Source organism: Rhipicephalus microplus, chromosome X (genome assembly GCF_043290135.1).
Source record: "Rhipicephalus microplus isolate Deutch F79 chromosome X, USDA_Rmic, whole genome shotgun sequence".
Classification (NCBI taxonomy): domain Eukaryota; kingdom Metazoa; phylum Arthropoda; class Arachnida; order Ixodida; family Ixodidae; genus Rhipicephalus; species Rhipicephalus microplus.
The window spans coordinates 194,619,618-194,691,706 of NC_134710.1; the positions used below are offsets into that span (position 1 = coordinate 194,619,618).

General features: G+C 45.7%; 1 protein-coding gene across 1 annotated transcript; it reads right to left on the reverse strand.

The window, feature by feature from the left end:
• Window positions 1-21,266: 21,266 nt before the first annotated feature.
• On the reverse strand, window positions 21,267-38,164 carry LOC142775165 (uncharacterized). Its single transcript, XM_075876508.1, has 3 exons — window positions 38,134-38,164; window positions 31,060-31,184; window positions 21,267-23,097 (listed from the first exon to the last, which is right to left on the reverse strand). Exons 1-3 carry the CDS (start codon window positions 38,162-38,164, stop codon window positions 21,277-21,279), a joined length of 1,977 nt encoding a protein of 658 aa, XP_075732623.1. The 3' UTR covers window positions 21,267-21,276.
• Window positions 38,165-72,089: the final 33,925 nt, after the last annotated feature.

Here is a 72,089-nt window from a genome sequence, read left to right on the forward strand (position 1 = left end):
CGCCCTATTTTTCGAAAACGCTTAAGGAGGAGGGGGTGGCGTCGGGGTAAGTAGTGTGCGCATGCGCACATGTGAGTTGCAAAGAGCCACCGCAAGGATCGCCAGCAACCTCTCTCATTAGAAGCCACAGGCGGCTTTTGACTAACGCAGCAGGCATCTAAATGTAGAGGAGGCACAATTGCTCAGGGTCAATTGGAGCATAACACTGAATAAGTTACACCAGTCAGCAGGGTGATGAACAGAAGAGACTCTAAAGTGAAACACACACACACTACTCCATAACATGAGCTTCCAATCATTGCATCATTCCAATCAATGCTGCAATGCATTGCAATGCATGCAATATGCACGTGGCTACCAAGCTCTTTAACACACAAGAAAGTTTTCTGTTGGATTTCTTACTATTAAAATTCTAGTTTCTAGGAATTATCATTTATTTATTCATTTCAATAGTTCTATACCTACTTTACCATAGGTAATGTTATGATTGTCCGATTTTATATTCCTTAAATGTCTGAAAATTAATTTTTCATCAGAACTTGAAATTGCTTTTTCCCTATTACAATAACCGTCATTTTAATTGCCTATCCCCCTGTGGTGGGTACGAGCCACAGAATATAGGTACAAGCAAGCAAGCTTTGCCACCCTGTAGCTTTTTGTTCTTCCAGGTAGTAGAAACAAAATTTAGAGCTCAGTTGTACTAGAAACGTCTCACCGAAACCACAATAAAGGCTGTGACTTGTGTGGTTCCAGCTTAGTTGTTTAGAAGCTTTTTTTGAGAGTCTCAGCATAGGGGTCTTCAAAGCACCTCGGCAGGCCATACTCTAAAGGAAGTTTAAACCGAGCCATTGCTGTAAGGTATCAGACACATTTAAAATCCCACTGAAACGACACGATTTCTCTGTTCAGGTGGTATTAAACCAGTGAACTTTCTTCTTCTGAATTATTCAAATTTATGGGTGCCTGAGTGGATAATACTTAGGATCATTAAAAAAAATTCAAAATTTGTGGAAATAAGAAAACATCAGTGTATTGACACAAAAACACTTGTCACTGTGACACACTATACGAGCACTCGAATTTCGATTTCAAACAAGCGCATAGCTGAATTCCAGTAACAATTCGGGCTTGTGAAAGTCAAGCAAAGCATAGGACAACCTGTTTTGTACCTATGCCCGTGTATTTTCAAATCACAGGAGTTGCTCCGTCACATGGAAGATGGACACATTTAATCTGGGCTCAAAATGGCAAATATGTAAATTTTTTACAGGTCACCTCGGGTGCAATTGTGCGAAGACGGCATGCTTTTCTGCTGTTCAGATTTCAACACTTCCCTTTCAGTGCAAGGTCACTACAGTATAATGCCTTTTCTTTACAGCATATGTATTAGGATGCATGTCCGCTTTTTATATTACAACCCACTTCATTCGTGTGACAGTGATGAACACGAGCATAGACTTCCGAATGAATTTTTATTTCGAACGACAAAAACACATGACAAAGACAATATAACAAAAAAATTCACTCGGAATTTGCTCGCTACGACAAGCAGCTGTAATGCGTTAAGCAGATGCAACTCTCGCATATCATTTGGTCTCACTGATGATACGATGCTTAGTGTCATGACATTGACATTTGTCCTCCTGGCTCTTTTTTTCCCTTCAATACTGCTAGTTCTTTGTCTTTGTGGCCATGTTCATGTACGGGGGAGATGCCTTCTTCAAATACAAAGCTTAGAAGTCTGGAGAGCCTGCCCAGGCTGCAGAGATCGGTGCCCAGTGCAGGGCTTGGGGCTTCAAACGGGGCGTCACCTATCTGCCCCAACTACCCTGCCTACTAACTATGCACGCTACAAAGTCATGCACTCACCCCTCAGGCTATGACCAGCTTGGTGAGTGTGACACTTTCACTGAATTGCCCTTTTTTTCTGCTTCAGTGGCACTATTTTTTATAGAAGCCCGAGTCCTAATATAATTAAGCAGAAAACATTTCATTGAAAAGGGCGCGGGGGGGAGGGAGATGTGTAAACAGCATGGCTTGTGTACTGCATCAGATTACTGATTGTGCATGTCATACACAGTTGAAGTTTCATTTCCACCAGTGTGCAAGTGTCTTTCAGGACTTAGCTCAGTTATCTTGCATGCTGTGAGAAATTTTAGAGGCTAATTGTAAAGGTTCGTAAATTTACCCCATGTTGAACAGCGCTGTGATAGCTTTGTTAAAATTTGTTAACCCTTAATTTGTTAGATTGGCTTAGACTAAGAGAAATGCTTCGCATTTAAGAACAAGTGAACAGATCATATATGGTGTTAAACTTTAACTTGCCTATGACAAACCTAAATTACGTATAGTACTATAATACTAGCAGCCTTAGGGATACGCGACACTCTATTCTCAAGGCTTATGGCTAACCAAATGTTGAGCAAGAATAATGCCAGGTGAAACTGTTATTTAGAGTACTTGAGTCATTTTTCTAGGGCCAAATAAATTGTAATAACTTCTCCTTCTAAAACCCATTTTTCACTTTTAAGTGAAGATTATCCTTGAATACTCAATTGTCATGAAGGAAACATTTGTACATTATAATCATCTGTATATTGTTCATGTGGTTTGTATAGGCCCCTCCGAACGAACCCGCTCCTACTTAGGCCGATTCCACTTGATGCCTGAAAATTCAATTACATCACGTTACTTTCCTTTTGCCATTCCTGTTGGTGTTTCACATCTCTTGGTTTCTATTTCGATGCTGTGATTGAGCGTCGTCTGTTATGTCCTCATACTGTGTCTTGCCCAGGTGCATTTATTTATTTTAATACTTGCTAGGATATCGGATGTACTGTTTTTTCTCTTATTCACTCTGTTGTCTTCCCAACTCTTAGGGTTACACCTATCATTATTCCTTTTATTGCATGCTTTGTAGTCTTTAGCTTCTTCACTAGAAGCCAAGGTTGGGCAATTTGATGCCTTAGCTTCTTTTTGAGTTTTTTTCGTCATTCTCCTTGTTTACTCTCCATATGTTAGAACTCGTTAAATGAACCGTTGTACACTTTCTGCTTTAGTGACAGTGGTAAGTCACTGGTCATGAGTTGAAAATGTCTACTGTATGCACGCCAACTCACCTGTGTTTTTCAGTGGATTTCCTTCACATAAAGCAGACTCCCTTGTTAATATTTGATCTAGATAGACACCATCATCTACTTATTCAAAGTTCCAGTTGTTGCTTACAAATTCTTGCTTTCTTACTAGAACACCTGGCATTAGCTTTGTATTCTGCATTGTCATTTTTCCAATATTCATTGCAGTCATTGCTGATGACTGGAATATTGTTGGCAAAAGATAAATTTCCGACTTTCTTTGTACGAATCTTCATTACTATTTCTTTCCAGTCTATTCATTTACATGCTTTTAGACAAGCATTGAATAGCACTAGAGAGACTACATCGTCTTGACAGACTCCTTTTTTTGATCAGTATTTTCCTGCTTTTATTGAGGAGGACCAGAGCAGCTGTGAAGTAATTACACATTATCCATATGGTATGTTTCAGGTACCCCTGTTGGCAACACACCTTCAGAACTTTTTGTATCTATAAAATCTGAATCCATTTTGCAATTCAGCAATGAAATATAAAGCGGTTTCGTGTGTTTGGCTACAAATTTCTCAATTATCTTATTGATCACATGAAATGGATCCATTGTAAAATACCTGAAGCAAGCCACCTTGTTCTCTAGGTTGAATAAAGTCAATTGTAGTGCTCATCTTATTTAAAATAAGTTTCGTGAATATTTTGTTCAATGCTCAAAGAAGACTGATTGGTCAAGTATTTCACAGGTCAATTTTTGTATATTTTTGAAACGATGCAAGACACCAGAATGTTCAGCAAATCTTTCTCTTTTTGAAATTACCGTAGGATTGCAAGTTGCAGCACGAGGTAAATGTGTACTCAAGGATGCCAGTATGGACTGTAATGTATGTTTTAGCCAGCTGTCCGTTCTTATATGCAGAGGGAAGAGTGGTGTAAAGATGAACCTTGAGAGTCCTGCATTCAGTAAAATGGACGGCCGCCAGGGTGACAGTGATGAGAGGCAGCTGCTGCAATGAGCAACCAATACGGTGGAGAAGAGGAGTGGCACCTATCGTACTTTCTTTTCAATTGGCTGTATCACTTTTCTCTGTGTGTTAATGCATATTTTGGTCTTTGTAAATGGAGTGTGCAAAGAGGAGGGCTAAGATAACATTTTGTGGGCAACAATTTAGGGACAAGAAGCTACAACTTTCACTTAGTTTTCTCTTAAGTTTGCCTTTATGTCTCACGATTAAGAAAGAGGATCAACTCTTGCAAATCAGCAGCGAAGTTTTAAAGTTAGCGGCTGCTAAAGTGCTGATATGCGGTGCTGCTGCACACTTTTATTTGTAAACAAGTAGTACCAAAGAATAATTTTTATTTGCCACCACAGGGCATAGTAGCTTTTTATTTACCTAAACCCTTGCATTCAGGAAGAAAAGTTGTATTCAGCTCAGATGTTGAAGGCCGTGCTTTTAGTGCGAGGAAGCACTACAGTTTTTTTGTGTGACTGTGCACAAATTTTCTTCGACGCATATTTTTCGCATTCGTGCAAGTGAAAAGATTATTGGGGATAGTTAATCACATTGTTATGTACATAATGATCTATGAGACGAAGTTAAATGTTCTGTGGCCCAGTTCGAAATGTGTAGTAGGCAAAAGGAATGATGTGATTTGGGTCTGCTACTCTCATAAAACACCTCATAGGTTGTATCTTAAACAGCTGAAGTGTAAAAACAAAATCAGTAATTGTATCAAAACCTTTACATTAGCGTGATTATTTTTATCATTTTTATCACTTTTATTTGTTTGTAACTGATATTAATGCTTTACAAAACATTGTTAGTACTTGCTGTGCATACGTACTATGCACATACTGGAGTTGAGGCTGCATTTTTGTATGCTCAAGAGTTCACTTACACTAATATTTGTTTACTTCTATAATTAGCCATGCAGTGAACATTGCCCTGACTTGTTAGTCCTTCACTGTGGCACTCTCATGTAGCACAAATGGATCAGCTAAAGTTTTGCCATTGCACTAATTGTCCCCCTTGTAGGTTGTTCATTTAGCCGGTATGTGAATGCTTTGTATGCACGAATCTTACAGTCTACTCAATTTTCTTTTTTTTGGAGCTTAGATGTTAAAAAATTTGTGCATATCTTTTGTTGCACCTTACCCAAAAACTGAACAAGCACCGAGTCAGTGATGGAATGCCTATTTCAATGCCCTGTTCGTTTCATAGAAATTATTTACACTGTGTACATTTTTCTGTACCTGCAGTATCGTTCTTGTGATGCTTGTGTTCCTGCCATTTTGTAACCTTGGATAGAATGAAAATGCAGTTTGTCCATTTATGTTACTTCTAAATTAAGACCTGCCAGTTGCAGGGCGATTTGTAGCTTAGCACAAGTTGCATACCGTGAATAAATGGCCACTGTAGATGACACTACTGCAAAGTATACCATTTAACTTACTTTGTTTTTGTTGTACTGTATTTCTAAAAATGCCTCTCCTGGTGAGCAACAGCAGATTTCAAAATGTTGTTTTGTTCCACTTCAATTATGTTCACATGTTGCTGCTTGTCTGCTGGCCTCCTGAGGTCAAGAGATCTAACCACATGTCCTGGGTTATTGTTGCATCTTTTCTGTTATATCCTCTGACCTATTTATTGTACACAAAGAATGTGGTATTAGATTAAATATGATGACGTCTAAAGACTAATGTAACTAAAATTTTCATTCTCACCAGCCTTTTCAATTTTTTTCATCCTTTTCGTCTTTTGCTATTTCGTCAACTAGAAGTACTTTTTGCTTAGTGAATCCACTAGGCGTCTGGCTGTGACTTTTCACTAAAAAACTTTGATGCAACATTTTTGTACAAAACTCTTGCTGTTCCTGTTATGTGAGGACACCTTGAGAATGTTGCCTGTTGGTGGAAATGTGCCATAACATATACAGCAGTTTGCATCTAGGCTGTACTGAAGGAGACAATGCACATGAATGTGCTACATGACTGGCAATAGCATTGATGTTTATTTTTGTGTGAAGGGGTACTTTAAAGAGATTTATTTAAAGTGCTTCATGCTGAATCTCTTGCTGAACAACCTGCATTCATTCTCATTTGCACGTGTTCCCAAACTGCACTGTCTATTTTGTGTCAATCTGTTATAGCTAGGCAAGGCCTACAAGTGAGCAGATACCAGACTTGCATTGTCTCTGCTAGGTCAGAGCATTTGTGTGTAGAAGGCAACTATGTAAACGTGCAAAAGTATTTGGGCTGGTATGGCGGCTGAAGGGATGCCCACATATAAGTGCTCCTTCAGGAAATGGCGTTGTCAGGTGTAAACCACTGTTAAATGAGTGGAAATGTCTGTGTGTGTGTTTGGATACAGTGTTAGAAAAAAAACACATTATTTGTGGCTGTAACATCGAAAACTTTGTCAGTGACCTGTTTCATGTGGTGCTTGTTGTAGTTTTTATCCCTGGCATTGCTCAAGAGTCTTTTCCATTTGTGACCTTGGCAGACGTTTTGCACTGTTGAAATTGTCTTGGTTGACTTGTTTTACAACATGTGCTTTCACCATACATTAAATATCAGTGCTAATATAAAGCAGATAGCAGGCATTGTTCAATATAATGCCTTTCTTACTATGGTTTCATGTTCTTGAGCTCGCTTAGTTCTTGAAACCTAATTTGGCATGTGAAATCAAAAGCAACTTCATTATGCTCTAGCCAAAGGCACCATGATGTCCCTGTAATTAGGTGGACTGAAATTTCTCAATTTTTCGTTGATATGCAAGCCACATTTGTCTGTCAAGTGGCCCAACTTTGTAAATCATAATTGGGAACAACAGGTGCACCTTTCGAATGATTTGTGCAAAGCTACAGACATGGCAAATAGTATGCCATGTTTATGAGCGTCATTGCAGCTCCCATTAGCTGTGGAGCTCTAGTAGCTGATTCCAAATATTTTTATCTATAGCCTGTACATACATACATGCATGCACATCGTATGTCTGGTTTAACATAAACTGCTATATTTGTTCACACTTGTGAGTGTTTTTTCGTTGTTGTTTTGGTTGTTACCAATAAAGTTGTCGCCACACTTGAAGTATATACACGTTACAGATATGTATGGTCTGCATTGTACATGCTAAAGTAACACTAGTATAAAGTGCAGTCATTCTGAATGGGTCTGAAGTGAGTGTAAAAATAACGGTACATAAGAAATTGTCATTGTTGTGTGTCCATATATTGCCACAAACAGTTGCACAGACATAAGTACTGTACAGTAACAAAAGAACAAATTTATTGAAGTAGCAATAAAACACTTTCTTTTAAAGTGGGACAACAATGATAGCATGGGCATACTGCCTACTAAAGGAGTCGGATCCTGGAAGAATATATTATGAGCACAATATTTAATATTATCATTAGGATCTTAGGTAACTGTTCACTGATTGGAGGCTACTCTTGCAGTTATGGCTCGCAGAATACGTATCTTTTCTTTTTTTTCTAAAACCTGCTGAAGGTACAACAAAACTGTTGAGAACAACACTGTAGGTGTATCAGGGTTACCGAGACTGAACAATTACCACTTTCAGGTTTCCTAGTAACATATTTAGCAGATCACAAACTGTGTTATGTGTGCATATGTTTAATTAATATATTAGCCAGGAACACCTGCCCAATGGTTAGCATCCATATGCTGCTATTATGCAACATCAGCAGGAAACTGGGTAGCAGTTCCTAGTACGAAAAAAGTTTTGAGAAAAAGCTCACACAAATGGTTCGGGACTAGCATAAGTTGAGCATTTGAATCACTTGCTTTTCAGTTGTTTTAATAGACTGACCCTTCATTGCCATATTTTTGATAAAAACTAAACTACATTTATGAAACATTTTTGTATAATTTTGAAAAAATATCATTTCATAACGAAGTTGAGTGCGAATTTAAAAACTTTCACTCTGTCAAAAAGTTCAAATGCAATTTTTTTCCTGTTCTATAGTTTTTCATGACATGCAACATTTTTATAGACCTGATACACGCTTATAAATATAAATACATTAGTCTGCTTCCTACATAGACGCTAGTTCTGGTTATGTTAGCATTACTCACTGTAGACATTCTGTACATATGCCATGTAGGCATTCTGCCCATTATGTAACATATGTTCAAGCACTGACAATGCCCTTCCTTCCTTTTGACGAAGGACGTATGATATGAAAATAAGAATATTGCCAAGAAAGTTCAGCATTAGGTTATTTGCTCCTTCATTGCCAGGGTCCCATTGTGTCAGAAAGAGCCAAGGATGGACATCAAGTGCTTTGTGTGCATTCTCATAGAATACACCATGAAACTGTCTTAGAGACATGTCAGTGAAACATAAATCTGAGTAATATTACCACACCTATTAGCTAGAACTGTTCAATTGCAGTAGTTTCATTTGATGTAAGCGTTGCGCTAGCGGCCCGTGTACTGGGCAGGCTAAAGAATGCCAGATAGTGGAAATTTCCGGAGCCCTCCATTACGGTGTACATGGTCTTTGCACATAAAAACATACATATTGTTATTATTAGAACTGTTCAATGTAGAATCATCTTTGTTCACAACGGGCCACTTGGCAAGTACTGGTACCATTTCTTTGTTGAAGAGGTTTTTTGAGGGGATGCCAGAAGTACATTTCCTGGGTTATCATATTTTGACATGATTAGTGAAACTTCAACGAAACATCTAAAGAACCTGTCGGCTGTTTGCGCTGCCACTCTCCACCAGTGTAAGCATATGGAATGTCTCGATAATGCACCTAGTCTACTGTTTATGTCTTTGAAGGCCTAACCATAGTAGCACCACACATAATGCAAACAAGGAAGAAGCAAGGAGTGAAACAAATGAGCGCAACTTGTCACTCCATGCTTCGACCTTGTTTATCTTGCGCAAAGTAGCTAAAAGGTCAATTCGTTCTATTTAGGCCAGCTAGCAGTCTTGCTTCAGTTTTTACACATGTGCTCATTGCTATTGCTTTGCAACATCATAGATGGGCATAAAGAGAAGACACAAACACTTTCAAAACAAAAAGTTAAGTCATAGAAAATTTTCTGATAGTCATACTCCTCAGGAGGAATTGAAGCAAGCTGTTATATATGGTCACTTTGTGGGTAGAGGTTCCACATAGCATAGTACGGTCATTCATAATGACAGTGTACTTTATATATCTGTAATGCCTATGTATTGCAGCGAGGCGAGGGAGTGTTCAAGTATGTTCAGCTATGGCTAGTCGACTCTCTTCGCAAGTGATATAGATGAAGTTCTGTGATAATTTGTTAGATTTGACCACTTGGCTTGTTTGTGGATGGAGTATGAAGTGCTATGCGCAACAGTACTGGCAATTTCGCATGGGTGGGTTAATGTCCCTTCAAGACACAAATCTGCACAGTGATCTGTGCAAGATGTCCTTAGCTACCTATTGGAATAAAACAATAATTCCCACAAAAAAAAACGTTTTAACACTAATGTGTTACTTCATCTACAAAAGTGTACACACAAGTTTCGACATGTGCAAGTGGCAGCCGCAGAATCGAGCTGCTCATGATGCTAAAAATCAGGCAATTGTGATTTTGGATACATCGTGCATTAGAGCATATGGCATCATTTGTTGATAGAAGAGGGAGTAATTTCTTGCCGACTAAGAATTTAAAATTCCAGGCTGCCTGCTGCGCTATTTGCTCAGAGATCGAGCAGAGTTGCAGCCTGGTGGTCGCTGGTTGAAGCGCGCCTAGTCTGGATTGTTCACGGGTCTGTTATTGCCACATTAAGCTTGTGTGCGCATGTAGGGTCGTTTGTCCTGCTCTGTTAGCACAAGTTTTAACTGCTGGAACTTTTGCCTACTACTATTTACTGAAGCAGTTGTCCTTGCTCGGCTGGACACTATTTACAAAAGCATTTGGTCTTGCTCTGCTGTACATGCCCTACAACAAGATCAGTTCGTGTACTTGACGAGAGTGCTGTGTATAGTTGCCTTACTCTTCTTCACCAGGTCATTTCAGTGTGGCTGTTCCATGATGCTGGGTGATTTTAAGGCCACCTGATCCGAGGATCCTTAATAATGTAAACATTCTTTAATGAAGTTTCCGATTACAGTGATTACATTGGTCACACCTAATATAACACTAAAGAAGGTCCCATAGGGCCAGTCTGCAATGGTTCCTTGCGATACAAACAACTCCATAATACAGACAATGTTGGACAACCAACATTTATCATTGATACAAATAATAACTTAAAAATAAATGAACGTAAGAGCACACACGAATTCTCACTCGAAGGAATAACGATACTAAGGTTCTTTGGCAACACAAATACAAACAGGTGAATAACGAATTTTAAAATCAATACGAATCATTATATGTAGTTATTATAGAACACTAAATCTCCATCAAAGTGCGAATATATGAATTATAAGAACCAAATACACAAATATTTGAGATCTAAATAATTCGCTATCACATTACGTCCTCGCCATGCTGTCACACAGGTCGCGTTAATTAAAGAGGCGATCGCCGGGCTAATTCCAAGGGCCGAAGTATTGGCCCCCCGAACCGCACCACGAAAGCGTGGACAATTTAGAAGTGGTCCTTTTCGGCGCGCCACCGGACGCCGGCTGTGGCCCAAAGAACAAGTCAGAGACGAGAGTTGATAAACAAAACAGAATTATATTCTCAGTAATGGCAGATCAAAAACAATACACAAGTATGCACTCTCCACGATAGTTGATTACAATATATCACCAAACAAACAACGTACTACACAGTACAATCAGCCACACTCGAAACAACGGACACAGACAACAATATGCACTACAATGCAGTCGCATGCATTGAACAACTAAGACACTTAAAGACCTATTCAGTCCAAAGTTCTTGGAACAAAAGTCTGGATGATACTCTTCCGAGAATCACTCACTCAAAGTCCAGCGTTGTTGTCGTTCCGCTGCCCTCGAAGTTTCTCTTCCAGGAAACCTCGCCGAAGTTTCTTTTCCAGGAAACCTCACTTCTTCAATAGGCCACTCTCCAAGCTTCAAACTTCTTTCCGGAAACACATCCGCTTCACACACGCAGTCGTTGCCACGCGTCTTCGCTCGATAGCGGTAAACACACACTCTTGCCTGTAGCTCAAGTCGTCACCCCTCGGGTGGAAATCGTCTTCTTCTCCTGCTTTGTCTCCACGGACAAAACCTTCGCCGACCACGCGGCGGAATCCCTACGCACTCTGGCGCTAACTTCCGTCTTCTCCTGATCTCTCACCTCGGCTGCTCGATTAAATACCCTCCGCGCGAGATTCCAGAAAGTTCTCGTCATTTCGTCGGCGCGATACGCAGCGAAGGCTGGGGAGGGGGCGAGACTGTTCGAATGCTGTCCGCGACAGATGACTCAACCCGGCTTCAACCACGCCCCTTTCCATCTAGAAAATTCGAGTGCTTGCTCGGCCGCCGTGGTGGGGTGAGGAGGTTCGTCGGCGAGCCTACGCTTCCGAGGGGGAGGGTTGCGCGCCCAGGGAATACTTTAGATGTTTGTTTTCTCTTTTTTTTCCTTATCATTGTCCTCGCGGCTCCACTCCGGCGTTTCGTTGCGAGAAGTAGGCGGCGCGCCCTTTTGAAGCGCTCGTTCTGTGACACTGCCCCCCACTTCAAGAATATTATCTCATAATATTCAAAACCACGCAAACGAGCGCGAACAGTCACAACACACTCTGAAAGACTGTAACATAGTCCGTCGCTCATGACACGTCACATTGACAATATATCACTCTATACAACTGTACATTGCAATTCAATCTCACCACACAGAGTATAGCCACAGGTACATGGATACAATGCTCCATCACATATTCCAGACAATACAAATGTACAAAAGTTCTTTCATTACAACCATTGTACAATGCTATACATCACATCACCGTAACAAAAAGTTTGACTCACTCGACATACAGTTGTGACACAGGATAACAAAACACAACACATTGAGGCTTAACACAGACAAACGCATTCCAATTTGACCTCAGCACCTATCCTGAGTACTTCGAGCTGCGCTTGCGCCCTTTTTTGCGGTGCTCGCTCGACTTCTTGTTTTTCCTCGTTCTTTTTCGGTGAGCCCTTTCCAACGACGGTATCTGAGGCGGCGTCTCAGTCACTTCCGACACCGTTAACGGGTCATAACATTCGACGGGTCCTGTCTGTTTATTTACCAGCTTGTTCATGTCTCTACATTTGGCCCGGCTGGCCGACTCCATCACCTTTACACTGCCGGTCGGTTGAGGTCGTGCCGACATAAGTCCAGTTGCTCGGCCCGTGAACTCATTCAACACGATCATCTTCTCATTCACTGTCTCTTGCGCCGCGGCTTCACCATGGGCTCTAGTGAGATCTGTCACGGGCTGCTCCTCCACTATATCTCGCGGTCGCTGGGTTGGCGAGGGCTCCATCTTAGGGTCTTCTCCCAAACATTCCGGATCATTCAGTCCTCGCGCCCCGTCGATGTTTCCGATGAAAAGGTCGTACAGGGGGGTCGTCATGCAAAAAGCAGTAACCTTCCCGCTGAAGTACGGGGTCTAAACCTCAATTTCTGCTTCGGGAAGCATCCAAACCGTATGGTCAATTAGGCAAACCAGTTTTGTTTTGCCTGTTAACTCACTTTTCCGTACCAAGTTTCTCCGCACGATAACAGTGGAGCTGCCGGTATCTCTTAACACCGTGATCTTTTTGTCCGCAACTTTTCCAGGCAGCGTTGGCATTCCCTTCGAAACACCGGTTGGCTGTTTTGTCATTACCGCACCCACAATAAGGATTTTCTCCCCATTTTTCAACTCTACAAATCCGTCGGTGACGGCATTATCATCGGATTTCGGTGCTGCTAGCACACAGGATACCTGGTGAGTTTGACTCGCTCCGTTTCGACATGCGTCTGCTTTGTGCTCAGTCTGACCACACTTGAAACATTTTAATACAGTAGGGCTCGTAAAGATCGTTCGACAGTTTTTGGCGCGATGACCAACTCGGTTACACAGAAAACATCGCAGAATGCTCTCCGGTGCACGCTTATTTTCTTCAAGAGCCAATTTCTTCGAATCTTCGGGACAATCCTTCTTGACCTTGGCCAAATTAGTGCCACCATGCGCTTCCAAGAATTGATCAGCCAATTCAAGCATGCCTTCAAGTGAGTCAGCCTTCCTCTCTTTCAAGTACACAGACAGGCTTGGGTGGCAACTAGTAAGAAATTGTTCTCTGGGTGGCAACTAGTAAGAAATTGTTCTCTAATTAGGAGCTCTCTAAGCTCATCGTACTCCTGCGCTGTCCCTGAAAGTTCAATCCATCTGTCGAAATAATGGAAAAGTTGGGCGGCATACTGCATAGCCGTCTCACCATCAGCTGGCTTTCCTGTCCGAAATCTGTCCCGGAATCCTTCCAAAGTAAATCTAAATCACTTCAGCAAAGCAGCTTTCACCTTTGCGTAGTTGGCTGCATCGGTCGGGGTCAGCCTGCCGTACACACTGAGCGCTTCACCACTCAAGCAAGTACTCAAAGCAGTTGCCCATTGATGTTCCGGCCAATTCTGGCTCCTTGCAATCGTCTCAAATCTGTGAAGGTACGCGTCAAGGTCGTCCTTCCTTTCATCAAACGCTACGAGCAGCTTGCTTGGGTTCAAGCGGAAGCCATGATCTTCCCGTTCGCTGCTTTCAACTCTAGCTTGGACGGGAGTTTCACTTCGCTGTTGCAAACGGAGCCACTCGAGTTCCATCTCGTGCTGCCACTGCCGTTCCCTTTCAGCCATCTCCGCTTCTCTTTCTTCTTTCAGCTGTCGCTCCCTCGCTTCTCTTTCTTCTCTCGCCCTTTCGGCTGCCAACTTTTCTCTCTCCAGCTCCAATTTCAATTGCTGCTCTCTTCTCTCAGCTGCCGCTCCTCTGCGCCTCTTTCTTCTTTCGCCCTTTCAGCTGCCAGCTTTTCTCTCTCCAATTCCAACTTCAATTGTTGCCCTCTTTCTTCCTTCAGCTGTTGCTCTTTTGCCTCTCTTTCTTCTTTCTCTCTCGCAGCAGCCAACCTCTCTCTCTCCAACTCAGCTGCTTTTTCTTCCTTAGCCCTCTCAGCTGCCAACCCCTCTCTCTCCACTGCCTCTTTCTCCTTCTGGCTTACCCATTTCCGTAGTTCGGCGCCAGAAAGACCCATCTTCTCACCAAGAGCGACTAACTTTTCGAGATCCATTGTGTCTCGCAAATAAAACCTTGCCGCGTGTAAAAAGTATCTGCCTAAATCAGTCTATCGGAACACTCCCCTGCACTCGTTAACGAGAACACTGAGCAACACACAAAATCGTTCCGATAGCACTATCAACAACTCGAGGCTCTTTCTCACTGCTTCGGACACACTGTCACCAAAAGGTCCCGTCGCGGATGCCAGATTAATTGTCACACAGGTCCCGTTAATTAGGGAGGCGATCGCCGGGCTAATTCCAAGGGCCGAAGTATCGGCCCCCCGAAACGCAGCACGAAAGCGTGGACAATTTAGAAGTGGTCCTTTTCGGCGCGCCATCGGACGCCGGCTGTGGCCCAAAGAACAAGTCAGAGACGAGAGTTGATAAACAAAACAAAATTATATTCTCAGTAATGGCAGATCAAAAACAATACACAAGTATGCACTCTCCACGATATTTGAGTACAATATATCACCAAACAAACAACGTACTACACAGTACAATCAGCCACACTCGAAACAACGGACACAGACAACAATACGCACTACAATTCAGTCGCATGCATTGAACAACCAAGACACTTAAAGACTTAAGAGACAAGAAACCTATTCAGTCCAAAGTTCTTGGAACAAAAGTCTGGATGATACTCTTCCGAGAATCACTCACTCAAAGTCCAGCGTTGTTGTCGTTCCGCTGCCCTCGAAGTTTCTCTTCCAGGAAACCTCACGTCTTCAATAGGCCACTCTCCAAGCTTCAAACTTCTTCGCCGAAAGCACGTCGGCTTCACACACGCAGCCGTTGCCACGCGTCTTCGCTCGATAGCGGTAAACACGCACTCTTGCCTGTAGCTCGAGTCGTCACCCCTCGGGTGGAAATCCTCTTCTTCTCCTGCTTTGTCTCCACGGACAAAACCTTTGCCGTCCACGCGGCGGAATCCCTACGCACTCTGGCGCTAACTTCCGTCTTCTCCTGATCTCTCACCTCGGCTGCTCGATTAAAGACCCTCCGCGCGAGATTCCAGAAAGTTCTCGTCATTTCGTCGGCGCGATACGCAGCGAAGGCTGGGGAGGGGGCGAGACGGTTCGAATGCTGTCCGCGACAGATGACTCAACCCGGCTTCAACCACCCCCCTTTCCATCTTGAAAATTCGAGTGCTTGATCGGCCGCCGTGGTGGAGTGAGGAGGTTCGTCGGCGAGCCTACGCTTCCGAATGGGGAGGGTCGCGCGCCCGCAGAATCTTTAGATGTTTGTTTTCTCTCTTTTTTTCCTTCTCGTTGTCCTCGCGGCTCCACTCCGGCGTTTCGTCGTGAGAAGTAGGCGGCGCGCCCTTATGAAGCGCTCGTTTTGTGACACATGCGTCTCGCTCAAACCCACCAGCCACAATGGCAGATGGGCCACAGAGAAGAAACACGGGTCGATGCCAGAAGACGACTGATAAAATCATCCTTATTTGATGTCACCGCCTCCTCAAGGCAACCGCATACCCTGCGAAGGTTAAAACCACAGAAAAATAAAGATGCAGGAAACCAATACGACTTCTGCACAACGTCGTATCTCATAATATGAGACAGCACATGCACAGAACAAGACAACATAAAAAAAAGGTAGTAGAGTTAAAAATAAACACAAACGAAAACGCTAGGACGCTGATTTCTTAAATAAAGGGGAAATTTCGATAACGTCGGCGAATACCTCTTGTCTTCAAGGTTACGCAAATGCATGCATTTTTTTCCTAAATAACTCTACCTTGGCGTGAGTTATAACCGAAAATTGCCACTAAACTCAAAGCACGCTGCCCAGCAATGGCTCATGCCTACAATGAAACATGTCTGCCAGAATGTAGACAAACAGTTTTAAAATATCACAGGTGTGAATACTGTACAAATTGTACATTTCAGTAAGTATAAAGTGTCTGTACACTTGTACACAGACACTCAGGTTTTGCGCGGCAATTTCTAACCTCGTCAACACCTTCAAGTCTATGCCTATGACGAGATCGCTGTCGAGCCGCATCACGAAAATGTCAAAGACAGCAATCGCTAGCACTTGCCAGATGCCAAGTTTCGGGCGCCCAGCTTTGCCTGGCGAGCCTGCGGATTCTCCCTCAGAAACTTGAGGATGTCCCCAGAGTCGATCGCCTGCGGCAGCCATTGCTGGAGGAGCAGCTCCTCTAGGAACCAGATCTGCCAGTCTCTGCCAGTCCCGGTCACCACGATGTAGGCGTCATCAAAATCGTCCAGATGCTGGATTTGCACACCTTGTACACTTGTCCAGTGCATAAGGAGCTGTCGCACCTGGAGGCAAAAAATTTTTAATGGGAGAATCGTTAAAAATGAATAGATGCCTAAAGTAAATGCACACAACAGATGCTTGTGTCGGACGCTAAATCCACTGGTGCCACTACACACTCACAAACCTCATCACAAAATTGCATCTTAAGAGGAAATCAGTTTGTTATATTAAAAAATTTGTTATAAAGGTTATTTTTAATACTGTTGTAAGACTTTTTCATTTACTTTGTTATAACCAATATTTCGTCATATTTATGTTCATTATATTGAGAATTTAGTGCAGTCACATTCCATAAAATCTACTGAACAAAACATAATAAGCCAAAGAAAAAAATTCAAGGAACCTTAAGCTTCGCCTTTTAAGAGTTGAACGCAATAGCGAAATCCAGCCCCTAGTGCGCCCTTCGATCGCTAAGTCCATACTTATTAATATGTTGTGTTAGCACGAATGGCACACACAGGTTTTTTATCTAAAGCAAGAGTTGCATGGCCTCCAAGATACACGCCCAGTGATTGCCATTTCGGAGGCCATAAAGAGTCTCACAATGCCTCACAAATAGCAGCACATTATCTAGCGTTTGCGGTTTGCTTGATCAACGCCTCTGGAAAGGCATGATATGTTTTCCGCTAGATAGACATAGTTGTCTATTTTTAGAGCTGTTCGAAAGTTTCTGTGTGTTTTTAGTGGCAATGGCTGCACTATCCCGGCCTTTTTAGACGTATTTCAAGGCTTCCCAAATGCGCCTACAAATGGCTGAATTGGCTCGTTTTCGTTGTGACACCTCTCGAACAAAATGCGTTGAAAAGGCCTTTTAACAATTCTTCAAGTAATCATGGAATGAATTCACTAGAAGAGCTTATTGCCTCTCGAGTTCAATGCCGCAATATTTTAAGAATCTATCCAGTTCGAGTGGAACTACAAAGGTTTGTCGCATGCTGCAATTACATTATCTCTCCTCTCATCCCGACAAATGTGCTGGAAGCTAAGCAGAAAGGGGTGGCAGGGGCTGAGAAACTACCACGCATCGTGACCTTGAGCACTTTTTTTTTCGTCGAATCCGCAGCTTTTTCAGTTTGACCACGCACGCATGCATGGACAAGCAGCAGCCTCCTGGGGCGATCTTGATAACCTGATTTTTCGGTCATAGACGTAGAGACTAATTTTCGCTCACAACCAATGGGGCCGACGCCGACAGCGGGTTTTCTCTGACACGAGCTCTCTAACACAATCGCATTAAAAAGTGTTTGGTACAGTGCACCAAATATGCTGCCTTAGCATTATTTGTACTTTTTAATTAAAGTGCAGCAATTACGACACAAAGGGACATAGATTATGGACAAAAAAGCTTGCCACCAATGGGTATAGAACCCACAACCTTCGAATTTAATGTCACAGGCTACAACTGCGGCTATTCTCTTGTCTGTTTTACAGGGTAGAATTTCTGTACATGTAGTCCCAGGAGTATTAGTCCGCACCACTAGTAATGATATGTTTTTTGTCACAGCTAGCATCAAATAAGAACTATCAGATGTCTTTAGTTTACCTTCTATTTTTTAATGTTACTATGTTGCCGTGTTACCTGAACACATGTTTCAGCAATGTTTCAGCTCCCCATACACAATGCAATGATGATAGCTTCATTTATGACTATCACTGCTGTAGTTTACTAAACAATGGCATCAACATCTTCTGGTTTTATTCAACAGCAATTACAGAAAGGAATTTTTACAATACAGCACATAAAGCTATGCTATTTATACCGTGGATATGACATATTTCGCTTTTATCGAACCTTCCTTGTCTAATCTTGGCCCTTTGTCAGCACATCATCACATTGAAAGCTTATGCAATCAAGCATGGCTTGGCAGCGTTACATTACGAGTTGATACGTCATATGCATGCAAACTTGAAGCACTCGGAAAGACTCCAGAAATGTCCCTATCGACATATGTCACTGTTCAGTTTGTGCAGTGAAGGAGAAGTTAAAGGGACACTAAAGGCAACTGTTAAGTCGACATTGATTGTTGAAATAGCGGTCCAGAAACCTCTCATTGTTACTTTTGTGCCAAGAAGGGCCTATCTTGAAGTAAAATCACGTTTTAGTGGTGCACGTCGGGTTAGCGCACTTCAAATTACCTGCCTCAAGAAGCGGACCGACCGGACCAACTCATCACTCACGTCACTGTTGCCATGCACAACGTTGCCCGGATTTAGGGCACTAGTAGCAGCAGACTGAAAGCAGTAGGAGCCACAGCAGCAACAATGCCCATTGATCAATTTCCCACCCTTGGCTCCAAGATTGCAGACATTTTTCAGTTCAACTGTGCCCCGCTGGATGGCACCACCTGTTCAGTGTAACTACGCGAAAATCGAATTTTCGAGCCACTCGTGTCCTTCCCCATAGTAACGCCCGGCGGTTCTTTTTTCCACGAATCAAACAGAAATGAATAAGCAGCATTTCAATGTGTCTTTTGATTCACGGAAAGTTCTTTATTTAGTGAAGCTAGATCGATTACTAGCGATTATTTGTAGGTAGTCCGTCTGATGTCATCGTTATACTTTTGAAAATGCCCAACTGAGGCGCATAGGTTCTTGTGCATTTACCTTAATTTCTCGGTAATTAGAGCACTGTTGTTGATAATATTGTCATTTTTGATGTCATACATAGAGCTGTCACTCTGACATAAATTGTTATTTGACTTTGGTGTCCCCTTAACATTCAGGATGAACTTGCGTGGACACGCACACATCTACAAAATATCGATGACTAATATAGCCCACAACATACTTAAAATCAAGTTTAAAGAGTGTGCCATGCCACTGCAAATGAAATGCACCTTTGGCTTTTGTGTAAAGAACCAAACACTCCTTGTATCACGAGTTTGTGTTGATTGCCACAATCCTTGTGAGCGCTTCCTTCTAGCAGACCGTTTTAAAGGGAAAAGGGGAACAGACTTGCATGAGAAGAGTAGAAAAACAGATGGCCTTGCCCAGGTGTGCGCTGCCATATGCCATAAAAATTTGTCATCTAGCCTACAAGTACGTTTCAAGCTCGCCTTGGCAGTGCATTTCTCGTAGGCCATGCATATCTATGCCACCTCAGAGGGGATTATAGTAGCACCCAGAAAACTTTTCACGTAGAGAGTTGTCAACACGGTGCTCATGTACGTGCCGTCTTGTGTGTTCACATTGCCAGCTATGTTTTACCAAAAACTGCTCTGGCTCCTACCTCACTCGGTGCTCTGTGAAATCGAAACTGCAGCTGAGCGCTACAAAACAGATTCCAAATAACTGACCGTTGCACGCTCAAGCAAGCGAGCCTTCCAGGCGTGATAAGGCGGTCGTTCGCTACCTATTGCAACAGAAAGAGTTACATTGCATGCTGATGGCGACATATTTCATAGAAACGCAGTGCATCGAAAGACAAGGACAAGCACATACTATTAACTGGTTTATTAATAAAAAAACAGCTCTACATACCCACGTGTTTAGAGCGCTGTTGGCCAGAGGAATGCTCTCGAAAGCAGAAAGATCACTGCGAGAAGTTTGTGTGCTTTTTCTTATGGGTGTTTCGCAGATAACTCTCACGAGAAACAGAGCAAGCTTTTATTAAAATGCAACCCCCCCCCACCCCCACCCCGAAAAAATGCCCCGAGACAACTGTCCTAGAGGTTAGCTCTGCGAATAAGAAGGAAAAGCGAAACTCTTTACAAACATTTTTCATTTTAAGCAGAGTCATACGTAATGCAGTACAAGTAATGAATCACTAGTAATTGACTACATTTTGTTGTAATTTCGAAATTAACCTTAGGAATATTTTAATTAGCTTCATATAATTAATTACCCTATTTTTACAAAATCGAGCTTCATCCAGACATTTAGGGCCATTCTCATCCTAAGGAATACGAGACTGCTCTGTAGGGACTCAGTAGTGATGTATTGACACCCCTTCTCTCCACCTCCCTTGGGGGACATGACCTAGGAAAAGCCTCCCAGCATTCACACGGGCCTACAGCCTTCTCTATACTATTGTAGCTAATTGTAGTTAGAGTAAATTTGAGTTGTTGCGTTACGGCAATGAAACTTTGAAGGAAAGCAACTTAAACTTGATGTGTTAAATTCCTGTAATTGCTTTCAATAACTGTAATTGACCACTGTAATCAATCACTTTTATAAAAAGTAACTGTAATAGTAATTGGTTACTTATCGTTTGTCATGTGCACAAGTATAAGTCTCAGCCACATTAGCAAATGCAGAATATTAGAGAATAAGCATCTGATAATATCGTAAAACAGCACAGTGATTACGAGATAAGGCAGTACAAACGGCTCTGCATTTCTTTCAAGTACCTAAGGTTAGCTTGCATATACAATATTTACTCGATTGTAACACCAGGGGTGATGTTCCATAGTGTCCAGGAAGAAAAACAGTAAAATTGTGAGTATCAATGAACTTTGTTTATCATATCAATTTTTCTGCTGTATTTTTGCTATAAAGTGCTGTATCACTGCCATTTAACCACACCTTGCTTTGGCTAAAGATATGGCTAAAAATTCGGTTAAATTCAGGTAAATGAATGAAATTAAGGTAAAATGAATGAAACATTTACATAATCCGAAAAGTTGGGAGCTTATGTCGATGCCAACACTACGGCCTCTTCACGACCAGTTCATAATATCTATCTATATGTTGGCATTCTGATACTGTCAGGAAGGAGGCCAAAGTTGGTCGAGATAATCGTCATCCTGAACGCACTCATGCAGATAGATAGATGGCGATAGATGGCGAAAATATATCTCACGGCATTGAGCTTCTCTTTCAGCATCTGCTCCATCCCTGGATTGGCTATCAGGATGCGGACGGGATCCCGCTCGAAGACTTCCCGATGAGAATCGTGGTAGGCAGGGTCACAGGGCAGCGAGATGTGGCATGGGTCGAGGGAAACTGCCAGCGAACTGTACGCCCGCAGCGCCACCATCGACAGCCTGTGGGTCTGGCAGTCGTAGCCACCGCCCGCACAGGCACCCACACGGCACATCTCCCGCGGCAGCCGATGCTGCTCCAGGCACCACCGCAGAAAAGAGACCACCAGAGTGCCCACACTGGGGTCCTTGCCATGGTCTAGCTCGGTGTCGCACCCGTCCCATGGCTCGTGCAGGAGCAGTGCCGTGGAAGTAGTGACCTCTTCGACGTCCTGCTCGTTGTACTCACCTTGTCCACCCTGCTCCGACAATCCAGAGTCCACTGTCTCGTCAGAGACGTCCAGACAAAGGGGCTCCACAAACCCATCGATAATCTGCCAGGGTTCAGTAGGAGCCTTCTTGTGGGAAATGCATTTGCCTGCACTCAGTTTCTTTGATGCCTCCACAGTTGGCTCGGTACTTGGCTCATCCTGGGAAGCTGCTGTTTCCAACATCATCATGGCATGCCGCCTCCTCGTGACAATCTTGCTCAAGGGTGCAAATTTGCTACTTTCCACAAACTCATTGTGAATGTCTAACAGGCAGTTGGAGCACAGCCCGGGCTTGAATGACGCGCCAGGTTTGTGCTCGCCAAGCAGCGTCTCCTCTTTCAGCAACTTTTTAATTATTTGAAAGGCTGTCTTGAAGGAATCGCAACTTGCACCCAGACCATCATTCTCCGCAAGGCTGCTGTTCTCTTCGACAAGGTGGTCAATCTTCCAGTACAAAATGTTCGGGCACCACACCATGTCCTGAGCGCCGGCGCTGCGCAAGATCTCGATGAGAAGGTCCGCGATGCACCAGGGAAAGCTAAAAAATGAGTCCTCTTCTTTCTGCTCATACGTCACCATGTACCAGGCTGAGGCCCTGCGAAACTTCCTCTTGGTCAATTCCTCTGTATCGAATATGCAGCTCTCCTGCATTTCTTTCAAGATGCCTTTGTAGAAGACGTCGCGTGTGGTGACCGTCAGAAACTTGACCATCTTCTCAACGAGGTCTTCTATGTTCAGCTTGTCTGACTGGGCGCTGTGATAGGCGTTGAACGTGTTCACCACGCACGCCATAACCTCACCCTCAGACCCGATGCCGTACTGGTTCAGTACTCGCCGAAGGTTCGTGTTGTAATCCGTCAGAGCCTGCGCCGCCGACTTTCGGTACTCTTCCCAACCTGGTATGGCAAGCGCCTGGCACCGACCAGGGTCAACGTGCCGGTGACCCAACCTGCCCACGGCGGCCTCCAAGGAACGGCACGTTCGGCACAAGACTACGAGTGCCCTGTCGGACCGGCACGTGGTCTTGTGGCTTCCTTTTTCCATGAAGCCTGGGTACAGCATGGGCCGCTCGTCTCGTCGAAGGTAGGCAGTCTTGCCGTTCTTTGTGAAGTCGAGGCAGACGCTGATCTTTTCAGCGATGGCAAGGCACTTCTGTGAATAAATTCCTTCAGTCTCCTTGTCAGCCCAGGCCAGGTATGTGTTGGCGAAGATACCAATGGAATCATTCTTGATATAGTTGCATATGAATTGAATCATGCCATCGGTCTGCAATAGAGACAAAAGAGACGTGCCTTTGTGATGGAAGCTGTCACAACATGCAGCGATTGGTTAACCATGCCAGCTCAAAAAAGAACAAGAACAAAAAAGGTACCCACATGTTTTTACATTGCAGTGAACTTCTGCACAGCAAAACAAGCAATACTCAAATCGCAACGACAGCACGAAGCACTTTGCCAAATCCAACATTACAGGACAATTGTATCATCTCGCTCATGCCAGAGTATCAGTGATGTTTGCATGTTAATATTATTGACATGCAGCAGCATACATGCAAGAAGTTGGCAAAATACATCGAACAATGATGCTGTGACCGGTTAATATGATGCAACAAGATAGTAAATGACAATAAGCACTAAAACTTTTTGGTTGCACCTTGCCAAACAAGGCTACAGACCTCAGCAATGAGTGAAAATATAGAAGAAATTGAGAATAAATATTTGATCCTGCAAAGTGATGAGTACAATTTGTATACAATTTGTATAGACGTTAGGTCACACATAACAATAATGCAAAGTCACAGACCTGCAAACATAAAAGCAAACTGAATTGGTTCCTTGATGATCAAAACTTTATTACTCCCAAAAGAGGGGACCGGCGGAGAGGTCGGTTACGCTGCTTTGAGGAGGTCAGCAGGGATCCCTTAGGACACCCCTGCCTCCAATGCGCATGGCCTCCAATGCGCGTGAGAAAGCGAAGACCTCCGCAAAAAATAAATATTTGGCAGTTCAGCGCTCTGTCTTGTCTCTTCTCCTGTGCCCTCCTGCCCTGTCGTTTTCGCTGGTAAGCATTTTTTAGCACGTGAGATTACCCGGCGTTGCTGTGCCGAGTTAGTGATATGCAGAAGGGACTCCCATGTATCTTCTGTGTGAGAAGCGTCAGCGTACTGTGGGTGCGTCTATGCCATGTGTCCTTGAGAAATGCAGTGGATGACTAGTCAATCACATCCCCAGGAGAGCAACTGAGAAACACCCTGATGAAACTGATTATTTCCGTCTTTACATGGGACACGTTTCAACTTGTTGGTACAATATCAATTCTGGAAATAGCGCGAAGACACTACAAGGCAAGAACAACATAAAAGACCGAATGCTGAAAACCATTTGTGGGCTCAATCGAGCCTATTCAAAATATTGTAAGTTTCAAGGTATTCGAAATGAGCTAACAGACTTATAAACCACACGTAACCTCTTGGAAATGTGGTTTCACTGCAGTAGAGGTGCTACACCGTGAATAAACCTATCTGGGAGAAATCCACACTGTTGTGAAGCCCGACTACAAGGTTGAACATAACACCCTCACATCAATTCATCATTTCTTAACCTTAAACTTACTGAAACGAGCCAGGGCGGGCTCCAATCCGAGTATAGTCAGTTATAATATGTTAACCTGTTTTACAAGTGATCAGTTGCATATTAATGAAAATCAGATCCTGCTACTATTTAGTGTTACTTCCACTTGCCTATGAACCAAAAAGAGTGACCTATGTGCATGCCTTGGTTCTATTTTAGATATTGTGCAGGTTAAGCCATGAGAAATATGTTCCTTTTCTTTCATAATATATAAAATATACTATTCAAATTTGCTTTGAAATCATTCAACCAAATCACTATTTCTAGCCTGAAATTTACTACACTTACACCTCAATATAACATTATCGTACACGAGTTTGTTATATACAAAAATTTGTTAAAGATTTCTTTCTAACGCTAACGCTATATCCATTGAAACACTGTCTTTCATTTACTTCGTTATGACCGATATTTCATTATATCAGGGTCCATTATATCAAGCTTTAAGTTTATTTCTCCCAGCACTTGGTCCACAGTTCTTGTCTCGTTTTTATGCATTGTTAATAATATTACCTGTATATCTTATGTATTCATCATCATCATCATCATCATCATCATCAGCCTGGCTGCGTCCACTGCAGGACAATGGCCTCTCCCATGTAATATATAATGGACATTTCAGTGTATCCTCATGCAGTGAAATGTATGAATATTTATTGCTTCTGTAGCGAAGCCTCCGAACTATGAAATGGGTCGAACTCTTGCGTACCTTCTAGTGGGGCTACCCAACAAGGACGCCGCTCGCGCTGGGAGCCCGTGCTTTGCTGTGACTGTCGCCATAGCATATTCTCGCTCGTTGCCGGCTAATAAACGCCTTAACAATTTGGTGGAGAGTGCTGCGATCCCTGTCTATGCCTTTGGAGCTACGATCACGTACCCTGCCATCTACTATGTACCAAGACGCTTCTCAGCAAACGCCTCCTCCAATGCCACCCCCTTGTCCCGGTGTCCCCAGAATCCGCGATCCACCCATCTTCACTGGCGCTGATGGCACTGACGTGGAGGACTGGCTCGCCATTTACGACCGCGTGAGCGTCCCCAACAAATGGGACGAGGACGGCAAGCTGACAAACTTGGTGTTTTACCTTGCCGGTGTCGCCAGTTTGTGGTACAACAACCACGCGTCCGATTTTGCCACCTGGTCCGATTTCAAGACCGCAATCGTCAACGTCTTCGGCCGCCCTGCTGTTCGCAAGCTGCAAGCCGAGCAGCGCTTGCGTGAACGTGCTCAGGAGGCTGGTGAGTCATTCACCAGCTATATTGAAGATGTCCTGGACCTCTGCAACAAATCCAATCACACCATGTCCGAGTCTGACAAGATCCGAAACATCATGAAAGGCATCGACGATGATGCCTTCACGATGCTGCTCGCCAAAAACCCCGGCACGGCGGCTGAGGTCATCACACTGTGCCAGAGCTACGAGGAGCTCCGCCGGCAGCGTTCGATGACCCGACGCTCCCCACCACGAGCTGCAACGCTTGCTGGCTTGGAGGCCAGTTGTGACCAAGTGGCGTTGATGGCAGAACTGAAGTCCTTTATCCGTGAGGAAATCGCGCGTCAGTTCTCCCTCCTGCCCTTTTCCCACCAACCTGCTGTTCAACAATCGACTACTACTCTTCTCCCTCCCATCCGCCGAGCGATTGAACAGGAAATAGCGGAGGTAATGCCTGCTTACCACCCCCAACAGCCTCCGGCTCCTGCGTCCCTGAGTTACGCGCAAGTGGTCGCCAGGCCACCCCAAGTCGTTCAAGCACCCGCCCCTCTGACCTACGCTGAAGCTGCTGCACGACCTCCGTCCGTTGCAGCGGGTATGCCCGCTACGTATGTTGACGTAACCCCTCAGCCTCAGCTTCAGTCCACCATGCAGCCACCGTTCCGTCCATCAGCCCTTGCGACATGGGTGAGACCTACCCCGGTGAACAGATGGCGCACACCCGACAACCGGCCCATCTGCTTTGCCTGCGGTTACGCCGGTCACGTGGCCCGTTATTGCCATCGCGTACAGCCGGCTCCAATTTCTTCACCTGTTGCTGGCCAACTCAGCCGTCCTTATCGCGAAGAACCGCCGTCTATGCCCCCTCGATCTCGCCCAGGTCCGTCTCGAAGATCACCGTCTCCACGACGCCGTTCCCTGTCTCCCATGCGGCCAAGTGCGGCATCTCATGAGCGGGAAAACTAGTCGTCGCAGTCCCTGAGGCAAGGACTGCGACGCTATCGCAATGTGAAAGCCCTCAGAGCAGCCCCTCGAATGTCATTGACGTGCTTGTGGACGGTGTTTGTGCATCGGCTCTTATTGACACTGGAGCTGCCGTATCAGTTATGGACGAAAAACTCTGCCGCTTACTTCGAAAAGTGACGACGCCACTTTCTGGGTTATCCCTTCGTACTGCGAGTATGCACCGGATTCATCCTACAGCAGGGTGCACAGCTCGCGTTGTCATCCAGGACGTTCTGTATGTCGCCCAGTTCATCGTCATTCAGGCATGCTCTCATGACGTCATCCTGGGATGGGACTTTCTCTCCCGCCATGACGCCGTCATCCATTGTGCCGCTGCCGAAATTGAGCTCTCACCCTTCTCGCATTTGACGCCAGAAGACAGTCCCCCGACACTGAGCAAGATTCTAACGAGAGACGATACAACAGTGCCTCCAAACTCGACGACGGCTGTGTCTGTCTACTGCGCTGGTCTCTCCGACACCATTGGACTTGTTTCGCCATCTGACCGCGCTTGCAGCAGGAAAGGGTTGCTAGTACCTTTCGCGACCGTGCAGGTCAACCAGGGCAACACTGCTATTTTTGTAACCAACCCGTTCCCGTACGCTGTTACCTTGCTTCGAGGGGAATGTCTCGGCAGAGTGGAACCAGTCGACGACGCACAAGTCCTGGACGTACCCGATGACACGCGCGCTCCCAGGTCGTATACCATCAATGCTGTTTCCACTTCTGATTCGTCGTCTGCTGATGTATTTGGCCCCTCCATCGCTGACAACCTTACGGCCGTACAGCGTTCCCAACTTCTGGACCTGTTACAAGAATATCGTTCTTCTTTCGATGTCGGGCGAAGTTCTCTCGGTCGCACGTCCGTTGTTACGCATCGCATCGACACTGGTGACCATCCACCTTTACGGCAACGTCCATATCGCGTGTCGCCTGCTGAACGTCGAGTAATTAATGATCAGGTTGACGATATGCTCCGACGCGACGTTATTCGGCCCTCCGACAGTCCATGGGCGTCTCCTGTTGTTCTTGTTGCGAAGAAAGACGGTTCTGTGCGGTTCTGTGTAGACTACAGACGGCTCAATAAGATCACTCGCAAGGATGTTTATCCACTGCCACGCATCGATGACGCGATTGACAGCCTTCATGGAGCCGATTTTTTTTCTTCTCTCGATCTGCGCTCGGGGTACTGGCAAGTACCCATGGCTGACGACGCTCGACCAAAGACCGCCTTCGTCACGCCAGACGGCTTGTACGAGTTTAACGTCATGCCTTTTGGTCTATGTAATGCACCTGCGACCTTTGAGCGCATGATGGACACCATTCTGCGCAACTTGAAATGGTACACGTGCTTGTGTTACCTCGACGATGTCATTGTCTTTGCTCCGGATTTCTCCACGCATCTCCAACGTCTGAAAGAAGTTTTCGCACGTGTGAGCAATGCCGGCTTACAACTAAATCTGAAAAAGTGCCGCTTTGCAGCACGGCAACTCACCATACTGGGGTACGTCGTGTCCAAAGACGGCATTCTTCCTGATCCTGCCAAGCTTCAGGCCGTGGCCGAATTCCCCAAACCTGCATCTGTCAAAGAACTGCGTAGTTTCGTGGGCCTGTGCTCATACTTCCGACGCTTCATACGAAATTTCGCCACGATCATATCACCGCTGACGAAGCTCCTTGGAAGCAACGGGCCCTTCAATTCGTGGTCATCCGAGTGCGACGACGCGTTCGCGAAGCTCCGCCATTTGTTGACGTCGCCTCCCATTCTACGCCACTACGACCCTACAGCCCCAACTGAGGTGCACACGGACGCCAGCGGAGTAGGCCTCGGCGCTGTCCTGGCGCAGCGAAAACCCGGATTCCCTGAATATGTCGTAGCATATGCAAGCCGTACGCTCACGAGAGCCGAGAAAAACTACACCGTCACGGAGAAAGAGTGCCTGGCGATCGTCTGGGCTCTTACAAAGTTTCGACCTTATTTGTATGGTCGCCCATTCGATGTCGTCACCGACCATCATGCACTATGCTGGCTTTCATCATTGAAGGATCCCTCAGGCCGTCTCGCCCGTTGGGCTCTTCGCTTACAAGACTACGATATCCGCGTGCTGTACCGCAACGGACGCCAGCATGCTGACGCCGACGCCCTCTCGCGCTCCCCTCTGCCTGAAGGTGATGTGCTCTGCTCAGTATCCTCGGCTGCTGTTTCTGCCATTGATGTTGACATCATCGCTAGCGAACAGCGAAAGGATAATTGGATCGGCCCGCTCATCGACATGCTCTCTGACCCATCCGCAACGCCATCCACGCGTGCATTGCGTCGTCAAGCTCGCCATTTCGCCATTCGTGACGGCCTCCTACACCGACGCAATTACGACGCCGACGGCCGGCAGTGGTTACTCGTGATACCCCGCAGTCTGCGGTCAGAGATATGTGAATCATTCCATTCTGATCCGCAATGCGCGCACTCTGGGGTATTCAAAACCTACCATCGCATTCGACAACGCTACTTCTGGCGCGGGATGTACCGCTATGTGCAGCAGTTCGTTCGCTCTTGCCTCACTTGCCAACGCCGTAAACCGTCAGCCCACATGTCGCACGCCAGTCTACAACCGTTACCTTGCCCTGACCGTCCCTTTGGGCGCGTAGGTATCGATTTGTATGGACCACTTCCTCTGACGTCGGCTGGTAACCGCTGGGCCATCGTTGCCGTTGACCATTTAACGCGATACGCCGAAACCGCCGCTCTCCCTGCGGCTGCTGCGCGCGATGTTGCGTCCTTCCTGCTGCATCGATTTATACTGCGCCACGGACCACCCCAAGAGCTTCTCAGTGATCGAGGCCGTGTCTTCTTGTCGGAAGTCGTCGAAGCCATTCTGACGGAGTGCCATTCTGTCCACCGCAAAACTACTGCTTACCACCCACAGACGAATGGCCTCACCGAACGCTTTAACCGCACCCTCGGCGACATGCTTTCTATGTACGTCGCTGCCAACCACACTAATTGGGATAATATACTGCCCTTCGTCACCTACGCCTACAACACCGCCCCTCAGAGCACGACTGGTTTTTCACCTTTCTACTTGCTGTACGGAAGGCACCCGTCGCACACCATGGACACGATACTCCCGTACACGCCGGATCCATCTGAGTGTACACCTATTTCCGAGACAGCCAGGCTTGCTGAAGAGTGTCGCGAGCTTGCCAAGACTTTTACGACGCAAGATCAAGAGCGGCAGAAGAGTATCCGTGATGGCTCCACCAATTCTGAGCCCATGTTCCTTCCTGGTGCGCTTGTATGGCTCTCGACCCCAACCTCTGCCGCTGGCCCCTCTTCCAAACTACGTCCCAAATACGAAGGCCCCTACCGTGTCATCGAGAGCACCTCACCCGTCAACTATCTGATCGAACCCGTTGAACAATCTTCGGACATGCGCCGCCGTGGGCGAGACATCGTCAACGTGGAGCGCCTGAAGGCTTATTATGACCCGCTAATAATAACAAGCTGTTAGGTCGCCAGGCGGCTCCCTCTTCGACCCCGGGGTAATTGTAGCGAAGCCTCCGAACTATGAAATGGGTCGAACTCTTGCGTACCTTCTAGTGGGGCTACCCAACAAGGACGCCGCTCGCGCTGGGAGCCCGTGCTTTGCTGTGACTGTCGCCATTGCATATTCTCGCTCGTTGCCGGCTAATAAACGCCTTAACACTTCATACACTGTTTTTATCCCAATGCTTCAGACTTTTTTAATCCCTAAAATTGCATTTCAATAGGTTTTAGATTGTCATTGCCCTCAGTTGCTCCGTTATAACACAAGCAGTGAAAATTTGAGTGATGACACAACTGGATGTCGAGATGAAGTTTCAACTTGGTAATTTAGGTGTCTATAACCCTTAGAGGACACTAAACACTTTTCCATCAATTAAGAACTATGCAAGACAAGTAGACAGCCATGATTTATGATGGCACAGCTATTGGTGCACAACGGTTAATGAGGCATCGCCAGCTAGATTTTTTTTGGGCACATTTTGCCGCTTACCGCTTTTCGTGTTAAGAGTGAGACCTTTGCTCCCGCAAAAGGGTACTTCACTAAAGTGAGAAAAAAATTCAAGTCAGAGCAAAGACTCAAGCTTGCAGTGTATTTGGTGCAGTGTTTTGCTGGTCGTGAGCTCTAAGTCAAACCTTCAATTCTGTGAAAGTGCCAAGTGAATAATACAGAACATTTTATGGCGAAAGTACAAAAGTGGGCCTGTCAAACATGAATAGGGGCTTTGGTTAGAGTCTCATTCACATCACAGAGCAGTTGACGAAACATGCGCAGCCTGAAACGTCACAACTGTCATGAAAGTAATCAAAACTAAAGTCAATTGCGATATAGGCTTACTGTGATTGGCTTCCCGTGTGGCTCAGAGTTGCGATCCGAGAAGTATTTGGGCCTTCTGTTCGGCCCTGAGAAGAAGAGGCACTTTTCCCAAATGACAACGTACTCGTCCCCGTCCAAGTCCGAGCCTGCATGCCACACACAATGTTCAGAGGGCAGCACACATACTCTGTAGAGTCCCCAAAGGGAGCCACACATGGAACAAAAGGACAGTTCCCACCATAGTGTAATAAAAGCACAGACATACCGGGTGTTCAAAATTAAGCTTTATGATTTTTTTAAAATTAGGCGCTCGAAGGCACGTGAGAACCACTTGTGCAAATAAGTTAAGCGGCCAGGGGGACAGAAAGTTAGATGATAATTATCGCTGTCAGCAGCCCAATTAACTAAAATTTAATAATTAACTTTTTACTGGCTGCGGTAAGTTGGCATGTTTATATTGAAAAAATGTAGGCAGTGGTGTTTGTACACAGTTTCAGTTGGAAGATTTTTTCTAGCACGCCTGTGTTCCGAGATATCCGGCTCCAAAGTTTAATTGTCTTTCGCACGATTACGCATGCAAGAGGGTGAGGGTCCGCGCAAAGCTCCTCCCTAAAGTGACGCATCTGTTGCGTGTGGTGTTTAGTGTGTGAAGAGGGTGGAAGCGTAGGCATAGGTGATAGCAATTACCCTTGCCCTCTTCGGCCGTCGAAATCAAAAATCGAAGAACGCTTGCAACCAGTGTCGTAACACGCAACTGCAGAGCCTCTAACGATAGTGGCAGATACCATGCCGAGATAATGGTGCGAGCGGAGAATCTGGATGCCAGTGCGCGTGCGTAATAATCACTAGAGAAGCATGCGTGGTCGTTGCCTGGGCTACGCGAATAGCGTGACTGCTGATGTCCGAGTACTGTAACTTTTATTGAAACAAGAGCAACAACTCCACCAATAATAACTGAAACAGTTTTATCCTTGCTAACGCATATTTCCTGCTGCTACATAAGCATATTTCGGTCATGCACAAATCTCATCGAAACTCTTCACCTCTCAAGACGTCAATGCCCCAAAAAGTGTTCAAAATGCCTGCCTTCGGCAGCAACGCAAAGCATGAACCGCTGTCGCGTCGACTCGATGACTCGGCGCAGTACTTCTGCAGGAATACTCGCACAGGCAGATGTTATCCTGTCCTTCATGTCATTAACATCGCTGGGCTCTGTTACGTAAACTCGATCTTTAACGTAGCCCCAAAGGAAAAAGTCGAGCGGAGAAAGGTCAGGTGATCTTGGTGGCCAAAACATCGCTCCTGCGCGCCCAATCCACTGTTGTGGAAAACGTCTGTCCAACCAGTTCTTCGCCCTGGTAGAAAAATGTGGTGGTGCTCCATCGTGCTGAAACCATACTTGGCGCAGGTCATTCAGGGAAAGACTGCAGACAAGATCATCAATGACAACACCTAATATTTCTTCTGTGTACATCTTTCCGTTCAAGTTGTCCTCAAAAAAGTGAGGTCCGATGATCCTGTCCCCGAGTATGCCGCACCACACATTCACACTCCAGCGAACTTGATGCTTGTGCTGCCTCAGCCAGTGTGGGTTTTCTTGTGCCCAATAATGGGCGTTGTGAAGATTAACACTTCCATTTCGGCAAAACCGAGCTTCATCAGTCCAAATTATTCTGTGCAAAAAGTCATTTTCTTGATCAGTTTTGATGAGGCCCCAATTGCAGAAGTCAACTCGCCTTTCAAAGTCCGCCTCATTTAGGTCCTGATGAAGGTAAACGTGATATGGATGGAACTTGTGCTTTCTTAAAACATTTGTGACTGTTCCGATGCTGCGACCGCACTGATCGGCAATCTGTCGGATGCTGAGCTCTGGCATCGAGGTTACGCACGCGACAACGTCGATTTCAAAGTCTTCATCGACGATTGCCTTCCTGGTCCGTCTCGGAAGGTGGACAGAGCCTGTTGTGCAGAAGCGTCGAAACAGGTTTGTGAAAGTGGGCCTTGTTGGAAGGGGACGGTGTGGGTGGCGAGACGCGTAAAGCTCCATTGCTAACGAAGCGTTGCCATTCATTTCAGCCATTGCAAGCACCACGTCTACTTTTACTTTGGTAGAATACCTCACGCCAGAAGCAGCCATATTAGCTCGAAAGGACTCCACGTGGATTTCCTTGGTAGACCTTCAATGCAGAGACGCTGTGCTCTAACCGGAGGCACCCTAGTGCAGGACGGTCCTGCTAACGCGTTCACAAGAAGATGTCTCAGTGTGATCTAAAGTCACGAAAAAACGTCGCGAAAAATGGTCTCCTGTTATCGCGTTCATCAGGATCATGCGTAAGGCTCATGGCGCACCGCGCTGTCACATTTTGATTTCGCCGGCCGAAGAGGGCAAGGGTAATTGCTATCACCTATGCCTACGCTTCCACCCTCTTCACACACTAAACACCACACGCAACAGATGCGTCACTTTAGGGAGGAGCTTTGCGCGGACCCTCACCCTCTTGCATGCGTAATCGTGCGAAAGACAATTAAACTTTGGAGCCGGATATCTCGGAACACAGGCGTGCTAGAAAAAATCTTCCAACTGAAACTGTGTACAAACACCACTGCCTACATTTTTTCAATATAAACATGCCAACTTACCGCAGCCAGTAAAAAGTTAATTATTAAATTTTAGTTAATTGGGCTGCTGACAGCGATAATTATCATCTAACTTTCTGTCCCCCTGGCCGCTTAACTTATTTGCACAAGTGGTTCTCACGTGCCTTCGAGCGCCTAATTTTAAAAAAATCATAAAGCTTAATTTTGAACACCCGGTATATTGGCAACCTTCACGCAACTCTAAGCCTGCCCGCCGAATCTCACAAATAACGATTATATAACAAGTGGTACCAGGATGCCAATATCACACACAAAGACAACACACAAAATGTAGCACCCACAAAGCAAGAATACTTGAGGAGCCAAAACTGGGCTCGCTCGAGCGTCCTGAAAACGTCACGAAATAAGGCGCAGCAGCAAAGCGCCCTCCATCATGAAACTCCGCTAGCGGAGAAGGAAAAACGCACACGCTGCCTTCACCACGCTCTCGTTCAAAGCAACTCTGCCCCAAATCGCCGTTTGCGTTCAAGTGAATGTGTTTTGGTCGTTCCGGTGCGTACTCGTCGGTTCCAAATTTTAAAGCGACAGCGTTTAAGAGCTACTTTTGCAGAAATGTCAGCATTGGCGTTGTTGATTGCGAGTGAAAAATTTACGCTGTTCGTGACCACTAAATCAAGACACAAATAAAATGAATAGGCATGTTTACTTTGAGCCACCCAAGTACCTGTCCTTGCATGCTTTCTGCAAATCGCATCAGGTCAAGTTCATTTTAAAGACGATAGTGCTGCGACAGGTTCGCCACGTTCAAGTAGCCCGCCACAATCATCGTGGCACCAGCACCAGCAAGACCCGGCTAGGCTGGCATGCGCCATTCGTTCGTGCGCTTCGGCAATGAGGAAGAGGAAGATAGTTGGATCTGTGCCACTCGGCTACTCAGACTTGATGACCATAGTCTTTAGAATCGTGGGCACAAGTTCGCCCTACTAAAGACGCTTGTTTTTTTTAACCTGTCTGCCTCAGCATCGCTACATTTCTGGTGGAGGCGCTGGGTTATGAATCGAAGCCCCGCGAGCTAAAGACAGCGTAGTCCCAACGACCAGCGTATCAACCCCGTGGAAGTGACTCCTGTACACCAGAGGGCAAGTCGCCATCTTCGAGGTGACTCACCTGAGTTCAGTCCTCTTCACTTCACACCAAAAGGAATTCAAACGATGGATGCCACCACTATGACTAGCCAGGTAACACCAGCACAAGTGTTCATTAGCCAAACGCACCAGCCGCCAGTATTCCACGGCGACTCGTACGAGGATGTTGAAGATTGGTTGGACCTGTTCGAGAGAGTGGCGAGCTTGAATGGATGGGACGAAAGAAAGAAGCTCCCTCGCGTATACTTCGCCCAGGAAGACTTCGCAAAGACATGGTTTGAGAATCATGAAACCTCGTTGCCTACCTAGGAGGTATTTCTACGACAAGCGGTGGCTACGTTTGCGAACATAGACCGGAAAGAAAAGGCGGAGGCTGCTCTTCAATCGAGGAACCAGCTCACGAGCGAGAGTGCTGCTATGTACACTCAGGACATGGTCCGTCTGTTCAAGCGTGCGGACGACAACATGGCTGAGGATAAGAAGGTGCGCCATCTAATGCGCAGAGTGAAGCAAGAGCTGTTCGCCGTTCTCGTCCGCAACCCTCCAAGCACAGTTGTCGAGTTTTACTCGGAAGCGACGGCTATAGAAAAAACACTGGAGCAGCGGGCTCGGCAGTACAACCGGAATCTTAACTGCGCACCTGCACAGGTATTTTCCGGAGGCATGCGAAACGACGTTGAAGCCCTGCGAGAGCTCATTAGATCAGTTATTAGAGAAGAACTGAGAGAACTGAGATCAGTTATTAGAGAAGAACGACGTTGAAGCCCTGCGAGAGCTCATTAGATCAGTTATTAGAGAAGAACAGAGTGCAAATGCGCCAGACTTCAACTGCACTATCTGTTACGGACGCTGTTCGTGACGAACTCAGGCAGGTGATACGAGAGCCAGAGCATGAGCTGCAGCCGGTTCGACCTATGTGAACATACTCTGAGGTTGTGTGACAACCCACGGAACACAGCAATGCAGCAGTTGCGATGGCAACTACTCCTCTCCCACCTGCGGCACGCAGCGCACCTCGTCCACGGGAACCAACAGCTACCTATCTGCCCCCAGGAGCAGGTAGCACACATCACTATGTGGAGCGTAGGCCCAGGAAGAGTGACGTCTGGCGTGATCATGAACGCAGGCCTCTGTGTTTTCATTGTGAGGAAGCGGGTCATCTGTACAGATTCTGTCCTTACCGACAGGCTGGATTAAGAGGCTTCTTGTTGTATGCACCGTGCCCCCGAAACGGCAAAAGACCAGCAGAGATTGAAGAGTACTTGTCCACTGTCCACGCGCCAGAACTCACCACGTCTACGCCAACATTGGTCACGGTCACCATCAGCTATGCGCTACCGGTCATCCGGCCCACGTGCATCTTGAAGGCAGCCTGGTCATCGCTCTCCAAGTCCACTTCCGGGAAACTGAAGCAAGCGACCTGTGGAGGTGAGGCAGCTGATAACGTCAGTTACGAAGATCCTCCAATATGGTTTGAAGGTGATGACTGTGTATTTCCGGTAGATGGGTGCAGCAATGAAAACGTTACTTCAGATATGCGGTTGAGAATGTAAGGATGGGAGCTGAATGCCTTAGTCGACACCGGTGCTGATTATTCAGTGATAAGTCACAAGATGGTGAAAGAGCTAAACAAAGCTGTGACACAGTAGAGTGGATCACAGATACGCACGGCAGGCAGTCACATTATTACACCCCTTGGCAGATGCACTGCAAGACTTGAAATACGGGGCTTTATTTACGTGGCCAATTTCATTGTGCTGCCAGAATGTTCAAGGGAACTCATTATAGCAATAATTTTTTGCGAGCTAATGGCACCGAAATAAACCTGCGTAGGTCCAGCATGTCGTTTTCGACTGAACGAGCTATACCTGTGAAAGAATCTGAGGAACATCGCCTCACTGCTCTACGCGTTGTTCATGATGACGTAACTGTGGCGCCACGCTGCAGTATAATGGTGCTCCTAGAAAATGACGCATTGTACAACAGCGCAGGCATAGCGGATACAAATGTAGGGTTGTTTTTTGAACAAAGGTGCCTGCGTAGCTAGGGGACTTCTTCACTTGATGAATGGCCGTGCAGATGTCCTACTCACAAATTTCTCCAATGAACTTCAACACATCGCTCAAGGCACGGCTATTGCCTATTCACACGACTTCTGTATGGCGACTGAACTATGCAGCTTAACGACATCAACCATTCGACCAGTGCACTGCAACGTCGACACATCCGTGACCGTCAATCAGAGCCTTCCGGACAGTCAAAAGAAACAGATTTACGCCTTCGTAAAAGAATTCTCTGATTGCTTTTCAACTGCCTCGAAGGTCCAGCACACGTCAATCACGAAAAACAGAATTATAACGCAAGACGACACGAGGTCTATATGCCAGCATACATATCGGGTGTCAGAGAAAGAACGGGAAATTATCCGCGACTATAGTCTTTCTTGGGGAATTTTGACACAAAAACTTTGGTCTGCCTGTCTGTACATTTTTCTGTTTGTCCACCGTTACCGGGGACTGGGTACTCTAAACATTACCAGCCGATACCCCGTACGGCCAAACTCATCCGCAGCGACCACCAATGTCGCTCAGGAATCAACGTTCATACGTGTGTGATTGTCAAATAAAAAGCATTTAGTGCGCATACCTGAGGCACCATAACAACACGTATATATTCTGCATGTTCGTCTTTTACTAGAAAAAGCATACATAAGTAATACCAGAGTCCTTCAATACTTTTCTGGTCACGAAAATTCTCCGTCACGCTATGGGAGAGCTTCATATGGGGACCAAAGCTCCGGGGCGGTGGGGCTACGGGTCTTGTGAAGGCGGCTTAGACGGCGGCGGCCGCATTTGCAGTGCATTGAAGCGTGAGCTTGCTGGTGTTGTTTTTTGTGTGCTGGAGCTTTCTACGCTCATCACGAAGGGCAAAGTATGTGAACTACCATGCCTCTGACGTGCTGCGTACCTGATTGCCGCTCTGGCTATCGGAGTACGACGGAAAAAGCTTCGTTGTTCTGCCTCCCAAGCGACCGCGAAAAACGCGACAGGTGGAAGCGAGCCATTCCACGACAGGGGACGAACGCTTTCAGCTTCGAGTCGAAGGCCGTTGGTGTGTGCGAGAAACATTTCGACCCCAGGGACATTATTAAAGCCGATGAGTTGAAAATAAGTGGACAATCTGTTCTTCTGCAGCGCGAGAAGCCCAAGCTCCGTGTCGGTGCCATACCCCGGATATTTGAAAACCTGCCGGCGTATCTTACGAAGCCCAAGCCGGGGTCGCACTCACAACGAGAGAATCCGCCAGCAAAACATCGTCGCGTTTCGTCGCCGAACGATGGGACTGCAGCTACTGTGAGCTCCAACACAGAGATCGGCGATCATGACGCAGCCGGGGATGATGGTAAGCCTCCAATCGCATCGCCTTGCTTTCTTTTTTTCACTATGTTGAAAGCCTGTATTGCTTGTGTGCTACGTGATGACGCTTTATCAATATTCATCCTTATTTATTCGTTTTACAGGTGGGGCGATAAGCACTGGAGGCTGCATGCCAGACAGAGAGGAATGTCTGCTCCATCTCAGAGCTCCAAGCTGTAAAAGACCAGCTTCGAAGCACTAAACAGCAACTGCGTTTGTGCCAAGTGAAGATTGCGAAATTGACAGTACAGGCGAATGAGAGCAGAAGATCGCATCAAGACGTCCAGAAACGTTCGGCTCGCGAGAAGCTCGTTTTGACCAGTGGTTCATGAAAGCCAACGCGCAGTCTCCAACAGCTGCGCGGTAAGTTCCAAATACTCCATCACACACGTTGCATCGCTATTGGATGACTACTTTCCCGTTTTAAAATGTTATCTAAAGGTGCAGCCCATTTCAACATCGTGTATTTGTTTCTAATGCACTGAAAAACAATTCCTATTGAGGCAGACATTGGTTTGGCAATTTCGTTTTGTATAGTGTTCTTTGTAATTTTGGAAAAATTGCAGGTTTGTTTAGGCAAATATAGTGTGTGCAGTTTTTATAACACCATTCTCTCATTACATTTTGCTTTGCATGGATAGTTTCCAACAAGCTCATAATGGAAAACATTTGCAATCCCATCTCTCCATGTACAAAAAGAAGTTAATTTACGACTGCTTGCTGCTAAAGATAAAGTCCACAGCAGTGTACACTTTTCTTCAAGAAAATGAGTTTCTGCCTCTTCCGAATCCGCGCATCCTCTATGGCTACCTCAGAAACCCGAAAGCTGACTTTGGTTTCGACAGCACTTTGTTCACGGTTCTGCGTGAAAAGCTAGAGGCAGTTGCAGAAAGAGAGCGTTGAGGTAAGAAGCAGCACTCATTTCTTTAATCGTACTATATTCAGCAACGCCATTGAGACAAAATGTTAACCTACCCAAAACTTTGCAGGGGTGCTCATGTTCGATGAAATGAGCGTCAGAAAAAGCGTGCACATTCGCGAGTCGGACATGGCACTACTGGGCAAGGTGGATTTCGCCGAACACACATGACAAGGCGATCATGGCAAAGACTGCTACCACGTGCTGGTCTTCCTGTTTCGACCTTTCCTGGGAAGGTGGTCGCAAACTGTGGGCACAATTTGTGCTTCCGGTGCTGCCCCAGGGTCAATCGTTGCTAAGCTTCTCCTGTAGTGTATTGTTCACCTCGCAAACACTGGTGTTGTTGATGCAGTGACGTGTGCCAATTCCACATCAAGCCAATCAGCCTTGAGATCTCTGGGTATGCATTTTCGAATTTCATTTAGCTGTGGTGAGTGATGTAGTGGAAAAACAACTGTACTAGTAGAATGATTTATCTTTAGGTGTCACCGGGGGCATTCACAAGCTCTAAACTTGTTTTGAACACCCGTGTGAGCCCTCAAAGCAAGTCCATGTAGTGATAGATCCCCCGCACATATTTGAGTGCATCAGGAACAACTTGCTGAAAGTTGGCAAGTTTTTCATAAGCGAAAAAATTTACATAGGAATGACTTGACCTGAACATAAATTATTCAGTTATAAACAAATTTGTGACTTCTTATGTTGCAGCTGCCTGAAGGACAGGAGGTGTTTCACTATCACTACAAGGACTTGCTGGACTACGAGGAGGAACAGGCTGGGCTACGGGCTGTCCCGAAGTTGACGAAAGCCCACATTTTCCCCAATGCGTTCCAAAAGATGAGTGTCAAGTTGGCTGTCCAAGCAAGTCATGCACGTTCAGTGCAAACTATTTCAAAAACATCTGCTCACACGTGTTTTGGAAAGTTAACGTAAAACCTTGTTGCCACACACTTTGAAGCTGTTCAGTGAGAGTACAGTTTCGGCCATGGAGTTTCACAGCGAGCAGGAAGACTGCAAGAAGCTCAATGGGTCGACTGCGACATCCGAATTCACAAGAATACTGAACAAGCTGTTCGACTGCCTGAACTCCCAGAGGCCGGACCATGTCCGATTCAACGAAGCACAACACAATGCTGTGAGAATCTTGCGTGTGTTATGAAGTAGCCTTTGTGTACTATAGATGAAGCGTACTTTTATTCCAAGTGATGAAGGACAGCATTGCATGGCTGGACAACTGGGAGAAGTACATTCAGGCATTACCAACTAAGCGGCAAGTCTGCTTTCTGAGTAAGCAGACATGTGGAGCTCTCAGGATAACACTGCACAGCTCAGTTGCACTGATCGAGAGCTTGCTGTCAACTGGGTTCCATTACGCGCTCGTTGGTAATTTTAGGCAAGATCCTCTGGAGGTAACAAGATTACCTTTTGCGTATAAATGTGCTAGGAATTTCTCATTTTTGCTATAAATTTCTTTCTAGAGGTTTTTTGGCATCGTCAGGGATTTTGCTGGTGACGGAGGGCAGCCAACTGTCCAACATTTCTTGTTCATCTATCGGATGCTCTCCGTAAACAACCTGGTTCGGCCACCAAAACGGGCCTCGGTCGTGGGAGAAGGACCCCAGCTGTTGCTCAAGCTCCAGGGCCTTTTTGACAAGGAAAAGACTGCCTCCAGTCAGGTAAAGTACCCCTTGTTTGTTTACGCACAGAAATTGCCATTATGTTAGTCATAGCTCTAGTTTCTTTTTTTCAGGAGTAGTTCCACTACACAAACGACCAAATAACCAACTGAAACATAATGTGTTATTTGCATTTATGAATCTCAGCCTATACATTGAATTATTTGAAACTTGAAATGCATTTTTCAGGTTGACATGTTGGCAGTCCTCTTTGATGATGTTCTTGAGGAGCCCGGAGACCCTACGAACATTTCATCCTTGCCTGACGATACGCTCTCTACCAAAGAGTGCATCCTCGATTATATTGCTGGTTACGTGGTGAAAAAGTTTTCAAATATGAGCTGCACCGACTGCATGGCAACACTGAAGAGCCAGACACGAGAGCCAACTGACCTAATCCTGAAAAAGTCAAGAGGATTCCTGCAAGTGCCCTCATCCCAGCTCTTCAGCCTGTTGCGTAGTGTGGAAGGACATGTTGAGGAACTCACTGTGGACAAAGTTGCAAGTGCCAATGTGTATGCGAACATTTTTGATCAAGTTTTGCTCGACAGCCGCACTGCTTCTGCTGGTGTGGGCTGTAGGTTGCACTATGTGGGTACCACAGCAGAGATTGTTCATTTTTTCTTGAGGTGCCGCCTGCACTTGTACACCAGGGAAAAAAAAGCTGACGCGAGCAACGCACAGAGCTAGCTGCCCAGCAAGTTGTGGCAACAAGCCTAGTGGATAGCAGTTCTGTTTGTCATGCAATATGTAGAGGCCAACTGTTGTCTTTTGTGTTAGCAAGTAACACAGATTTGTATAATACTGTTTATTTTCTTGCATCCGCTATGCTATTGCCATAAACTTGTGTGAATAAACACTTGTACCACACAGCCGCAGCGCGTTTTCTAGTCCGTTGCATGCGCTTGGCAGCTGCCTACGATGATCAGCCTGCGGTAAGACACCTTCCTGTCATTTGTAAGGCGGAGCGAAAAATTCACGGCAGCCACATTTGGGTGAGCCAATCAGATATTTTGAATTTGGAAACCTTGGCAAGGCTACCTTTGCCTGCATGTTTTTCTTTTTAACTTGCCCACCGCGTTTGCCCAGGGGCTAAGGCGTTGTGCTGATAAACTCAAGGACGCGGGTTCCCGGCCGCTTTTCTGATGTAGACGAAAATAGAAAACGCCTGTGAGTTTGAGATTTCGGCGCGAGTTAAAAGATACCTGAATGGTTAAAATTCATCCCGAAGGCTACACTACGGCACGCGTCCCATTGTCTGTGTAGCGATGGCACGCTAAATTTCATAATCAATCAATGAATCAATCTTTTTTAGTATATTGCAGTTTAGTATATTGTTACCGTGTTTACGCTACCGTTTACAGTGTTTGCAGGAATAGACTTCGCAGCGCGAGTGTTACCGGGAACGTTAACTTACCGGTACAGACTTCACCTCCGGTAACAACGGTAACGCAAACACCATAACGATATGTTAAAACTGCCTATCACTGCGCTATCAAGTAGCGCAAACACAGCGCTAACCCAACATGCTGTACGTTTGCACACCTATTTGCTCAGCGCAGCATGTCAACCAGGGCTGAATACAGATTTAATTCTGGCACTAGTTAACTCAATTCATGGAGGCGGCTACAAATGCTAATCAAAAATTGAAAACACGAGATGTCCGCCTTCTCGAAGCGAGAGCCTAGCGGTGCCTGCTGCAACGAATGAATGCTGCAACACATACACCTCAGTAATACCCGTGGACTTGCCGAAATTTCACAGCTAAGCTACACGATAACAACTGACTCAAAAACATGCACACTTCACTCGTTTTTTCACAGGAGAAAATGAAAGCAGGCGCGTTGCCGACGGAGAAACAGCCGGCCAGCAAGCCTCGCGACCGCTAGCGAAGCCTTCACATTGACAGCGGCAATCCTAGCGGTAGCTTTTGTCCCTGAATGAAACTTCGGCCGGAGTTTCGTGACCAGAAAAGTATTGAAGGACTTTGGTAATACTAAGGACCGTAGCGCTTATCATGCTCTGCTGACCGTCCAACGCTTGCACGGAAAGGAGAGCGTTTCCACTCTCCTTTCCGACGGTGGTGGCACCTACCCGTAGCTTTGCGTTCTACCCCTTATCACCTCTGAGGCGGGCGCACACACCCGTCTCAGAGCCACGCGCTTTGTTTTTGAAAAAAACTGTCATAAGGCGGTCATGTCTCATGTGTGACGCGACTTGATGTGCTCGTTCGCCTCCACTACAGCTCGAGGCACTCCAGAATACTATTCACCGATTTTCTCGCGCAGAACATCAAATAAATGTCTTCTTCACTCTCTCCACATGCAAGACTATCGTCTTTCGACGACATTTGCAGATTAAATGCAGATACGGGGCCAATTTTTTCTCCATGTGTGTGTGTATTTTTGCTCTTAGGCTGCGACATTTTTTTCTTTGTGCTCTATCAGCTCAGGACCGTGCAAAGATGCAACGGGTACTTCGTTAGGCCAATGCAACTTCAGCGAGTCGCCTTGATTTCCACGAGCAGTGCACGAAGCGGTCCTGCGCACAAGGGTGCAGCAGCGAACAGCACGCATTTGGTACACTTGCAGTACACTTACGTGAGCGGTAACAGCGCTAGACGCCTAAGCCACACGTACGGCCGAGGAGGCAGGTCACAACCTACCTACATTCTTTAAGATTTTTATTGCTGGCAGATTTGTTGCGATGATGTGCCAGCACGTTCGTCAACAGCCATCATTACGCTCCTGTGCATTTCCATGCAGCCATCATAGCGCTTGAGCCAAGCTTGCAGTAATTACTGCATGTTCTGCAGCTGATGCACCTATCGTAAAGGCTTAAAATTGGAAGTTGGTTGCAGTAACATATGCGACCAAATATTTGAAAAGATCGATATTCAAGTTACTTGAAGTATTCCAAACTTTCGAATATTCCCACACCTCTCAAATTCAATGAATTTCAATACGTAATTGTATTCAACAAGGGAATCTAAATTTTCATTCAATCTCTCAAGCTTTTTCGAGAATGCTGCTAAGGTCGGTAACATTAAATAAAATCTGTGACCTGGCAGTAAAAAAAATATGATATCAATGTTCTCTTTACGATCTGTTGATGCATCTGAAGCAGATAGGTGTGACTAGAAAAGCTTACCGCCCATGTGAGCTGGCTGTGGATGGATACGATAATATATTTATTGCAGTTTTATTCTTCTAAATTTGATTTAATTTTATAAACAGGTACTGTAGAGACAGAAGCACTGTGATTAATAAGATCTGCCGCGGTGGTCGAGTGGTTGTGGTGCTGAAGTGCGAACCCTGTGATTGTGGGACACAATTACACTTTTTCGTTACCCTAAAAAGCGCAATATAGGTCACATTTTTTTTTCAAGAAAACGCAATGAAAAGTCAACCCTCGTTTTATATACCAGTCATTAGCAGAAAAAAATGTGAAAGTCTCGCAACAATGGGCAGCTGAAGTCAAAAGCCTCCATTGCCATCGTGAGCATCAGCAGAGGCACCGTTAGGCAAAGCTAGGCAAGGTCTACAGTGTTCTAGCAATGCCATATTGCCTCGGTTATTTGCTGTCAGTCTGCTGTTTTCTTTTTTCTAGTATTTCCTTCAAAAGTGAGTGGTACCGTATTTGCTTGATTCTACCGCGCCCTCGATTGTAACGCGCACCCGATTTCCACCGCGAAAAAAGAACAAAAACGTAAGACATCAATTGCAACGCGCACCCATTTTTCTCGCTGGCCCGCACGATCACACCACTCGAAAAAACGACTCCTTTCGGGAGCGTTTTCCATTTAAATATGAGGTACGGGCGAAGCTTGTGTCAATCTGACGTGTAACAGAGCATTGCCGTGACTGTAGTTTTACCGTGGACCGATGTCAGCACGCGAACTTGCTTCGCCCCCTTCTTCTCGACGGTTGTGGTGCCAGGCATGTTGAAGTAAAGAGGCGTCTGATCGGCATTCCCGATTTGCCCAAGCAGGTAGCCGTTGTTGCGCCGCAAGTTTAGGACGAACCTCTAAAAACTGTGAAGCTTTTCATCGTACTCCTCCGCAAAACTTTTCGCATATGCATGTTCCCCTTCGAAGGGAAAAAGCCTTTCCTCTTCATAAAGTTAGTTATCCAGCACCTGCTCGCTTTAAACTGGCTCCGCATTAGACCTTTTTCTAAGACTAATTGCATAGCCCGAGCTTGGAGCAGCTCTGTCATCACGGGCCGCTGTGCCGCTCGCTGCTCAAGCACATACTTGCCGAGAAGCTCTTTAATTTGCGGAAACCGACCCTGCTGTGGTCCACTGAAGCCTTTGCGTGAAGCTTTGCTGTCGACAATCTTCTGCTTTTGTTTCCGCCGGTCCCGCACGCACTTTTCGGGAACTCCGAACGACCGTGATGCGGCCCGATTTACGTCCGTTTCTGCACACGCGATAACTTTTCTTTTAAAAGCGGCATCGTGGTGCACTCGAGTTTTTGGAGTCTGCCCTTCCACGCCGTCAATGCTCATGCACTACTAGATGACAAACTTCTCAGCAAACGTACGAAGTGCCGCACATGAAAAACACATAGGCAGAAATGGCCGACGGGCCATGCCGACGCACGTAGAGGGCGGCCATTTCGGATTTGCCGATGGCAATAGATTGACCGTAATTTTTTTTTTCGTACTCGATTCTAACGCGCATGCGATTTATGAACTCGCTTAACCAAAAAAAAAGGTGCGCATTAGATTCGAGTAATTACGGTAGTCGACGGATGTTCTTGATAGGCTTTAAGAAAAACGTTAGGAGTATGCTGACGCGCACGGCAACTTGGCGGAGCAATGGGAATTCGGTGCATCGGAGGAAAGCATCCAATATAAGAGAAGCCAAAAGCAACGCGAGACATTTTGAAGCAACCAAAAAAAAAAGCTGTTTCGTGGATGGACTGCAGTGCACCCCAAACTGGAAATGCTACTAGCCAAATTCGTCCGGGAGCTGCGTGCAAGGTCTCTACCCGTAACAGCGGGCTGCATCCGCATAAAAGCTCTCGAGATAGCGCGCAACTCTGGGTTCATGAGGGTGCAATTCGAGAGATCGCGATCGTGGGTGCACCGATTTATGAAGCGGAAGGGTTTTGCATTGAGGCGGCATATTTCGTCTTTCCGCAAATGCCGCATAAGTAACGCATAGGATGGAACAGAGGACGATAAACTCTGGGACGTTACTAGTCAAAAACAGACGTCGGACTCAAGTTTGGACGAGTCTGAGTGAAAGCACTTTAAGGCCTTTGGCGTTTAACTACACAAGATTAGTGACCCACTAAAAAAAAATGTCACCAGAGTGCAACTGGTTGTGTATTTACCAAGGAAAAGGTGAGCCATGATACTTCGCGATATTTAAAAATTTCTTTTTCGGAGACTAAAAGTTAGCGGGGTTGACTCATATTGCGATCAAACATATATTTCAGTTTTTACAGAACATTTTCACAGAGGTGAAACTTGAAAGGCTCGTATACCCTAGTTTAAACACATGTTAAACAGCCCCGGGTAGCCAGAATTTCTAGGGCCTTCCTTTACAGCGTTCCTCGTAATAATATCATGGTTTCAATACGTAAAACCCCAACTAATATTATTCACATAAAAAAACAGCACCACTGATGAGGGACAAGAAAAGAAGGAGACAGACAGCGGCACTGTGATTATTAAGCATGATCACAAAGTGCGATTAGCCACCTATCTCCTCGGGCTTTATCAGCCTGATGCTATTGAACCTGCTAATGGCAAGATTAAAGTTAGCAGTCATGAAACGAAGGCTCACCGGCCATTTGTCGGGGTGCGGCCTAGGTCCATGCGCCGGGAACACAATGCAGTCGACGACATGGTGGAGCTCAGGCACGTCGACCGCGGTGAACTTGTGCACATCACCCGGGTGCACGCAGGGGCACTTGGTGACCAAGACCGTGCCCGTGATGACCGTCTTCTTGGGCCGTCCCTTGTGCTGCACGTGCGGACTGCGCATCTCGGTGCACTGCACAAACACCTGCAAAGCACTGCACAAACACCTGCAAAGCACAAGTTGGGCAACTTTAGAGAGAAGTGAAAGTCTGCACAGGAATAACATGTTTTATAATAAGCCCTGAATGTAATATGAACAAGCACTATATTTTGCATACGACTGTTAGGCTACTGCATATAGCCGACAAATAATGGAGACAAAGAAGGCACAGGGGGCAGCTATTAGTGACACTTAACCGAAGTGTCATCGATTATGAAGTAAAGGGAAAGGAAACTGGATCTAAAGGTTTCTAATCAGTAAAGACCCATCCCACAATCCTAGCACTACACATGCAATGCTTTAAAAACCGTGCTTATTGCAAGACCCATTGTTTTATCCATGCAATCTGTTTCTGTATATGTAACCCACAGAGCATAACACACTGTCTTGCCTAGGGAATGTGAAATACCCTTTACCATCAAATGGCACCCGTGACGAAGTACAGCACTAATTAGATGTAAAGAAGCGCTACCGTCTTGTCAAGCTTGTCTAATGAGTGCTGCAGCTCATCAATAAGGAATTACAAATAACTCATTTCTTCAATCCTACGACAGATGTTTCCTACAGGTGGCCACATGGCCACTCACTTCTTACGCGCAACATATCCTACCTGGCAAAAAGAACATTGCACACTCACTTTCGTGCCACTGGGAGGCACTGGCTAACACTCCAAGAGTTCCACGTTTAGGACAACAAAGCAACCAGAGAAGAGTTTAGGACCACGTAGAGCGCAGTGAACGAAAAATTAGCTTTAAGTTCTAAGGTGGTAAGGTTTGCATGGGTGCAAAGTTTGGAAGCAAAATGCAGGCATTGATATTTATTGAATCTGAACTTGGAGACCATGCTTTGAACTTTGTCGAGTTTATCTCAGTTAGCAGCAGTGTGGGGTTCCCATACTACCTTAAATTATTTATTTATTTTATTTATTTCATAATACTGTCAGCTCTCTTTTGAGGGCTCTTACAGGGTGGCTACAACCAAATACAAACCAATCAATAAATATCTATGTCACGTAGTAGTGCAATCAATTAATACATGTGTAACACTATCAAATAGGCAAACACAGCCTGCATTTAGAGCAATGCCTGGCTACACAGTACAAGGCTTAAACACAGCTGGGAGAAAGAAAACAAAGAAACTCAAACCAAGGAAAATGCAGGCTAATCATCTGGCGGCTCCATCACTCAAATACAACAATTTTTTCAATTGGCAAAGATCGCTTGCATTTACTACAATGCCTGGCAATACATTTTAAAGCTCAATCGCAGCTGGAAAAAAAAATAATGAAACACGTCACTTCGACAAGAGTACGGTACTACTGCTTCGTTTCCCTGGCACTTTTAAGTAAATCTTTAGCTGTCTTTGCAGTATCCTGAAAAGAACTTTCAACCGGTTCTTTTGTCTTCGTGCCTCAAGTGATTCCAGTTCACAGAAACATCTGCGTGACAGAATCTAACCGGGGGTGATTCGTGCATATGAAGCGGACGGCACGGCGTTCTACTTTTTCTAATTCTGTTTTCAGGCTGTCTTGAAGAGGACTCCGCATGACTGAAGCATATTCTAGTAGTGGTCTAACAAAGGTAGTGTAAGCTACAAGTTTTATATCTCGCGTAGCTTGATGTAGTTTTTGTCTTAATTAGATGTAGCTTTTGTCTCAATTATTGGTCGTTCTAACATTTTGTACACGAGACTTATCACTTCGAGTGTTGCACCACGCAACCTTCACCTCAAGCCCCACTCAGCTTCATTTGCCTTTCTACGGGCGACGCCTGTGAGAGTGTTCCACCTTGAGACTGCAGACATCCTAGTTTACATAAAGCGAAAGAAATAAATCTGGGCTGGCCATGTAATGCGCAGAACAGAACCAGTGCACAGTAAGAACAGAATGGTTACGAATGCATCGAAGACTCACTCGAGTAACTGACAAAGTTTAAAAACTTGACAGGGATAAAATGAAATCGTCTCACTCATGATAGGGTAAACTGGAGATCACTGGGAGGGGCCTTCGTCCAGCAGTTGACGCAACAGTCCAAGAAAGATGATCATGATGATGATGGTAGTGTTGAAAATTCCTGCTACCAAGGATCATTTGGCACAGCACTAAATCTATAAGGTGAAGGTTGGGTGCTACGTTCGAACAGGCAGAAAGTCGCATTTTTGTCCCCATAAACTAATTATCCATTTACACCCAAGCGTCATTAAAATGAGCCCAGATATCATAAAGTACCACTATGACGAAGTTAATAAAAGAAGACTTGTAATAGATAGTGTTAGGAATGTACCTTTACAATAAATTCTCGGATATAATGCTGTTATTTTCGTGTAACTTTGTTACAATGAAGTCTGAGCTAGTGTACCGTGAAAGCGCGCATGTAGCTCTGACCCACATATAGTCCGGGGTGCAATTTGGGGATCGCAAACAGAAGAAGAAAAGTTCTACCCCAAATATAGCCAGAGTGAAACGGACAAATGCATTTATTGACACACTTCATTCATCTTCGTCGTCGGACGCACCTCTTCCGAAGCTCCCTTGTCGGAAATGTTCTCCTACAGCACATCATCCTCAGTGGAATAAAGCGAGTTAATTGTACAAAATAAAAAGCATTGTGGCATGTTGCGTGTGTTCCTTATGACAGCCTTACAAGTCCATTATTTGGTCAGTTTAATGTTCTCCCATTTCATTGCAATTAGGAGTGGCAATGAAGTATAAAAAAGTGTGAAAGGAGTCCACGCTGGATTGATTCGTTCATCTTTGTAACTTAAGAAAACCACACCACCTCAACTATGACATTCGGGAGCGTGAAACTCAGGCTGTTCCTTTTTTACGAACCAATCATGCAAAAGACCGGCAGCCATATCACCACTGGTTGACAATCTTGAGGGGGGAAACATTCAGCTAATTTTCACTTTGTTCACTTTGCGTCGAATGCTAAAACAGTATTTTCTTAGCCGCGCGGGTATATGCGAGTATGAGAGTAATTGTATGCCATATATGTATTTTCTTTGTCTTGCCTGTTTGTTAGGTATGACACACTTTATTTCGATTGTGTCAGAGAGTAATTTTACATACTTTTATGTATGCGGAAATCGGTATGGTTCCACCATGCTACATTTTTACGAAGGTGTTCAGAGAAGTTGTGTACTGCTCGCAAGAAAAGCGTCAACTCGTAAATTGTAATCTAAACATTTTCACGTTCTGAAAGATTGTCTTCCAACCCACCGCATTGGTCTAGTGGCTAAGGTACTCGGCTGCAAACCCGCAGGTCGCGGGATCGAATCCCGGCTGCGGCGGCAGCATTTCCGAAGGAGGCGGAAATGTAGTAGGCCCGTGTGCTCAGATTTGGGTTCACGTTAAAGAACCCCAGGTGTTCGAAACTTCCGGAGCCCTCAACTACGGCGTCTCGGTGGTTTTTGGACGTTAAACCCCACATATACATCATTCAATCAGAAGGAACACTAAAAAAATTCCATGAGATAATAAATTGAAACATTTACTCGCGAATGACGGCGTGCTTCCGCACATTTTATTCGAGCTAAATATTGAACCTCATCTGACGCATTATAACTATGGGTCATTGGGGTCTCGTTGCGACTGCGATCAGACCATAACATTACCGAACAGGATTCGATTACAAGCCCACATTAACAACCATATGTATCCTCTTCAATTATCAATCAACCATAAGTGGCTCCGTATATTATCTTATCGGCTCTTATCGGGAGCTACAAGGTTCGTGCACTATACTCATTGGGAATGCTCGGGTGTCTAGTTCCTGCATGTTGCCCAGGTTACGGGTTCTTGACCCTGCATACTCGAGAGGTTGAATGTCTAGCTCCAACACTTCCTACGTTATGGGTAAGAGTTGTTATTTTTTTCACGTAGCTCCACGGACCTCTGTGTCCTTATACAGGGTGTTTCACGTGACAAGAACCAACAAATAAAAGTGCTTAACCACAATTGATAGAAACTAACTACATAACACTTACCGACATCTGCCACTCATAGTTTTTTTACACCACACTTGATCAGAATAACAAATAAGATTAACTATGTGAATTTTTTTATATTCACTCTAGGGCCAAATGCGTCTCGTTACAATGTAGAAAATACTGGGACACAAACGATACAGATCCTTAGTGACAGACGGCTGCATGGCAATATTTTTTGCCTTTTGAACAACACGCGAGAAAAATCAAAGGAAACCACGTGAGTGTACTCGAATAACACCCGTGCTTTGAGCGAAAGGGTCTTGAATGTGGACCTTGCAAAATGACTGGTTGCGGCTCCACAAGTCAGTTTACACAGCGCATCAGCAATTTTGGCAACACACGTCAAGTGAGCGTCGCCGACAATAATATATATTATTGTCAGCGACCCTCACTTGACGTGTGTCAAAATTTAATGTACTTTTATAAACAGGCTAATGTCATTCGACATCACAATTATTAAACTGTCTAATGTCAGTCTCATGCGCTTTTCTAATGTGTACCTAATGCGAGTCTAGTAGTAATTGGCCACCATTAGTCTATAGAGTTATGAAATTAGAGTTTCTGATGACTATAGTCTAGCGTAAGTCTTTAAAGGCCCGACATGAGAGTTTCTGATGACCAATGGCTAGCGTTGGTCTGTAGAGTTTTGACATCTGAGTTTCTGATGTCCGTTGTCTAGTGAAGTGCCATCGAGCATATGCATTAGGCTGACATCAAACGTCGCATTGTAGACTAAGGCCCTATGCCCTCAACAGCACATTTGCTGAAAAGCAGATCAATAAGTCACTTCTTTATTAATATTGCCACCATTGATGAACGAGCCGCTGTGGCTCATACCCGTTTTGGGCGAAGAAGAAGAAGAGAACGTTTTCGTTGCTCTGGTTCGGGTGAACTCCTGGCTGCAGGTCTTGTTTTGCTCGCGACATTACTGGTGGAGACGCTGAGTACGTGTACTTCGGCTGTGTCGGCCATCGTGAAGACAGCTACATCTTCCAGAGCAAGAAGCAGCCGCCGCCTGTGTGGTTTACCCCCTGAATTTGGTCCCTTGACATCGACACCCAGAAAGATGGCAACTCCGATGACAAGCCAGTCGGTCCAAACCAGCGATGCCCATGGTTCTCCTCTCGCCCATGTTTTGCATGCGCCACAGACACCAAAGCCGTTCCATGGAGATATCTTCGAGGATGTTGATGACTGGCTCGACCACTTTGATCGGGTTGCCTGTATCAATGAATGGGACGATGTTCGCAAGCTACGCCGAGTTTACTTTTACTTGGAGGATTCTGCGAAGACGTGGTACGAGAACCACGAGGGCTCCTTTGCAACCTGGCAAGAGTTTAGCCGTCAGCTCCGTGACGCCTTTCGGAACACCGAGAGGAAGGAGAGGGCCGAACAAGCCATATCCTGCAGAAACCAGCGGCTGAACGAACGAGTATCCATGTTTGTCGAGGACATGCTTAGGCTCTTCAAGCGCGCGGACCCTGCCATGCCCGAGGAAAAGAAGGTGAGGCATTTGATGCGCGGAGTAAAAGAACAGCTTTTCGCTGGGCTCGTGCGCAATCCACCAACGACAGTCGCCCAGTTCATCAGTGAGGCGACCACTATGGAACGTACGCTGCAGCAGCGGTCATCACAATACGAACGCCAAATCCCGGCCACCGCATGCTCTATCGGCTCTGACAGCGAGAGACAGGCCCTCGCAGACTTCATTCGAAGTATTGTTCGGGACGAACTGCGACAGCTTCAGGCGGTGGGATCCCATCAACCTGTGTCTGCCCTCGCGGATGTAATCAGACAAGAAGTCCGGCAGGCCGTCACACCCCTGACCCCAATCACACCACCGATTCCCGAGGCGCCAGTCCTGACATACGCAGCGGCATTGCGATCCCCTGCGCCACCGGCTACAGATCTTGCTATGCGGCCCAGGTACCAGGCTATGCAGTCATTCCACGCCACTGCTTCGAGCCCGCCTCACAACTCAAGGTTCCCGAGCACACCCACCTATCTGCAGTCTACCTCAAGACAAAGTGGTAGCAAGGCAAGCACGTGGCGCACCTCGGGTAACCGTCCGCTCTGCTATCACTGCGGCGAAGCGGGTCACGTATACAGAAACTGTCAATACCGGCAACTAGGTCTCCGCGGCTTCCATCCTGATGCTCGATGCCCGCGCTACGGTGAGCGCCCCCGCGAAATCGAAGCCTATCTCACGGGCCAGCGAACACCTTCGACTGTTCAGCACCACCAGTCGAGATCACCGTAGCCTCGCCGGTCTACGTCATCCAGTTTGCCCTCATCGTCTTCCGCTCCTTTCAGGAGCCGGTCACCAAGTTTTGCAGGGAAAACTAGGAATGGCGACTTCTGGGGGTAAAGTCGCGGCCCGGCGAACTGTAAAAGACCCTCATTCGACGCAACGACCAGACGAGGACCATTCCGGTTTTGCAGTGTTCTCTGACAGCAGGAAGATCGTTGCTGCCAAAATCGCCGTCTTCGTCGACAATCATGCTGTCAACGCCCTCGTCGACACCGGCGCCGACTATTCCGTAATGAGCGCCGCACTGGCATCTGAACTGAGGAAGGTTACCACACCATGGCAACGACCCCAGTTGCGCACGGCAGGGGGCCATCTGGTGATGCCTACCGGTATGTGCACTGCACGCATTCGTATACGTACGTCGACATTTGCAGGCTATTTCCTCGTATTGCGCATTTGCTCTCGGCCAGTCATTCTGGGAATGGACTTCCTTCGTGAATACGGCGCCGTCATCGACCTCCGTGAATTACTTGTGTCGTTCGAGGATCCTTTTTGCGCTGCAACTGACAGTACACAATTCCGGAAAAGAGCACTTCGTGTTACCGACGATTCTCCGACTCTCCCACCTCGAGGCAGCCTCTTTGTCGAAGTAGAATCGGGACAGGACATGTCTGACGCGGTAATTGCAGAGGCCAATTTGTCTCTCCTTATTTCACGACAAATCTGTGTTGCCCGAGGAATCATTCAGCCTAGCAATAGGCATGTTCACCTGCTGGTCGCGAACTTCAGCGACGAATATGGCACCTAACGAGACACACTGCCATTGCATATTGTGAAGAACTTGCCGATGACGATGGTTCGCCCACGTTAGCTTTATTTTCATCGAATGGCCACCCTGACGAGGCGTTCGCGAGCACTCTCGACGTAAACGAGAGACTACCTTCGTCTCAATGAGAAAGCCTTTTGCGTTTACTCGACTCATTTCAAGACTGCTTTGCCACTACGTCAAAGGTTAAACTACCACCACTTGCTCAGCACCGTATCATCACGGAACCCACCGAGAGACCCATCCGACAACACGCCTATAGGGTGTCGCAAAAAGAGCAAGACGCTATACGTGACCAAGTCCAGCAGATGCTTCAGGACGACGTCATCCAGCCATTAACTAGTCCCTGGGCTTCGCCAGTTGTGCTAGTAAAGAAGAAGAACAGTACGTTGTGTTTTTGCGTTGATTACCGTAAACGGAACAAGGTCACCAAAAAGGACGTTTATCCTCTACCCCGGATAGATGACTCGTTGGACCGTATACGCAATGCTAAATATTTTTCTTACATGGATTTACGTAGCAGATACTGGCAAATCGCAGTGGATGAGCGCGACCGCGAAAAGACTGCGTTTATTACTCCCGACGGCCTGTACGAGTTTAAAGTGTTGCCTTTCGGTCTATGCTCAGCGCCAGCTACTTTCCAAAGAATGATGGATACGGTTCTCACAGGGCTCAAATGGCAATCATGTCTTGTTTACCTTGATGACGTCGTGGTCTTTGCAGACACGTTTGAACAACACGTCCAACGCCTTCATGCAGTACTTCAGGCAATCAGAACAGCGGGGCTTTCTCTCAAACCCGAGAAATGTCATTTTGGATATGAAGAACTGAAGTTCCTTGGTCACGTTTTGAGCCATGCCGGCATCCGCCCAGATCCGGAGAAAACCCGTGCTGTTGCCGCCTTTCCCGTGCCCACAAATAAGCGTGACCTACGCCCATTTCTGGGGCTCTGGCGTATTACAGGCGCTTTGTCAAAAACTTTTCGAAGATAGCTGAACCCCTCAACAAGCTTACAAAAGACCGTGTCTCGTTTGTTTGGGGTCCCGATCAGTGTCATGCGTTCGACACCCTCCGAAACCTCCTCCAGGCTCCGCCTGTACTGGGTCATTTTGACGAAAGCGCTGACACGGAATTACACACTGACGCCAGCAACGTTGGACTAGGAGCGGTATTAGTTCAGTGGCATAATGGCGTAGAGCGCGTGATCGCTTATGTGAGCAGAACGTTATCCCCAGCGGAGAAAAACTATTCGGCAACCGAGAAGGAATGCCTCGCTGTTGTCTGGGCCATAACAAAGTTCCGCCCATACTTGTATGGCCGCCCATTCAGGGTAGTTAGCGACCACCATTTCCTTTGTTGGCTCGCAAATCTCAAAGATCCCTCAGGTCGTCTAGCACGATGGAGCCTTCGGCTACAAGATTTCGATGTCACCATCGCCCACAAATCTGGGCGGAAACACACCGACGCCGACTGTCTCTCACGTGCACCGGTCGAAAATGCCAACACTGACCTTGAAGACGACGAAACTTTTCTTTCTGCCGTATCAGCAACCCGCTTAGCTGAGCAACAGCGTCACGACTCGGAGCTCATTCCACTCATTGACTACCTGGAAGGACGCAATTCCCACCCTCCTCGAAGCTTTCCACGCTCGCTATCCTCCTTTTGTTTCCGCGATGGAGTGCTTTACAAAAAGAACTTTCATCCTACACAAGCTATGTATCTGCTTGTTGCGCCAACTACGCTTCGTGGTGACATTTTACGTGCGTGTCATGATGAGCCATCGTCCGGACACCTCGGCTATACGCGTACGCTGCAACGGATTCAACGCTCCTACTACTGGCCACATCTCGCAAAGACTGTGAAGCATTACGTTCGCACATGTCGCGACTGTCGGCGACGGAAGGTTCCACCTTTACGACCAGCGGGACTACTGCAACCAATAGGCCCACCAAAGGCGCCCTTTCATCAGATTGGCATGGACTTGCTGGGGTCATTCCCCACGTCTTCGTCTGGAAACCGGTGAATTGTGGTCGCTACCGACTACTTAACACGCTACTGTGAAACGAAGGCGTTTCCAAAAACAACCGCAGCAGATGTCGCCCAATTTTTCGTGAACAGCATCGTCTTACGTCACGGTGCTCCAGCTGTCATCATAACTGATCGTGGGACAGCTTTCACCGCAGAGATGCTGCAGGAAGTCTTGCGATTAAGTGGCTCGAAACATCGTAAAACAATGGCTTACCACCCGCAAGCAAACGGGCTGACTGAACGACTCAATAAGACAATTGCAGACATGCTGTCAATGTACGTGGACATCAATCACAAGAACTGGGACGGCATACTTCCCTACTTAACTTTTGCGTATAATACTGCTGTTCAAGAAAGTACCGGTTTCACACCTTTTCGCTTAGTCCACGGTCGCGAGGTCACGACGATGCTCGACGCCATGCTCGTGCCCGACAACTTAGGAATATACTGCACCGATGCCGCCAAATTCGCGCACTGTGCAGAAGAGGCCCGTCAAATTGCTCGTCACCGTATTCAACATCACCAAACCGCAGACGCACGCCGCTACAATCTTCGTCACCGTGAAGTTATTTTCAAGCCCGGTGATGAAGTCTGGGTGTGGACCCCTATCCGACAACGTGGCCGTTCAGAAAAGCTTCTTCGCCGCTATTTCGGCCCTTACAAGGTCGTACGACGTCTCAGCGACGTCACATACGAGGTTCTCCCAGAAGGCACTTCAAGACGTTCCCGTTTCACCCCGCGAACTGAAGTCGTTCACGTTTCACGGCTGAAACCATACTTTTCGCGCTGTGAATCGCCAGTGAGTGACTGACTTTATTCGTCTCTCCCTTACATTCTTTCCTATTTTTCTTATTTCTCATTTAACTCTTGGCTCCACAACCAACTATGTTATTCCGCCTTACGCCATTCATTTTGCCTGCATGGTAATTTTCATCTCGTTTTCTTTTTTTTGCCTTCATGTACAGCATCGAAACGATGCTTCTTGGGAGACGGGGTAATGCCACCATTGATGAACGAGCCACTGTGGCTCATACCCGTTTTGGGCGAAGAAGAAGAAGAGAATGTTTTCGTTGCTCTGGTTCGGGTGAACTCCTGGCTGCAGGTCTTGTTTTTGTTCGCGACAATATGAACGTGAGCACACATTACAAGATTGTAAAGAAAATATCATCAGACCATTTCCACCAACGAACAGATCATTGTTTTTTACATGTCAGAATCTTTTGAGAGCGATAAATAATGCTGCAAGTATATAATGCCTGCATTTTGAAACACGTATTACATTGTCAAGCAATTCAGTTCCGATAGGACAATAAATGGAGCTAGTTCGTCCTTGTTTACAATCCTTGCAAAAGTGCTGTTTTATATTTACAAATAAAGAAATACCAAATGAGACATTTTCAAAAATAACTGCATTCGTATTTAATTTTCGACTTTGCACTGATGACAAAGTCTCCCGTAGCACCGTCGTGGTGGCATCGCTACTGTATTTAAAACATGCCAGAGAGAACATGAAAACTTAGAAGGCACTGAAGCACACATTTTAGCACAGCACATGAATAGATGCTGCAATTGATGAGTTATGCCTTTTGTAAATAGTGATATATATTTATGAGGTATATTGAATATTCGATCTGAATTCAATGTTGAACCACATAGCTTGACTTCATGCTGCGATGAAAAAAAAAAACTAACCAATATACATCAGTTCGGAGGGCTGCCGTTCATCAGTAATTGGAGAGAAGCCAGCTATCAGGAAGGAATCAGCTCAGTCAGCTTCTCTCAGGTAATATTGCAGAATAACCTCCTTTCACGATTCCAATAACCCCCAATGTATGACTACGCCATGTAACAGTGGGTCCACTCCACACCTTTGTTTAACACAACACTTCCACATTAAAATCACTCTTCTTTAGCAAATAACTATTGAGGGCTCATGCTCAGAGGTGCTATGTCATAGGCATGCGCAGGGTTTACCTACACCCGGATGGCAGAAAGGATCACCACGGCACCCCCACCTCCTACTTAGTTAAGTAAGCTTCATATTTGGTAGCCCCCCGTCTTAGGTACAAGTTGGGGGCGAGGGGGCTGCCCCCACTCCTATGCGCAGGCCTATGTGCAAGGTGAAATTGAGCATCAAGCAGGCACATGAAATGTAGAGCTACGTCAAGGTGATACAGCTACACAACTCCAGTGAAAACGAAAAATTGTGCTTTTTGTAACCTACAATATATTACACAGATATGCATGTTGTAACATGTTACAGGTCGCTTCTACACATCTCTCTACAAGCAACAAATTGGAGGAAGCAAGCAAAACATTTTTCTACCCTTGATTACTTTTGCATACTATTCAATAGCTAAAAATACGTTATTTAGGTACCTTGAAGAGGTGACAAAAGTTTTATAAAAAAGAAATATTCTTACCTAGCTCCTTGCTTTAGAGTGAACAGTTGCTCATGTTCACTAGCCAGTATTGCAAATTATGAAATCGATCGCTGGTCATTATTAAGCACAAGAATCCACACTAGGATGTGTTGGCACTTGCTGAACGTGTTGATCGACAAGGATTGTGCATGTTTTTCCTGCTGTTGAAATTTTTCTAAAGAAAAATTCCAACAGCAGAAAAAACATGCAGTATCAAAAGGGCGGCAGCGTTAACTAGCACTACTTTGTGTCGTCTCCCTTTTCTGTGTTCGTATTTTGCCGTACCTTAGAAAAGTTTTTAGGCGATGAATTACCAACCTGACCAAATGTTTACTTAATCAAGCATTTAAGGAAAGAGCACATCACAGTGTTGAACTTATGACTATTTTAGATCATTCAGATGCCAAAAATATCCCCTGAGCCCACACGTCACAGAGACAACACAATTTAGAGTGTATGTACGAGCTCAGCGAGGAAATAAAATGTACACTCAGTAGTGAACAGCATCATGAGCTAAGACGCCGACAGATAAAAAATAATGGATGCAGCAGTCCATGTATTTGCTTGCACTCCTGTGTCCTTCAAGTAAGTACCAACCTGCCCAGTATGGTCAACATATATGTACAGTACTCATGGATTGAAACAAGACAATTGTAGCTCGTGGCTTCCGGTGCATGTGCCACTGCTCATTGGTGCTCGCGGAACCAGGGTGTTGCACCGTGGTATAGAAAGAGGGCGAAACCAACTACGGAGCAGGCTTACTCCTTCCGGTCGCTACAGAGTTGGCATTTAGTTCACCAAGTGCACACAGCCAGTGTGGCGCTGCAGGGATCGCACACATTTACATGCATAGAGCCCGAATTTAGGGGACGGGGCGAACCATTTATATTGAGACGCAAGCACACGATGCTCGCGACCGGCGCCCTGCTACGATGGGGCACGTAGGCTGCGCAAGTAAGAAATGGGATACCGCCAAGATGTCGCGCCTGAAATGCGCTCGTTGACATAATAATTTGCTACACAAAAGCATAAGAAGATTTTCAAGCTTTTTGTCATGACGAAAAAGAAAAGCAACAGCCACGGGCCTGTTTCCGTGCAGCATCAAAACAATGACTTAGTACTTTGTTGTCTTGCCCCGAGCAGTAAATAGTGGAGCAATTCTGCGTGGCAAGCAATTGTAGAGCTGTCGGCCATGGTAGAACGAGCGAGCTTCTCGCATTGTTATTCAACAATAAGCCACAGTTTGCCCTACTGACACTACTACACGATATTATTTCTATGTAGCATGAAGGAAAGCACACGACACGTTTTCTTTCTTGTCGAGACATAAACCACAAAGAAAACTTTTAATGCTTTTGTGCAGATGTTTATCATGTCTACAAATGCACACAAGGCGCAATCTACTAACTGAATCCTGCGTCTTACTTGCACAGCATGCGTACTACATTGCCTAAGAAAGCAGAACAAGAGGGTCGTCTGCTGGCGTGGCAATAAAAGTGGTGCGCAGTGGCGAGCCAGTTCGGTCGACATGCGAGCGTGTGTGAGCTTTGCAGCGCTGCCCTGGCAGTGTACACATGGTGAACTACAGGCCGACAATTTGACAATCGGAAGGAGTAGTCGTGCTCCATAGGTCTTCCCCGTATCGCCCTATACCACAACGCAACATATAGGGTCTACGCGCACCCACGAGCGGCAGCACATGTACCGTCGGCCACACGCTCTGGCTCCGAGTGTCCTGTTTCAATCTGCGAGTACTGTATTTTCATAAGAACATGAATTCATTCAACAATTTAACTTTGCATTCCAACAAGGCTATTTAAGGAACTACCACACAGATAACACTTCTCTGTATGATATGCCTTCATGTCTTGTGAGATACACACATTCATAATATATTGATAGATTATGGTGGAAACATGTTCCAAACAATGTGATGAAACATGGGTATTTGCTGCCATCCAAGAAAAGCTGACCCTAATTCAGATGATCAAACTATAAGGCATAACGATTATTTGAGAAGGCTTTGTTAGAAAGGAATAGGTATTCGCATGTTGCACGATGTTACATAAAACAAGATTGCACTACAAATTTGCTCATACATGTGAAAATTTCAAAACGAGCTGAAACAACAACCCCTGTAACTTCCTTAAACACGAATTCACCAAATTCTTGTGGCAGAATGTGCACATTGCAAAAGTGTGCTTATTTAAATTCATTAAATTTTCAGACTACAATGTTGTTTGCTGTCTCTTTAAAAAGCAGAAAAATGGATGACACTTCTACTTGTAAAAAAAAGAACTTTTTAAAAAAAATCTTTGATTTCCACTAAAAAAGTTTAGGTAAAAGCAATCATCATGACAATAAGCGAAACATAATTATAAGTAAGATTTCACTGCACACAGTTTCATGACAGTCCAAACAAAATAGATGTTGATGGACAAAACTTGGAAAGACCAGCAAATCCTATATGAGGAAATGGCGCCTCAGCCAACTTTCCAACTTATGTGATATTTAGCAAAATGTAACACAAAGACCATGAGAGAGGACGCAACACGTGCCCTAACTTCATATAAAATGGTTTATTGCAACCGAAGCACTAAAAAATACAGCATGAGCATCACGCTGCAAATTTTTGTGTTTCCGTTGCAATAACCCATTCTGTTTAGAGTGCCCCAGTCTCATCCTCGTTTTATATTGAGCTAAATAATACCTAATGTTTAACAAACAATACTGAATTTTTTCCCTAGTGCAACCCTTTAACAAGAACTCTTGCCTTGGTCAAGACAACAGTGAAAAGGAACAGCTGTTCCCATTATCAAGACGCCTCCGAGTGTCACAACGCACAACGTTGGCTCCGGCAACATTCCATGTTCAAGGAATACTGCACTGAAGTGAAGGATATACGCTTCCCACACCTAAGCTAGAAGACAGTGTATGCTATATCTCAATAGGTGCTATGTGTCCAAACTATCACTCTGTGGTAACAAAAAGAAGTGCCTACTACTTAATAAGGCTCGTTAGGGCTTGCAGGAAGACCACTTCAATCATGCACTGCAACCTGTTTTCTGTGTGGGGACCATGAACAGCTGTCATCGCTGATACTTACATAAAAGATACCACAAAAAATTACTTTCACACACAACAAACATTATATCACACACAGATAGCGAGTACCAAATATGTCTCAGCAAATTGTATACTGATACATTATAAGGTAAATCCTTGAATAAAGGGATCAGGGCACAATAAAAACAGGCAATATTGGACTAGCCGCTTCTTTCAGACAATTGGCAGAGTGCCACTGAATGTTTCGCATTCACAAAACTACGTAATATTACTACGCAGAGCATGCCCATGTGTACGGGCGATTGAAATGATGAAAACAATATTTGCAAAGAGTGCATGGTCTATGCGAACATGGCGTGTGTAAGAGCGAGCCATACATGTTATATTGCATCATAAGTGTAAGCTATTCCGGAAACAAACTGTTTGTACTCTGAAGCGAATTCCCATGTAGTTTGACTTTTGTTTACACAAGCTATCTGTAGGATTTCTTTTATTACTTAAGCCCTTCGCAAAAATAATAATATTGTGAAACTTTCTGTCAACATCTGGAAACATATGAATAAGATTTTTTTCTTCTAATTTGCAGCCTCACAGAACAATATAAATACTAAATTCCTGAATTCTACACATAGGTTATATATCCTAGTCACAAAATCAAGTAGGCGATATCAGTACAACACTGATGTAAAAAAGAAAGCACAAAAATACAACTTGAAGCACCACACAATCAAGAAACAATTATACTACATGAGCACAGTGTAATTTATTCAGGATGGAGCACCTGGTATGCTTCAAGGAAAAAACAAAGATTTATGTAGCTAACAAAAGTTTACACATATTGCAACAAAGGGTGTCATGCATTACCTTAATTAACTAAATTAAATTAATATATTCTACGAACACTCGATATACATGCATATCTTCAATGCAGCGGTAGGAGTGTACTCTTAGTTTCAGCACATAGTGTAGATTACTGAAATACGTATACTTAAAGTTAGCTCTTTTCAAATATTTATGAGAAAATCTAACCACGATAAAATACATGGATTTCTGGCACCAGGATTCGGAGCGCAGCCACGAAAACATCCTTCGTGTGTGCTTGACAGGGCTGTGCGTTTCTCCATCTACGTGCCCAGTCGTGTGATTGTTTTGCGCGCAAAAACGCACAAACTATCAAGTTGGGTGAACGTGAACTGCTCTCGCAACACCCGTATGTTTAAAAGCAGACACTTTTACAGGGCGACAAGGGATCAACGGATAATCTCGTGCAGTAAACAGCCAAGGAATAACAGCACGACAAGAGGCTTGCACGAACGAAGGATAGATCGCGTAGCGCAACGCGAATCTTTAAAACATGCAAGCAATGCACACAGCGACTGTTGATTACGGTGATATAAAATAAGCCACCTCAAAACATACCTGCCTATCGGGGCTCTGGTTCGTCATCCTCGCTGTACCAACAAACTGCCCGGGAAATCGCTTCCTACATAGCATTTGTTTAGCAATGAAGTAACGCAGTTACGTAGTTCAGCGCCTTTCTTCAACTTACCAAAGTTTAGCCATTGGCTGTGCACTCTTGAGTCGCCCGTCAAAAAGCTCACGCTCTCGCATAACATCAGTCACTGCTTGTCACACCACGGGGTCGTGGATAGTCTTCGGAAGTGCACTCGTCATTGAATCACGTGAACAACACGAGTAATCGATAAATGGAGGAAAAAAATCACTTTTCAGAGCGAACACAAAGGCACGCGCCTGATGAGGCTCTTTGAAGCGGCAACGTACGGCGAGGCATCATCCGCCACTCGATCAAAGAAGCAAAACTTCCCGACACGCGGAAACTATCCCGTAGACGAATACCAAAGAGGATAAGTATACAATGCACGCAATATTTATCAACACGGCAATATGTAACCGCGGACTTGCTGCACATGTCCTTGCATGAAGCTGATAGTGAGCCCGCCGTACAACGAGGCCTGTTGCAACTGCTGATATAAAGGCTTAACCAAAATGATTGTGCAGGTGGCAGAACCAACAAGTCGTTATACACATACTTCACAAAAACAAGAAAATGTATTTATAACTTTTCAAGCCAAATGAAGCTTTCTTTATCATTAGTTTGCAATATATGTAGGTATGCAGTTGTATGTATATTGGTATGCATACCAAAAAAGTTTCACAACTCATGTCAAAAGCGATGGTCATCTCTGAGTCTCTGCATCACAATGCCAATAAGTAAAGATCTCAAGGGCAATGCTTTTGCAGCAGCGGCTTTGTTCATGTGCAGAAAAGAATGAATGGCATGCATTCCTGCCCTACAGAGACGAAAGGTGTCTGACCGGGTGTCCGTTCCTTTACGTATCTACGCAGTGGCGTAATCAGGGGCTGGCACACCGAGTCCATTACCCTTTCCTGCCCTCCCTCCTCCCCGCGCCTTTCGGGCGAATTTTTTGTTTCGGCGTGGCACACATGGAGCAAAATGACTAGTTGCCTGAACTTGCTCCCCCCCCCCCCCTTCCCGAGAAAAACGAGGGATTCTTTCCTTCCACACCCTTGTTTTTTTTTTTTTTTAACTTACGCCGCTCTCTCTATGTGACAGGTAGCGTTGCGACAGCAAAACAGTGGCGGGGTGAGAGGCATGAATGCGCATTAAACTTCCCTCTTCCTCTCCATCACGCCTTCGCTCTCCACCACCTACCGGTGGCAGGGAGGGGAGAGAGGGGCACACAGGTGGCAGCTGCCGCTCCCAGCCGTATTTTTGTTGAAAATGTGTGACTCACAAATAAATACGCTTTCAAATGCTCACTTAACAATACGATGAGTTTATCACCTGTGCTGCCCTCGGTGTCCACTGATCAGCTAATGTAACCATCCCCCTCCATGCAATTGGCCAATTGGCACGTCTATGTAACTGTTTAGGGTACCGCTTCAGTGTAAGCGATCGACGCTATGCTTGTTAGATTTAAATACATACTCAAAATTTATGTGCGCAAGGTGGTGGAAAGCAATCCTGATGCCCCAGTAAATTATTCCTCCACATCACGCTTCTGGCTCGAAAATCTCAATAATAATAATATTATTATTAATAATAATAACAATAATAATAGTTGTTGTTTTTAGATGCGCCTGTATAACCTTATAATTGTTTCTGGGCACGCTACATAAGTAAGTAAATAATAAATCATTGATTAATAATGAAATTACAAGCCTTAGATTCCTCACTTAAATGCAAAATTTGACCGTTGGCAGCGTCTCGCATCCTGCACTGCAGGGAACAATAGATGCATGCAAAAAATAATCACCACGAGATGACGTGTCATCATAGCGTCACATGATAAAGTCATTACATCGCACCCAATAGAATCATAGCTTGTCTAAAGGCTGGCTGGCTGATTGGCTGCGCAAAACAGTGTCTTTAACCGTGGAGGCAATGCATAACCACATTAGTTGCAGAAAGTTTCCGGAGGGCGGCAGGATGAACACATTGACTGATTGGGAAAAAAAAGATGCCTATCACCTTCGAGTTGTCTTACGTGAATGCAAAAGGGTGCTGCATTATTATTATTTCTCTTATGGTCTAGCTGACTTGCACTTAAGCATGTGTACAAAGACATTATCATCATTTCAATGTTATATTTACTCAAACATGGTCGAAAAATCTATGGGAATACAAACTGTTTAGTATTTTAGATTTCCGAAAGACAACATGTACTTGAATGTCGAGATCAGCAGGTAATTGAATTAGACGTAGGTGCACGTTAACAAATCACAGATCGTCGAAATTCCTGAAGCACTCCGCTACGGCGTTCTTCATAATCATATAGTGGTCGTGGGATCTACAATTCTCGGATTATAAAGATTAACGCAAATTTTTCTCATTGTGATGTGCTTTGAGATTAGGACACGCACTGGAAAATCTGTGTACTTTGATCATCAGAAATCCCGGTGCATGTTGTCATCTGAGTCTCTATTGCACACCTGATGCTTCGAGACATTAGGCTTTGCAGGTCTAATGTCAATTTGATGACTCATTATGTGTGCATTAGCCGCACAATAGACTCAAAATTCATTTTCATAAGATAAGTCATGGGTAGGTGTACACCCGCGTAATCGTTTTGCTCAAGCTATGGTTCAGAGCACTGGAATTCGGTAGTGCAGTTAAGTGGTTTCATGCCATATTTTGTAGATTTTCATTGAAGCCATCTAAATCGTTTAAGTAACCAAATCTCCATTCAATATATAGCATGTTGCCAAATTGACCGTTTTGGAATGCCTTCTACAACCTAATGAACCACTCATGTCTCTAAGTGGATATTTAAAATGAAGCAATAAAATTTTAATAAATTACTAACTAGCGCCAAAACAGCCGGGCGTAGCTGGCACTAGTGGCGCAAAGCTCTAACTATCGTGGAGCTGACCGGTTCCTAGTTTTACGAAATAGTCGTATCAGCTAAGTGACAACAAGTTTTTCGAAATAATGCCAAGCGAGGTGAAGTTGTAGTCAGGTTTAGCGCAGTTGCATCTTGCCGTTTCAGCCGGACGACGACATGGACTATACTCAAACTCAGCAGCGCACCACGATTCCCGCTAAGCGGCTTCTTCATCGGCAGTGCTCACCTTCTTCCGTCTCCACTAGTCCGTCTGGCGCCACCAGCACGCGCCGACTTTATGTAGAACGAAGGAGCGCATGCGCAGTGTGCAGGCATGCGGGCTGGTAGCGGAGCAGTGCAACTGTGAATCCGGTTGCTTGGGACCACGCCGAGACATCATCGCAAGCGTGGAATCGTTTCGTTAGACACATTATGGGCGACTTACACTGCTCTTTTTTAAATGTGAATACACTTTATAAGCGACCCCAAACCATCCACCGCCGTCGGCGGCGTCCGCAGTCTTCTCTCTATCTTTAAAAGAAAGAGGACTTGGCGGGCCGCAGCGCGACACTCTACCGAATAAGCCACGGACGCGACGCTGATATCGGTGTCAGTAACGCGCCTTATATCTTTAACGCCGCTGCGCGCGTCCCCCTCCCCTTCGCTCGCTCCTCTGGTCTATTCGCTCGCTGCAGCTGCGCGCGCACCCTTCTCTCTCCCGCGCCCGCCTTCTCTCTCAGTCTCCCGTCGAGAGCGGGTCGTGCGATGGATGTCCCGGAGGCAACGCTACCATCAACAACGAATGCAGTACAACCGAATGCCAGCACTGCACCCGTCGTTGGAGGTGACGCTACCGCGGTGGTTTCGCCGACGTTGGAAGATAAGGCGGCGCTGCGAAGGGCTCGTGAGACCGAACGTAAGCGGGCGAAGCGTGCAGCGGATGCCGAACTGCGTGCTCGCGAGGCCGAGTGCAAGCGGGCGAATGCCAACGGATTTTAACTTTACTCCCCCTCATAGCATCACCCGTGCATTCGCACTTAACCATGTTCACCCTCGGGGAAATGCTTGGGAGTTTGTTAAATACCCTAACTTGCCCCAGGTTACAGCAAACTTTATGTTTTTGGTTTCATTCATTCGCGTTTGATCATTTCATAAACGTATCGTTGGTTCTCATTACGTGGAATACATGAAGCCGTAACGTCACAGAGGGATGGGTGAATTTGCTGCGGGAAAAGAATAAAATGGCTTATTCAATTATTCAGCGAAGCCTGCGCGGACGCGACTACACGCTTTTTTTATTAGATGCGAGGGCTACGATTGAGTAAAAAATTAAAAAAGCGTTAAGTCAGCGCTCTCACCATCAGTCGACGTTGCCACGGCCACCAAGATGCTGCTCGGCCAGTGCTGCCCAGTGGACGGGAACGAGGGCGGCAGGCGGTGACATCTTCGGTGAAGTTGCCGGCGAAGACGCGTGCAGGGTACCCAAGCGGGGTTGCCTGGCTGTTGTCCCAGGGACCCGGCATTCCGGGACACAGCCGCTTTCGATCACGGCCACATGTTCCTGGTGCTCTCGGAACGCAAGGCATACCTCGTTGTCGCGGCATGACGATAGTTATAGCGCGAGAACAAAACGACGACACAGAGACAAGAAGGACACGAAAGACACGTCTTGTCTCTGTGTCGTCGTTTCGTTCTCGCGCTATCAGTTTCTGTGCTATAACTATCGCCATACCATACCAACTAGCCCAAGCTGCCACACTTTGTTGTCGCGGCTTGCGCTGTCTTCTAGTGGCTCTCATCGAAGCTAGCTGGGGTTGAGTGTTAATGCTACCTCACTCATGCGAAACACTGGCGTGACAATCCCAGTGTTCTTGCTCACGAGATTCGAGCGCGTGGGCCAATGACAGCGCACCACGACGGCACGCACCGTTCAGTGGACCAACAGGACACCAAGTGGCTGAATCGCGAAATAGCCCGTTGGTTAATTTCTTCAAAATTATGACACATACCCTCTCTGGCGGATTGGGCAAGACTGCGTTCCGTAACCTTCAATAAATCTTACTAATACGTATTATAGATCAAGAAATATCGGACGTCGCCACTCTTCGTCGTCGTCGTTCTCCTTTTCATTTTACTAACCGTTCTATACGCTGCTTATGTTTGGACGTCTTTTTTTTCTCATTCTACTCGCCATTGTGTTTGAGTAGCTATAGTGCGATATTGCAGGCCCGAAGGGCACGGGCTCAAATCACAGCAATGGCGGCCACATTTTAGATGGAGGCGAAAATGCTTGAGCCCCTTCTTTTTAGATTTAGCTGCACAATAAAGAACTTCAATAGGCCCCGATTTCGTGTGCTTCTCCATCATATTTTCTCATAATCGTGTCGTAGTTTTAGGACACTAAACTCTAGCAATTATTTTAATTAACCTTTTTCACTTAACAGTGACTCAAAATTTGTCAGAATCTCGGGAGTCTGGGTTTTGTTGCAAAGCGCAACTGATCTGGCAACGTTGATGTTAGTAGAACCATCTAGCCAACGTTACTAGATTCGCATCTAGCTACAGTGTACTAGAATAGAGGCCAACGTTACTAGTAACGTTGATAGAGGCAGTGTGCTCACAGGCGGCGGTGGGTGACTCACTTTGTGTCGACGCCGAGAGGCGGCGCGGTTCGCAGCGTCACCTGAAACTCCTTTGCGCGCCGAAGTAGAAGGCCACAGCGCAATTGTTGAAATGCCAGAAATTATGCAACGTTCGCGACATGAAATGCACGACACTTCTTTTGGGGCATCTTATCAGTGTGCAGGGCGTGAAGCAACTGACATCGTATTATTTTCCTGCCGTTTAAATGTTCAAAGTGGTTTCGCTAATGCAGCGGTCATGTCGACTGCGGTTCCGAGGTGCGAAAAACACTACGCACTTTTTTTTTCGCAATGTCAGAATTAAAATTTTGGAGTTTAACGGGCCGACGCCACACTTCCGCTATGAGGTGCGCCATAGCGGAGGGCTGCAGGTTAATTTAGATCCCTTTAGAATTTTTAACGTCAGCCGAAATGCCGACACACGGCTTGTTTTGTTTTTCTCCTTCGTCAGGAGAACAGCCACCGCGGCTAGGATCGAACACACGTCCTTGGGTTCAACAGTACAACGCCTTAGACAGCCTCCACGCCGGGTTTTTCTTGATTACGTGCCTGCTGCAGGAATGCGCGCCCTAAACCCAAACTTTAACCACCATGACAACCACGCACGACGTTTAACATTCTAGCATCGCTGCTTCGAGACTTTAGGTGATGATTGGTGTGTGGCGTGATTCTTGTTGTAAACAAGACGTAGCATCATTATTATCAACAGCCTGTTAGGTCCTGCAGGACAGAGACCTCTTTCATTGATTTACACACGCTCCTGTCCTTCACTGCCAGAGTCCATTCCATTCATTGTCTCTGAATTTTCATATTTCGTGTATCCATCAAGTTAATGACGTAGCAAATTAAAAAGAAATGATAAAAATCCATGTAAATTGATGAAATAATGTTTATTTACAAATAAGTGATGAAAGAATTTGCACAAGAAATATTAGGGTAAAAAAAGGCTGAATAATGGCGAATCGAGACATTTACACATTGATATGCACCATTACTTGGAAGAAGTCTTTAAAACAATAACAAAACGACAAGCAATGCTCGGGCTCCACTGGAACGTCATGGTGTGTCAAGTCGCAGTCCTCCCCTGAATCACCAACAGCAGCCCGTGGAAATTCAGTGCAGTCTGTCTCGAGAGCACTTCGGCTCTTTTTCTGTGCGGCTGCATGGTCATTTTCGCACATCTACCTTTTAGCTCTCGGTTTTGGCATCTTCTTCGTGAGGTACTGCGGCAAATTTGGAAGAATCGTGGGGACGGCGTTTTCCGACAGCATCGGTTTATCACAAGGAATGCGTACCTCTTTGCCATCTATATGGTGCATGAACTCCTTGATAACGAACCTCGGCTCGAAATGCAGTTCGCAGACCGCAGAAAACTCATCCAGTTTCTTATCTGCACGGTGGAGATTTCTTTCCCACTCCTTCCGCCGTTCTTCATCACGCGGGACGCTGAACAATGGCGCCTGTGGTGCATCCTGCACACAACTGTACCCAGTTCGACAACCGGGCGCAAAACAGTAATTTCGACGGCGGTTAGGCATCTTCACGAACACATACTACACAATGATCCAAGCATAAAGCACAGAACACGCACACGGGGTACCCACGTTGATCCAATCGAACCGATCGAACTGAACTGAGCGAACCAGCCCCGTCCGCCAACACGGCCAACATGAACCAAGAGAAGTTTTTCAGGTGCGTCAAGCGTCAGCGCCCCTGGTGGGCATCGTGGAAGTCGACACAGAGTGCGCTACGGCGGAGCGCCGCAAGGATAGGGCAGTGAGCACACTGCCCCTATTCTAGTACACTGTACATCTAGCAATGACTAGCTTAGATTTTTGTGTATTTTGAGTGTTTTCACGGTTTCAAGCCTTTGGTTCTGTGTAATCGTCAGAATACGGATGAACCGACGCTGCCATGAGCCTGCTGCACCGCCAGACAGATCAGGATAACTTGTACAGCTCCACTGAAAGACATCGCCCCTGTATGTTATCGATGGGACCTTCTGAAAGCAAATGTTATACTGATGTTTAAATGAAATGAATAATTAATTATGGCTGTGCTGATGATTGCATCTTTGTATATTTATAGTTTTTTTTCGGAATGGTAAATTGGCTTTCGTATTTTTAGAGTATTTCTAGCCTGTATGTCAAAAGAGTTATTTTTTTTCTTGCTTAGGGGGCAGTCAAGTATTGGTGAGACGTTATTTGATCCAACTGCCCCTTTTGCAGACCATTTAAAGCCATCATGCTCGTTAGTTTTATTGCTGGCACTCCGTTACCAATGCATTTTTTTAAAGTTTACTACCTAGTGTTAGTTCTGAAAGTGACTTTTTCATACAGCTTCCAAAGAGAATGATGTATGCTTGGCCTGAAATGAAGGGCTTCGAGTGACCTTGTTTCTGAAGTGGATGGAGAGTAATCATTTTTTATTCCGAAAACTGTTGGGCTAAAAGTGTGTTATAAGGCGACAACAACAATAACATCAAAGTGGGAGTTAACCAAAAATAATAGCTATACAATACCCAACAAAAATATAGGTATTCTCCCAACATAACAGTAGTATCAAAATATGAAGCGAATGCTATAAAACCAAATCAGGTCGTCAGTGCAATTAAACAGCTAATTGGTACTTCAACAACATGGGCTGTTCCTGATGTGGGTTTTCATGCTACGTGGCAAAAATAAAAAAAACATTTTTCTACTATGCGCAAGAGGGAGCAAACAAAAGCATTAACAGTCTAGTTATCCATCCATCCATCCACCCACCCACCCACCCATCCATCCATCCATCCATCCATCCATCCATCCATCCATCCATCCATCCATCCATCCATCCATCTATCCATCCATCCATCCATCCAATTACTGTGGGATGACTATGCTGTCCAGCGTGACAGCCGTCCCGCAGACTCTAATCCTGTTGGATGGGTGTGTTTGCGAATCGCGGTGCTCAGTCGTATCCCACTGCTGCCAACCAGTTGTTACGGCTCTCGGCGCTGTTCACCAGTTGTCGCTCCGAATCCCAGCGCTGATCCCCACTTGTTGCGGACCGGGGTCTACCCGGTCTCTTGTAGTATCGTGGTGTAGCTTCGGGTTGAGGAAACGAACGCTCACAAGATGGGGATACGACAAACAAACAGGTTTATGTCACTAATTACAATTATTTACAGCATGAGGTTAGGCGTTCAAAAACCACGAACGTGGTGGTTGAACCGTTACATGGTTCAGAGCGACGTCCAGCACTCTGCGGCGTCGTTTTAAGCCCTGTCGGGCTCCTCCTCCTTGAGTGGAACACCAATCACACACACAACAGGCGAGGGGTACGAGCATGCACGGCGCACGTGAACATCCAATATTGGAATCGCTCGCAGGATTTCAAGCTGGATGGTTGTGCCCTCGCGATCTCCGACATCAGCGTAGCTCCCGCCGACTGGTTCGCCCTCCGCGGTCTCCTGACGCCATGCAGCTCTCGCATTGTGGCGCCCCGCCCTTGGACTGCTTCGACCGGATCCCCACTTTCCTATCTCCTTTTTTTCTCTCGCTTGACTGTCTTCTTCTCCGTCTATTTTCCTTCTATTCTTTTTATCCCTCCTTCCCCCTACCCCTATAAGGCACTGCGCCGTGTCGCCTGAAGGCAGACAGAAATTAGGTGCCTTTTTCCTCTTCATTCGA

Excerpts from the sequence above, each read along its gene's own strand:
- LOC142775165 (XM_075876508.1), bottom strand. The coding sequence starts at position 38,164 with ATGATCGCCGATCTCTGTGTTGGAGCTCACA. Across the intron at positions 31,185-38,133 it reads TCTCTGTGTTGGAGCTCACA|GCTCGGACTTGGACGGGGAC; the intron begins GTAGCTGCAGTC and ends TGTGGCATGCAG. Across the intron at positions 23,098-31,059 it reads CACACGGGAAGCCAATCACA|ACCGATGGCATGATTCAATT; the intron begins GTAAGCCTATAT and ends TCTCTATTGCAG.